This window comes from Dromiciops gliroides, chromosome 1 (assembly GCF_019393635.1).
Source record: "Dromiciops gliroides isolate mDroGli1 chromosome 1, mDroGli1.pri, whole genome shotgun sequence".
Classification (NCBI taxonomy): Eukaryota; Metazoa; Chordata; class Mammalia; order Microbiotheria; family Microbiotheriidae; genus Dromiciops; species Dromiciops gliroides.
Genome location: NC_057861.1, coordinates 508,478,979 through 508,551,067, shown reverse-complemented (window position 1 = coordinate 508,551,067; position 72,089 = coordinate 508,478,979). Strand labels below are relative to the sequence as shown.

At 35.7% G+C, this 72,089-nt stretch overlaps 1 protein-coding gene and 1 pseudogene across 1 annotated transcript; one reads left to right on the top strand and one right to left on the bottom strand.

Moving 5' to 3' along the window:
• The first annotated feature begins 10,076 nt into the window (after positions 1–10,076).
• LOC122750943 (E3 ubiquitin-protein ligase RNF138-like) lies at positions 10,077–10,577 on the top strand. The gene has a single exon (XM_043997826.1). The coding sequence runs from the start codon at positions 10,077–10,079 to the stop codon at positions 10,575–10,577; it is 501 nt and encodes a 166-aa protein (XP_043853761.1).
• A 2,119-nt stretch (positions 10,578–12,696) lies between these two features.
• LOC122750934 lies at positions 12,697–45,246 on the bottom strand (annotated as a pseudogene).
• Positions 45,247–72,089: the final 26,843 nt, after the last annotated feature.

Genomic DNA, 72,089 nt, shown 5'->3' with positions numbered 1-72,089 from the left:
ATGTTGTGAAAGAAGAATCAGAACAAAAGGTAAAAGAACCTCAAAAAAAGTAGAAACAGTATGGTTCAATCTGCATTCAGATTACACAGTTCTTTTTTCTAGATGTGGAGAGCATTTTCTATCATGAGTCCCTTGGAATTCTCTTGGATCATAGCACTGCTGAGAAGAGCTAAGTCAATCACAGTTGATCATAACACAATGTTGCTGTTACTGTATACAATGTTCTCCTGGTTCTGCACAAGTCACTCAGCATCAGCCCACATAAGTCTTTCCAGGTTTTTCTGAAATCTGCCTCCTCATCCTTTCTTGTAGCAGAATAGTATTCCATTACATTCATATACCACAACTTGTTCAGCCATTCCCCAATTGATTTCTAATTCGTTGACAACACAAAGAAAGCTGTTCGAAATATAGATTTTATCTACATAAGAGTCCTTTTCCCTTTTTAAAAAATCTCTTTGGGATACAGACCTAATGGTGGTACATTCCCATAGCCCTTTGGGCATAGTTCTAAATTGCTTTCCGGAATAATTGAAGCAGTTCACAATTCCTCTAACAATGCATTAGTGTTCCAATTTTTCCACAACTTCTCCAACATTTAATATTTTCCTTTTTGGTTATATTAGCCAATCTGGTAGGTGAGAGGTGGTATCTAAGAGTTAATTTAGTTTACATTTCTCTAATCAATAGTGGTATAGAAAACTTTTTTTTTTCATATAGCAATAGATAATTTTGGTTTCTTCATCTGGAAACTGCATGTTCATATCTTTTTACCATTTCTCAATTGGGGAATGACTTGTATACTTTTTTTTTTTTTTTTTGCGGGGCAATTGGGGTTAAGTGACTTGCCCAGGGTCACACAGCTAGTAAGTGTTAAGTGTCTGAGGCCGGATTTGAACTCAGGTACTCCTGACTCCAGGGCCGGTGCTCTATCCACTGCGCCATCTAGCTGCCCCCACTTGTATACTTTTACATTTGATTCAATTCTCTCTATATATTAGAAATGAGGCTTTTATCAGAAACACTGGTGGTTAATTTTTTTCCCCCACTTTCTACTTTTCTTTCTAATCTTGGCTACATTGCTTCTGTTTGTAGAAACCCTTTTTAATTTAATGTAATCAAAATGATCCTGAATTTTGCATTTCACAATATTCTCTATCTCTTGTTTGGTCATAAATTCTTCTCCTCTCCATAGATGTGAAAGGTAAACTATTCCTCACCTTTTATGTTTAAATCATGTACCCATTTTGACCTTATTTTGTTATATTGCAAAAGATGTTGCTCTGTGCCCAGTTTCTGCCAAACTATCTTCCAGTTTTCCTAGCAATTTTTGTTAAATAGTGACTTCTTATCCCAGAAGTTGGAATCTTTGGGTTTATCAAATGGTAGATTACTACGGTCATTTACTACTATGTCTCCTGTGCCTAACCTATTTCACTTCTCCGCCACTCTATTTCTTAGCCAGTACAAAATAGTTTTGATGACTTCCACTTTATAGTACTGTTTTATATTTGTTATTACTATCACATGTTCCTGTATATTTTTATTAGTTGCCTTGATATTCTTGACTTTTTGTTCTTTCAGATGAATATTATTATTTTTTCTAATGCTATAACTTAAGTTTTAGTTAGTCAGATTGGTATGGCACTGAATAAGCAAATTAATTTGGGTAGAATTGTCATTTTATTATATTAACTTGGCCTATTCATGAGCAATTGACAGCTTTCCAATTTTTTAGATCTAATTTGATTTGTGTGAAAAGTGTTTTGCAATTGTGTTCATAGAGTTCCTGGGTTTGTCTTGGCAGGTATTTCATATTGTCTACAATTATATTAAATGGAATTTCCCTTTCTATCTCTTGCTACTGGTCTTTGTTGGTCATATATAGATATGCTGATGATTTATGTGTACTTATTTTATATCCTGAAATTTTTATAAAATTGTTAATTTATTCAAGTACATTATTATTATTATTATTATTATTATTATTATTATTATTATTATATTCTCTAGGACTCTCTAAGTATACCATCATATCATCTGCAAAGAGTAATACTTTTGTGTCCTACTTGCCTGAGTGATAGTTTGGGTTCCTCCTTGCCTATTCTAATTCCTTCAATTCCTTTTTCTTTTCTCATTGCAAAGCTAACATTGAAAGTACAATATTGAATAAAACAGGTGATAAAGGACATCCCTGTTTCACCGCTGATCTTATTGGAAATGCCTCTAACTCATGCACATTATATATAATGATGGCTGACAGTTTTTAGGTAGATATTGCTTATCATTTTAAGAAAATTCCAATTATTCCAATGCTCTCTAGTGTTCTTAATAGGAAGGAGTGCTGTATATTGGTCAATGCTTTTTTGGCATCTGTTGAGATAATTATATGATTTTGGTTAGTTTTGTTATTGATGTAGTCAATTATGTTGATTTCACAATGTTGAACCAGCCCTACATTTCTGATATAAATCCCACCTGGTCATTGTGTATTATTCTGGTGATAAACTGCTGTAACTTCCTTGCTAGCATTTTATTTAAATTTTTTGCACCAATATTCTTTAGGGAAATTGATCTATAATTTTCTTTCTTTGTTTTGTCTTTTCCTAGCCTAGGTATCAACACCATTTTTGTTTCATAGAAAGAATTTGAAAAAGGTCCTTCACTTATTTTCCAAAATGATTTATATAGTATTGGAATTAATAATTCTTTAAATGTTTGGTAGAAATCACTTGTAAACCCACCTAGCCCTCCAGGGCTAGATATTTTCTTAGGGAGTTCATTGATGTCTTGTTCAAATTATTTTTCTCAAATGGGATTATTTAAGGATTTTATTTCCTCTTCTGTTTATCTGAGCAGTTTATATTTTTGTAAATATTCATCCATTTAATTTAGATTGTCAAATTTATTGGCATACAGTTGAGCAAATTAGCTCCCAATTATTGCTTTAATTTCCACTTCATTGGTGCTGAATTTACCTCTTTCATTTTTGATACTGGTAAGTTGGTTTTCTTCTTTTTTTAAACAAATTAGCCAAATGTTTATCTATTTTATTAATTTTTAATAAAGCCATCTCTCAGTTTTATAAATTCTATAGTAAGGATACTTTCAATTTTATTATTTTCTCCTTTGATTTTCAGAATTTCTAATTTAGTATTTAATTGGGGATTTGTAATTTATTCTTACTCTAGCTTTTTTAGTTGCATGCCCAATTCAGTGATCTCCTCTTTCTCTATTTTCTTCATGTAAGCATTTAGAGATATAAAATTTTTGCCTAAGAAGTGCTTTGGCTGCATACCATATGTTTTGGTATGTTGTCTTGTTGTAGTTCTCTTGGATGACGTTAGGGTTTGTTTCTATGATTTGTTGCTTGACCCACTCATTCTTTAGGATGAGATTGTTTTTTTCCAATTAATTTTCAGTCTATCTTTCTATGGCTCTTTATTGCATATAATTTTGATTGCATCATGATCTGAAAAGTATGCATTTACTATTTCTGCCTTTCTACATTGGACTATGAGGTTTTTGTGCTCTAATGCATGGACAATTTTGTTGTATTGCCATTGTGAGATTCAAAATTGGATATTAGATCATAAATCTCCCCTACTTAACCTTTCCCTTAATTTATCTCCCAGACTAGTAAATGGAAGAAGCTTTTGGTTTTCTAGATAGACCTTTTATTGTTATTGTAGTCACAAGGTGATGTTGATTAGAAGGATAGGAAAGTAGAAACACAATACAAATCGTCTTAAGTCTAAGCTTAGTCTATATTCCTTATAAAAACTCACCAAAACCGAAGGCCACCTTTGGAGAGAGAGAGACCGTCTGTGCCGCGCAGTCAGGAGACCAGCAGAGCAGGAAAAAAGCCACTTCCGTTCTCTCCTTGCCTTTTAAGCTCGCACCCCGGAAGTAAAGTGCATAGCAGGCAGTCTGACATGTGCAGCAGGGGCACTGGCATGCGTAGCTTATGCCATTGGTCTCCTCCCCGAAAGGGTGGTCCTTCAAAAAACTGGCGTCTTTCAGTTATCCTAACCGACTGTTAAAAAACTTTCATATTTTTTTACCACACCATATACTACTGAGAAAATGTATATTCCTTACTATACCCATTCAGTTTTCTCCAGAGGTCTAGCATATCTAATAAAAAAAAACAAAAACAACAACAACAACAACAACAAAACTATTCACCTCTTCAACTTCTTTCATATTTATCTTGTGGTTAGATTTATGTAGTTCTGACAGGGGAAGATTACAATTTCCCACTAGTATAGTTTTGCTACCTATTTTGTAACTCACTTTTCTCCTTTAAGAATTTGGATGCTATAGCACTTGATGCATACATGTTTATTATTGATATTATTTCATTGTCTTTTGTAACTTTTAGCAAGATGTAGTTTCCTTACTTATCTCTTTTAATTAGATCTATTTTTCTTTTGATTGTCTGAGATAAGAATTGCTACCTCTGCTTTTTTTTTTTACTTCAACTGAAGTATAATATATTCTGATCCAACCTTTTACCTTTACTCCATATGTATTTCTCTGCTTCAAATGTGTTTCTTGTAAACAATATATTATAGGATTCTGGTTGTTAATCCACTCTGCTATTCACTTACATTTTATGGAAGACTTCATCCCATTTACATTCACAGTTTTGATTACTAACTGTTTATTTTCCTCTATCCTATCCCCCCCCTTTTTTTTGTACTTTTTTTCTTCTTTCAACCTATTCCTCCTCATAAGCATTTTGCTTCTGACCACTGTCTCCCTCAATCTGCCTTCCCTTTTATCAGACCCCTTCCCTTTTCTTTCCCCTTTCCTTACCTGCTTCTGCCCTCCCTTCTATCAGTGGTCCCCTTTCTCCTTACCCACTTACTTCCCTAAAAGGTAAGCTAAATTTCTTTATCCAAATGAGTGTATATGTTGTTCCCTCTTTGAACCAAATGTTCACCCCTCACTTCTTTCCTTCTATTGTAATAGGTCCCTCTTCGTATGATATAATTAACCCAATTTTACCTCTGTTTTCATCTTCTTCCAATACACTCCTGTTTTTCATCCCTTAATTTTCTTTATATCATCCTATCAAATTCAATTTATTTACCCTCTATGTATACTCCTTCCATCTGCCCAAATAGAGATACAGTTCTCAAGATTTATAAGTATTATCTTCCCATATAGGGATGTAAACAGTTTAACCTTTTTTAATATATATATATATATATATATATATATACATACACACACACACATATGCTGTTTACCTTTGTATACTTCTCTTGAATCTTGTATTTGAAAATCAAATTTTCTGTTCACTTCTGGTCTTTTCATCAGGAAACTTTGAAAGTCCCTTATTTCTTTGAATGTCCATCTTTTCCGCTAAAAAATAATGCTTAATTTTGCTGGGTAGTTCTTTCTTGGTTGCACTCCAAGTTCCTTTGCATTCCAGAATATTATATTCCAAGCCTTCTAATCTTTTAATGTTGAAGCTGCCAGGCTCTGTGTAACACTGACTGTGACTCCATGATATTTAAATTGTTCCTTTCTGGTTGCTTGCAGCATTTTTTCTTTCACCTGGTAATTCTTGATTTTGGCTACAGTATTCCTTGGAGTTTTCCTTTTGGGGTTTCTTTAAGGTGATCAGTGGATTCTTTCAATGACAATTTAATCTTCTGATTCTAAAATACCAGGGCAGTTCTAGATAATTTCTTAGTATATGTTGTCCAGATTTTTTTTTATCATGGATTTCAATTAGTCCAATAATTCTTAAATTATCCCCTAGGAACCATTTTCCAGGTCAGTTATCTTTCCGATGAGGTATTTCACATTTTCTTGTATTTTTTCATTCTTTTGATTTTGTTTGTTTGATTCTTGGTAACTCATGGAGTCATTAGCTTTTATCTGCCCAATTACAATTTTTAAGGCATTATTTTTTGCCTTTTGCACCTCCTTTATTATTTGACCAATTATATTATTTAAGGAGTTGTTTTCTTCAGTCAATTTTCATTCTTCCTTTTCCAAGCTATTCTTTTTTCATGATTTTCTGAGTAACTCTCATTTCTCTCATTTCCCCCCATTTTTTCTTCTAACTCTCTTCTTTGATTTTAAAAATCCTTTTTGAGCTCTTCCAAGGAGGCTTTTTGGTCTTGAGACCCAATCATCTACCCACTTGAGGCTTCACATGTAGGCATTTTGACAGTATTGTCCTCATCTGAATTTGTGTTGTGCTTTTCCCTATTGCCATAGAAGCTCTCAATGGTGTGATGTTTGAAATCTAATGTGGGTCCTTGCCTGCCTCCCCCTCCGGTTTTTTTTTTTTGGGGGGGGTGGTAAACTGGCTAAGATTACTGATAAATTCAGCAAGAGTTTAGGCTGATTGGTTGAGGGTGGTCTCCTGTTGATGTTGTATTCCACAACCTCTGAGAACACCCCACTCAGGGTTGGCCAGGTGTGCTCTTCATTTAATCAACCTTAAGTAGGTTCAGCTTCTGAGAACAACACCCCACTCAGAGCTGGTCAGGCATGGTCTCAATTTTATCAATCTTTTTTTTTTTTTTTTTTTTTTTTTTTTTGCGGGGCAACGGGGGTTAAGTGACTTGCCCAGGGTCACGCAGCTAGTAAGTGTCAAGTGTCTGAGGCTAGATTTGAACTCAGGTAGTCCTGAATCCAGGGCCAGCACTTTAACCACTATGCCATCTAGCTGCCCCCAATTTTATCGATCTTAAGCAGGCTCTCAGTCAGTTTCTCAGTCTCACCCAATTCAATCAATTCCAAATCATTCTTCAGGTGGGGACCCTAGTCATCTGCCAAATCCCATTATTTTATCACATTGGTAAGGATCCTTTTCTGTTTCTTATTTATATTGTAGCATATTTTTTACTTTTAAAATTGAGGTCTTCCCCTGGGGCACAGGGGCCACTAATGTAAGCTTTTTAAGATGGGTGATAGGGGCCTGGTCACTGGCTTTCTTCTCTGAGGCTTCTGTGTGTTGAAGATTCTTCACTGTCCTAGGATGGCATCTCTGCTTGGTTGACTTGGGCTAGTCAGTTCTATCCTGTAGATGGTTTTCTAGCTGGCAATTTTCCCTCTCAGCTGGGGCTGATGGGTCTCACCACAGTCTTGCTGCACCATCAACCTGCTGAGTCAGGACCAAGGGACCTCAGTTGCTGATCTGTGCTGTGGCCAAGTACCTCCTGCTGACATGCACAGACCTCCTCTGGGGTACCCTGAGATGTGCTGTATTCCTCTTTCACCCAAGTGAGACAGACCTTTCTTGAAGTCTTCTAAATTACCGCAAGTAGGAAGATTGTGTCTTTTTGTAGGTTCTGTTAGAGGCTTGATTTAATATTATTTCTGGGGGAAACTAGGGAAAGCTCAGGCAACTTCCTGGTTTATCTATGCCATTTTGACTCCTCTATCTCATTCTTTACTCACATATTCCAAACCTTCTCTTCTCTGCTTAAGCCTCCCACTCTTCCCTCTGCCCTCATTCCTTAAACTAAGTTTTCTATACTATGACCATCATCCACTGTGCAAAGTATTACCATACTTTCCTGAGATCATTAGCCATAAGCTCCCTCTTCTCCCATTTTCTTCTTCTCAAAATCCTTTAACATCATTCTCTATTCTCTACTCCTTTTCCTTCACTTTCTGATACTGAGGTATCCCTTTTCCTTGTCAAGGCCAACCTTTCTATATGTGCCTTTGAACGCATTTCCTTCCCTCTTTTACTCATTAACATGTCTCCTCTCTCTCATCTTTAATCTTGAAAAGTTTCTATTTAATTTCTCTATTAGTCCCTTATCTGTTTACATCAGACATGCCCAAGACTCCCTGCTATATAAAAAAGCTTCACTAACTTTTCTATCTACTAAAGCTTTTATCCTTTATCTCTCCTCCTTTTGTCTTGTTAAGGGCTAAAATTCTAGCTATATTGTCTAAAATATCTAATAAGTGGTCGCCAATAAATTATAAGCTTTAGCAAGAGTTAGGCTTTTAAGCATTTATTAAGGATAATAAGAATTTGGTAAAGAGAAAGGGAAAGGCCTACATTCATCTATCTATTAAAGGGAGAGCGCATTTCTAGCTCCCGTCTCCACTAGAGTCCTTAGGAAAGAGAGAGAGTCAGAGCGCCAGGCTCCCCCTTCTTCCTCCCACCAGCAAACATCACTTCCTGATGCCAAAGAAAAGACGCATGGTCTTGCCCTCAAAGACCTTCACCTCATGGTGGAGCTTTTCTATAATAAGTCTCCAGCAGGTGACGTCATTCCAATCCTTACGGTCCCTGCTTTGTTTCTTCAAGAAAGGGGGTGTTTCCTTGATGAAACATTCAAAAATAACAGAATATAATAACCTATGCGAACTAACAATATGTTAATAACAATATAGAAAAGGGAAAGAGGAAAGTTTTGTCCAGAGGGGTGGTTATTTTTGTCCTTATGAACCAGTGCTTTGACATTGGTCTTGCAAATGGAGGGCCTTTGCAGAGAGTACATGTTACAGATGGTATATATAATAACAGAAGGAAAAACAAAACAAAACAAAAAACCTGTTCATTTAAAGTCTCTGAAAGTCTTTTCTCAGATGTCCTCTGGGTGTAGTCATGGAATGGAAGTCTTTTCAGGGGTTGATGTATGGATGCTGGTAATCAGACAGGAAAATTTCCTACAAAATTGAGCTTAACACAACTTTAAAATAGCTTTGTCAATAATTAAATCAAACAATGAAAGTTCTCAAAAACATGTCTAAGGGAATTCAGAATCTTAGTTGTTACACATGAAACATATAATAAAACAAAAATTGAAACATTCTTTAAAATTAATATTACTATAGTCCCCTCTTATGGAGGGTAAATTGAGAAGACAATTGCTGCGATATTAATTTTTAAAAAATAATTTTTATCTTTGTTTCATCCCTTTTTGCATCATATTCCTAATTATCATCATGCCATTATGAGAAATTTAAAAATCTAATATAATTGGTAACAGATGTCAAGGCCAAATCCAACTCTGTATTTATCATGACACCTGAGGTAATTATGGGGGTTACCATAAAAGAACAGAGAAATGATGGGATATGAGCATTCCCACACTTGAGCAATATATGCTGCCCATGCAGTATGCCAGGCTTAAAATAGGTGGATGGAATATATGTAAATGCCACTGAACATTTTGGAGGAAACTGAGTCAGACTTAATCAGATGAATGGGATTGAGATGTCCATGGCATCAGGCACATAGGAGGCGGCATAGAAGCCAGGTGAAGAATGAGATGGGTGGGATCAAAACTTCCAGCCATCTGTACAGTATTGTGGGGAAAAAGAAAATAAAAACTTAAACCAAGAGAATCCAGCCTCAACATTTTTCAAAAGCTGTTCCCTCGGCATAGAAGCCAGGTGTAGAATGAGATGGGTGGGATCAAAACTTCCAGCCATCTGTGCAATATTGTGGGGAGAAACAATTAAACCAAGAGAAACCAACCTCAACGTTTGCCAAAAGCCGTTCCCTCAGCCGTACCTTGACTTCATGCATGCCTCCCATCATGTGACAATTCAATGTCTGGTCTTGCATGTATTCCTCTTGTGATTGGATGGCATCTTGGCCAACTGGCATCTGATAACTCAGAATAAAGGAAATTAATGTCTTAAATGATAAATTCCCATAATCCAAGTCTCATTTAAAAATTGAGGATAATAAATGATCGCAAAAAATGTGAATGTACCTTGACTCAGGATATAATATACAATTATGCAACAATTTCAAATAATACCCCTTTTTGTTCACTCAGTATACAATTAGTTTTGTGAAAAATCAGAACATGTTTAAATACAAGTTAAATCACAACACAATCTCAAAGAAAACTTTTTTTTTTTGAAAAAAGAAAACTTTGGCAGGGAAATGCTCTATAGAGTTTGATCAAATAATCAGTTGAGAGAAAAAAAATAACAAAAACAAACAACTCAAAATATGGGAGCACAATACTCCTAGAATTAACATTGTATTTTGAAATCAAAACCATCTTGCACTGTTTCAGGGAGCTAGGACCTGGGCCGCCGCCATTGCTGTCTCCCGCCAGCCCCGCATCATGGCTGAGACGCTCTCCACCACCATGTCCTACACTGAAGACGACTTCTACTGCCCAGTCTGTCAGGAAGTGTTCAAGACCCTGGTGTGGATTGTGGCCTGTCAGCACATTTTTTGTAGAAAGTGTTTCCTGACTGCTATGAGAGAAAGTGGAATACACTGTCCCCTATGTCATGGAAATGTGACTAGACGAGAGCAAGCATGTCCTGAACGGGCCTTAGATATTGAAAATGTCATGAAGAAATTCTCTGGTAGCTGCAGATGCTGTGCAAAACAGATCAAATTTTATCACATGAGACATCATTACGAATCTTGTAAGAAGTATCAGGATGAGTATGGTGTGTCTTCCATCATTCCAAACTTTCAGATCTCTCAAAATTCAGTAGGGAATAGTAACAGGAGCGAGACATCTACGTCTGATAACACAGAGACCTATCAAGGAGATCCAAGTTCTACTGGGCATCCCACATTTAAGTGTCCCTTTGTGGTCGCCATCTGTTAAGGGCTAAAATTCTAGCTATATTGTCTAAAATATCTAATGAGTGGTCGCCAATAAACTATAAGCTTTAGCAAGAGTTATTAGGTTTTTAAGCATTTATTAAGGAGAATAAGAATTTGGTAAAGAGAAAGGGAAAGGCATACATTTATCTATCTATTAAAGGGAGAGTGCATTTCTAGCTCCCTTCTCCAATGGAGTCCTCAGGAAAGAGAGCAAGTCAGAGCACCAAGCAACCCCTTCTTCCTTCCTGATGCCAAAGAAAAGAAGCATGGCCTTGCCCTCAAAGACCTTCACCTCATGGCAGAGCTTTTCTACAGTAAGTCTCCAGCAGGTGGCGCCATTCCAATCGTTACACTCTACTAAAATCATAGGAAAAGTTGTTTCCACTGCTCTCCTCTACTTCCTCCTCTCTCACTCTTCAACTCTTTTCAATACAGACTATAAATGAAGGACTGAAACAAATTTTCCTTTGGGACAGGTAGATACAAAGAGTATGAATTACAATCATGCCATCAGACAAAGCAAAAATAAAAACTCACAATATAAAATAGAAACAAGGAAATTATTGTATGCTGAAAGGAATTAAAGACAACAAAATAATATAAATATTATATAATATTTAAATTGAATGCCATATAATATTTAAATTATAATATATAAATATCAAATTTACATGTTCCAAATGGGTTGGCCTCTAAATTCACAACGAAAAAAGAAATAACAGAATTAGAAGATGTAAATGGTAATACACTAATATTAGGAAGCTTTTATATTCCTATTTGTTTTGCATAAATATAACCAAAAGAGAAAATACAAAGTTGTACAAATTTCTGAAGAACTTAAAGCTAAAAGACATACATCATCTTGTAAATGGGACTGGATAAAAAATATAATCATTTCTTTGGCACCATACGTAAGTTACACAAAGTACTAACAGTACATTAGAGATAAGAGATATTACAAATAAATCTAAAAAGGAAGAAACAGTAAAGACATTTCTATAGAATATAACTCAAAAAAACAGCCATTTATTCAGTGAATATAAACTAAAGATACAAACCCAAATGGAGACTTAACAATGAAAATACAAGTAATGAGCAGATTAGAAAAAAACAATTACAAAAATAATTAATAATTATGTGAAAGGAATTTTATAAATGAAACAGTATACTAGAATTTCTGTGATGCCAATAATGCAGTCCCCCAAGGGAAAGTCATATCCCTAAAGCATTCATTAACAAATAATAAAATGGAAGGTTAATAAATTGATTATGCATTTAAGAAAGAAGTAAAACTAAGCTCAAATTAAACATGAAATGAAATACTAAAAATTTAAGAAGGAATAGACATGTTAGAAACTGAAAAAAATCCAATCAACAAAATAATAAATTTGAGGTGAAATAACCAAAATAACTAAAAAAATAATTATAAGAACCTTCTATGCTCTTTCTCTCTTTCTCCACACATATTTATATACAAATATATAAATGTGGATATGAATTGCAAAATTAAAAATAAAAAGGCATAAATATTAAACCCCTTGTTTATAACTCAATAAAAGCAGTATTACTTTCTGAGAACATGGACAAAATACACAATACTGAATTAATAATGGAATCCTACATAACATGTAAGTCAAAGAACAAATCATAGTAATAAATCATTACTATGTAAAAGACAATCAATGATGAGAAAACATTTCTGCAATACAGCTAAAGCATTTCTCAGAGAATGTTATATCCCTTAAAACATACACTAACATAAGAAAGATAGAATTAAAGAGCCAATGTAATTAAATATTCAATACTCAACAAATGATGCAAAAATGAGCACAAAAAAAGGAATCTTGGAAATTAAAAAGAAAAGTCAAGGATTGATTGGAATTCAACATAAGATAAAAAAAATGCATTCTTAAAAAAAACAACGACCTAATCTTTTTTTTTGTTTGTTTAAAAATAAATATTTATAAACAAAGGGAAGGAAATCTGAAGAACTACAATGTTTTAAAGCTTCCCTTGTGACAACAAAAGTGTCCTGGGTAGGTCGAGCCTCAAGAAGGTGGTCCCATGCATCAGTGGCAGGCCAGGTGCCGCCTAGGTCTCCCTGGCCATTGGCACCCGGCTCAGTCTCCCTTGGTGATCAGGTCCTCGATGTAGGCGTCCAGCTCCTCCTCAGTGTTGATGTCGATGTCCTCTTGCACTTTCTGGAGCAGGGCCACAATGTTTGTCCTCAGCTTCTGCAGCTTTTCCTCGGTCTCTCGCAGCTTCCTCTCTGAGGCGTGGAGGTTCTCCTCAGAGGCCTTGGCGCGGGCATCGGCACGGGTCTGATAGGAGTTGCACAGATTCTGTAGGTCCACCTCATACCGTTTGAAATACTCTTTCAGAGGAAAGGTCATCAGCTCATCTGGGCTCATAGAACTCAGTTCCTTTTTTGAGATGGGGAAGTTGGGAGGCAGGAAATACTGGAGACAACTCCGAAGGGTATGGACCAGCAGATCCACGGTCTCGTGGCGGCTGCTGGGGGCCGTCGTGTCCGGCTCAATGCGGCTGCAGTCCAAGGTGGAAGGCTCAGTGGCGATCACATCTTCGTCCTCCTGCTGCTGGGTGTCAGGGCTTTGGTACTCGGGGGAAGGGGGCTTCATCAACCTTACATCATCACTGCCTTTCTCAACACAGCGGTCTCTTGGCGTGGTGTCTGTGGGCACGTAATCAAACTTCACCTTCCAGCGCACCACGTCCATGGCGGTCACGCGGCCCGTGTACCACTTCTTGTTCACCCGCACCTCCACGTGCAGCCCTTTGTCTTTCTGGGCTCCTTCGAGCTCTGCCAGGTCTTCTTCACTGACTGAGAGCTCAACGATGACTTCACTCCACTCCTCGTTTTTCACAAGGATTTTGCCCTGACTGGATTTCTCCTTCCGGTCCACATCTTCTTAGGCCTCATCTGGTGTCAGAAGAAAGCTTCTCTTCCGGGCACTGACGATCTGAGGTTTACTGGACGGGTCTGGCTTCTTGAGCACTGGGGTCTTCACGGGTTTGGGGATGAGCACGTCACGGGGGTGGGGTGGGGTGGGGCTGGAATTCGGCACTAGCTATGTGGGGGACCTCACCACAGAGACCACTCTGGGAGCCGGTTTGACAATGGCGCCGCTGGACTTCCGGGGAGCCAGACCTGGGTGGGACATCCTGGACGTCCTGGCTTCCTCCTGGGCCGGCGAGTGGGCTGGTCTCGGGGAGATGGACGGAGGGCCCCTTCTGGCCTGGAAGACTTGTCTGGGAGTTGGTGGGGGTGGGAGTCGGCTTGGAGCGTTCTTAATCACAGCTGGCAGTCGGGGGGACCTGGGACGCGGAAGTCGACGATGTATGGTGTGGGACTGCTTCCCGAAGGCCTGTTGCTCACCTCCAGAGGTAGCTTTTTCAAGTCAGCCTGGGATCTGATAGGGATCATTTTCTGCAGGGCTTCCAGCTTCTCCTGCTTTTGCCCCATACTCCTTGGCATCAGCAAAGTCCTGTTTGTTGTGGGTGGGCTCCAGGGCCAGATAGGGCACATCTACCACTCCAACGACTCCACCATAGGCCATGCCTCTCTCGAGCTGTGGGCCCACCTTCTCGTACATCTTAATCAAACTACTGCAATTGTGTACGAACATGCTGTCCAGATCCCGCCGCTCAATGTTTACCCCAAAGACAAAGTTAAGCTCTTTAGGTTCTTGAGGGCCCGTTGTTTGGCCTCTTTGATGCGCTTCTTAATGTCACCTTCCTGGCGCAGGTTAATGGCTGTGCCTTGGACCCACAGCAGGGCCGCCCTGGATTCCCGGGTGAGGTCTCCGCCAAGCCTCAGCTCCAAGGCTCGGGCTTTGTTCTCAGCCTCTTGAGCCTTTTCTCCTGCTATGCTATGTGAGCCACATGCTCCGCCTTCTTCACCTCCCCTTCAACTCTCTTGAATTGGTTGGAGGTGTATTTGTACATCCTGGGCTTATACAAACAGCACGAAAGTAGCTTGGTCTGCACTTTGTGGCCCTGGATGAAGATCCTCATTCTGGGGTCAATGTAGAGGAGAGCGGCATAGGCTGAAGGAGCAGCTTGGGCTTCGTGCCCTCAGGGGACGTTTCAGCCATCTGGATATCCCAGGGTCCAGACAACAACCAGTTCAGGTTCAACATTGTCCGTGAGTTTGAGGTTAAAGATGATAACCAGAGTTCCTGTCTCCCCAGATATCTTCTTAAATTGATTCATTACTTGCTGCTCTGATTTGAAAGGCAAATATTTATAAATGAGGTCAGTCTCAGTGGAAAACTTGTCCATGTTCTCTGTAATGGGCTGTTGAGTACCGGCATTCCAGGTGGGCAGTGGTACAATCTCCTCATCAATACCTTCTTCCTACGACCTAAGGTGCCAAGATGGAGAAGTAAGGAAACAACCCTTTGAAGCCCTCCCAAAGTTCCCCTCCAAACAACTAGAACACCTCCTCTGAATTGTTCCAGGAGCAGGGAAACAGCTTACTAGCCCAGCAGCAAAGGTCTATCTTACCTGGGTGGGAAGGGATCAAAGTCCAAGGGCAGGGGGCGGCTAGGTGGCACAGTGGATAAAGCACCGACCCTGGATTCAGGAGGACCTGAGTTCAAATAGGCCTCAGACACTTGATACTTACTAGCTGTGTGACCCTGGGCAAGTCACTTAACCCCATTGTCCTGCAAAAAAAAAAAAAGTCCAAGGGCAGGAGCAACAGCTGCAGTGAGGCTTAGGGAGCTTACAGTGGGGCTCTAATCCTGAGGAAATCTATGAACAAGGCCCCATCCTCCTGTAAACCAGCATTCTTTAGACAAGAGAGCAATCTGAATTGGACCAAAATGCCTTATCCCAGAGACCCCATTCCCAGCATAAGCCACCAGGGAGGCCTTGACTCCACTGCTGACCAGTAATATAGCCCCACCCTCAACCGTGGCCAACAGCAAGATCCCGCCCATGGGGCCTACCAGCAGAAGGACTCTATTTCCATAACAACCCAGAAGCAGGGGGTCCCTACCCTTTATCCTAGCTATTTTAATTTGAGTCAAATGTCTCAAGATGACCATTGATGAAAAACAAAGGAGATACCTAGAGAGATAGAAAAATAGATGGATGGATGGAGATAGATATAGATATAAACACAATATACATATATGCACAAGTGTGTATATAGATACATGCATATGTGTATGTATATATGTATATATCTGTGTATGGACACATATATCTGTGTATGCCAGGACAGTATCTGGCACATGAGAAGTACTTAATAACTGCTTGTTCATTGACATAGTCTGTTTCTTACAGTAATATTTGATTATACTAATATATTCCAATTTGTTATGCACAGATACATACATGTATATATGTGTATATATACATATAATTTCTATTATGTTATGTTACTTTATGTTCTTATATTACATTGTGTCATGTTGTGTCTGTGTATATGTGTATACAAATGAATAGAACAGATTAGACAAAGGAGAATCAGAAATAATGCAACTCAATAACACGGTGTTTGGAAAACTTTAAAATTTGAATTGTTTAGGAGAAAACTCTCAAAACAGCATTTTAGTGTTTTCATCAGTTTTGCACATTTTTTCTTTCTCTTTAGAAAAAAGTATACTCTTTTCTATAAGGTCTATGCCTCTTGGAAAAAGGGGAGAGAGAGAATACAGTGCAAAAATTGGGATGATATAAAAACCAAAAGAAAATCAATTAAATACTAACCTTGATTAGTTTATTAACATTGAGAATTAGCTTCAGAAAAAGAACCATGAAAAGTTGCAAACACAGGGCAAGTTTTGATGTGTAAAGGGGTGAAATAAAAAGTCAAATGGAAGGCTGAAAGCACTAAGTGCTGTTGGTAGGGGAAACCAGCATCTAGAGAAAGAAATATGAGACAGAAAGCAGAGGTATAAAACCAATACAGGGTTTGACATCATCGATTTTCCACAACTACTTCTGTCCTATGGTGATTAAAAATTTGAGAGATATAGTTTCTGGATAATTTAATCATTATGTTATTAATACAAGTAAGTTATTAATACCAGTAAGTTATTAATAAAAGGACTGCCATTTGACCATCTCCCTTAGACCAAAGACCCCTAATGGCAGTGGAGTCATAGTTTATATGCTCTTAGAAGAGGAGGTATTACTGAAGGTTACCTAATAACTTCTGATTGGTTAATCAAATGACAGATGAGCTATCTTGGGTTAAGTGACTTAAGTCACTCAAAGCTTGGTCAAAGAGAAATAAATTTTCATATGACCTGTCTTGATAAAAGGGAGAATCAATATTTTCCCAGTATCTGTCTGAGAAAACACAATGAAAAGTCATTCACCCATTAGCCAAAACTTAGAATTACTTTTACTATCAGATTAGATCTTTGCCTGGGTAAATTTTTAAGAGAAATTGCTAATACTGGTTGATTTCTGGATGACGAAGCAGAAAATGGGGAAAATCTTGGTTATTATACTTAGTTATTAAATATAACAGAAATATGCATTTTTCACAGTCCTAACATGAATTTTGATACTATCAAAGAAAAGAGTATTTGAATGACCACAGGGAGAAAATAAAATATTTAACATTTGATTCTATTCATCTAATCTCCTAAGCCTTACAGTAGCCTGTTAAACTAAAGGCAATTTACTACATTTCCTCTTTTTTATGATTTTTCTTACTATTATTTTCTGAAAAATTGCCTTATTGTACTCCACCAAAAGGAGATGCCAACACTATCCATCTGAGCTAATCACTGCCTGCTAGAGAGGGTCATGGAGGTAAAAACAAATGGTTGAGGCAACATATGGCCAATGAGGTTATTTTAATACTTCCCCAAGTTATAGTAATTAACTGTTTTGTTTTGTTTTTTTATTAGAATGTACTTCAGCTTTGATAGCCTGCATATTGGAAGGTCTTCTATTTAAATAATTGCTTCAAACTGAGCTATTCTCCCCATCAAAACTGAATCTTATCCCAGAAGATAAAGGAGATCAGAGATCTGAGTTAACCCATTGTAACTGATGGAATTGGTACAATACTTTCCCTCAATTTAAGCAGTCAGAATGGAGAAAGAAAAGAGAGGCAAGTTAGAGTGGAAGAACAATACAAATAGTGTGAATAGGTAAAAGAAATATATGTCTAGTTAGGTAAGTGTTTCAGGTATTGTTAGCATATTAACAACTTATTCATAGACTCTAACTAGGATTTTCTGAGGGCTAAAGTACCTAAAAAGTATCTATATCTATATCATCTATCTCTATCTCTATCATCTCTATCATCTATCATCTATCTATCTATCTATCTATCTATCTATCTATCTATCTATCTATCTATCTATCTATCTATCTATCTACCTATCTATCCATCTATCTACCTATCTATTGATCTATCTACCTATCTATCGATCTATATATATGTGTGTGTACACACATATACATATACATACACATACATATATACATATATACATACATGCATACATATATACATCTATCTATCTATCTATCTATCTATCTATCTATCTATCCCTTTGTGAGTGTACTTTTTCAAATGCTCCATCCATCTGATACTTTAAGGCTGATAAAAAAAAGAATATTTAGACAGAAAATGGAAAAAAAATCATAGTTTAATCCTGGCTGTGTCAGGGTCTATAACTCATTTTACTTATTACTTTTATCTTCTTCTGTAACTCCAATTAGAGAGCAACATGTGCACAGCAGTATGCTCAGTGTGCTTGATAAAAGAAGAGATATTTTAAGTGCACTACTTGGGGGGGGGGCGTTATCTATTACTTCATGATCTTACTAAAATAACTCCCCTTCCTCTTTTTTGCAAGATATAAAGATTAAATAAGACATCTTTAAACCCATAGAACTTTTGATCTGTAAGATAATAACAATAATAAAATCAGCCCTCATATAATACTTTGTAAATATTACCTTATTTTATCTTCACAACAATCATAAGAGATTAAACTCCATTATTATCCTCATTTTACAGATGAGGTAACAGAGGCAGACAGAGGATAAGTGAGTTGCCTAGGTTCACAAAAGTAGTAAGTGCTTGAGGCCAGATTGGGACTCAGGTCCTTACTCCAAGCTCAGTACTCTAGCCATTGTATCACTTGGCTGCCTCTCATATACCACATATACCCTTAACTATGCAGAGATTAAATTTTGAGCAAAGTCTTTGGAATATATTATACATCCCAATATAAATAAAAATGAAGGTGTATGCTATTTTGGAAGGAATACTGTCATACAGACTGAAAAGGAGATTTAATAATTAATTCCTGAATGAATGGTAAGTCAAAGGATATCATAAAAAACAATTAGTAACTATGAAGAAGAAAATGATAATGTTGACACGATATATGAAAATTCCTGGGATAAAGCTAAATCAATCCTTGAAGTACATGAAATTCAAAGTTTCTATAGGGATGAAATTAGTTAACTGGGGCAGCTAGGTGGCACAGTGGATAGAGCACCGGCCCTGGAATCAGGAGGACCTGAGTTGAAATCCGGGCCTCAGACACTTGACAATTACTAACTGTGTGATCCTGCGCAAGTCACTTAACCCCCAATTGCCTCAGCAAAAAAAAAAAATAAAATAAAATAATTAAAGAAATTAGTTAACTTAAGAAAAGTAAGTAGTTGGAAGGGGGAAAAAGCCTTTGTGCCAAATTTCTCTCATAAAGATTTGGCATCCAAGAGAGATAAACAATTAATAAATGTATTAAACTAATAGCTATTCCTTAACAGATAAATGGTCAAAGGATATGTACAAACAGTTCTTTGAAGAATTAAAAATTATTCACAACAACATGAATTTTCTGAATCACTAATAATAAAAATAATGCAAATGAAAACAACCATAAAGTTTCCCCATATATATCATAAATTGGTAAACATGACAAAAAAAGTTGGAGTGGTTGTGGAAGGATAGGCACACAACAACATTGATGATGGAACTGTGAAATAGTGCAAGCATTTTGAAAAATAATTAGGAACAATACAAATAAACTGACAAAAATTTCTATACCCCTTGACCCAGAAATTCCATTACTCATTCCCAGAGAACCATGGGATATGATTCGCCCACAGTCATATAGCTATTAAGTGTCTGAGGCCAGATATTAATTCAGGTCTTCCTGACTACAGGCACAGCACTCTGTTCACTATGTTACCTAGCTGTGTCTAGTTTCTTTTACCAATTTAAAATGTTTTTTTTTTCTCTTGTTCTTCTATTTGTGTATTGTGGAAATTTATTTTGATTTGGGGACCCTACCTTTAGGCTGAGATTAGAAAGGCTTAGGCCCTCAGGGTCTCTTCTGTGTGGGAGGTGCTGGTACCCCTCCTCCTCAGCTTCAGCTGAGTCAAAAAGCCCCATGGGCTGTACAAGATGCCAGGTCAGACAGCTGGGGGGGAAAAAAGCCCCCAGCTCCCTCCGACCTGAGCGGAGCTATCCGAAAGATCCCTGATAGCCTATGCTGAGGCTCGAGCTGCTTGAGCACACCACCCCCACCCCAGCCACAGCCCTGGCTAGCGGATTAGCTTGGTCTGTGGGGGTGCAGGAAGCCCTGAGATTTGAGTGGAGAGAAGAAAAGGTATATATAGACCTAGGGGTTAGACTCAGGCAGGGCTGACAAGTTATGGGGGCTGACAGGAGGACTGGAGGCCTGTGGACAAGACTCAGGAGACGAAGTGGAGAAGAGGTCAAGTGATGGCTGATGAGATTAGAAAGGTTGGAGCGCAGCAGACTAGAGACCGGGCTACAAGGACACAGGAGAAGACGAGAAGGACTAGGAACAGGGAAAAGAAAGGCCAAAGGGCAGACTGACAGAGCAGACAGACAGAAGGTTCAGTGAGAGAGAAACACAGGGGTTCAGCAGTGGTGATAAGGAGAGAAAAGTTAGAAGCAGGGGGATTTACAAAGTCAAAGGGGCTCGGAGTTAGAATAAAGGACCTGAATACCCTGAGGCGAGAGGTGGCTAAGGCCCTTATTGTATTCAAGAAGTTCAAAGTGCAGCAGGTGGGAAAGAGAAGCAGTGGAAAGAGACCAAAGGATAGCAGTCAGGTTGTACATTTTATTTCCCTGTATTCTTACTTTTAAATATCTCATAAACTCGGCTTTGATTATTTAGTTAAGAGGCTTCTTCATATTTTGCTTATCAATTTGGGAGTGGAGCAGTGTGGTGGAACTTTATAAAAGGCCCACATTAAATTAATAGCAGTCAGATAGCCAAACAGTCAAAAGTCCCCAGATTAGTCCTCCAGTCAGATTAGCCCCCAAATTAGCCCTACTTAACAAAATATTTCTACAGTATATTTATATTGTATACTTCCTGGTCATAATTCCTTACCTAATAGGGATTATGAGATCAACTCTTTACATGTATCAAACAAAAACTGAAAAGATTCAGTAGGCAGTTGGAAAGGAGTGTATTTGAATAATCCTGGAGGATGATAGGTTAATTACTCAATTTGCCTGTTATTTGCCCCTTAAGACACCTAAATATTATGATGAGAGGCTCCAAAATGCTAAACCCTCAGAGATAATGCACAAGATTTTGTACATAGATCCTTTTATTCATGCCTTATCATTTTTTTTCTTTTGTGGGTGCTTAGCATCATGCATAAACTTTAATGAGTTTTTGAAATTTAATTTGAATGAATGTTAAGTAAAAAAAGTATAATTTGCAAATAATGCCTATATAATGTAACATGTAATTGAAGTTCCATTCAGAATTTGTTTGCTTCATATTTCTTTAAAAAAGATGATTTTCTTTAGTCCTATTACATTTGAATGGATAAAATGAATACATATTATTCTTTGATGACAGAAAGATAAATAATGTTTTAGGATAACTTCAGGGAACCCTGTTTCAACACTTAATTTGGCCTTTTTATTTTATAGTCTATCACTTTTTATAAGAGCAGGAATAAATATTCAAAATTGTTTATTTTATAGAACAGGAAACTTAGAGAGGTCAGGTGACTTTTCCAAATAGCTAGATTCTATGAAAGTCAGTTTAATTATCTATCAAACTGGGAAAATTTTTTAGGTATAGCTATTATTATAGTATTAACAGTGAGATTCAAACCTGAAGGGGCAGGATAAGTCATAGGAAAAGTTAGTTATCAATGAGATTTTACTAGTTTTTTCCATTGCCTTGACATCTAAGACTATTCTTTTCAATAACTGAGTTAAAAATGACACACTTTAAAAAAATCAGTTTCTTCCCTCTACTTTGGCCCCTACTTAACTCCTAGCTACATAAGCACAGATTGAGGAATTGTCACCATAACAATTTCCAGAGGGCCTGAGAATAGCTATCCTGTTCCTTAATATGTACATTCACACAACTCCTCCGTAGAATGAAAAAAAAAAAATACCAGAGAGTATGTTCCTCAACCTTATTTCATGATTTCACTCTTGCTTTTAATCACAAATCATCTGTTGAAAATCCAACCTCTGTGTGTGTGTGTGTGTGTGTGTGTGTTTTGGGAGGGGTAGGTATAGGGAAGCTGCAACTGTCACAAGATACCTAGGATTTTTCTCCAGGATGTTGAGATTTAGAAGGTGCTGATAACACATTTCACCAACAACATAGAAATGACTGAGTTTATTACCCAGGTATCAAGACTAATTTAGTGCTTCCTCTCCATTATCATCTGCAAAACTGGTGAGTTCCTCCAAGAACTTGCTTTGCTTGTTTCTCCTGTACCAGAGAAGCAAGACTCCCATGCCTTAGTGGGGCTAGGGGTGATATTCAAGTCTCCTTCAAGTTAATATGTTTTAAAAATTGATTTGTAAGTATAATCAAGAGAAAAATATACATAATTATTGATATCAGCCAAGGAGAATAATTAATTAATAATTAGTTAATGAGTTAATAATTAATTAATTAGTTCATTAATTATTATGGCAGTGTTTAAGATGACAGCTTCCATATCATAAAACAAATACTCTTTAATAATTCCAATGAGATTATCCAAATATATCTGGTTACTTCATATAAATAAAAAGATTACAAGAAAAATGTAAAATTTTAAATAATGGAAAGGCCAGTGAAGGTCCTAGAAAACAGATAATGAAGTATACATCCTCCATAATAGCAGAGAGGTAAGGAACAGCATATTATAATCATTGATATATAAAGTCTATACTGAAATTCTTTGACTAAATATTTTTCTTTGTCAAGAGGGATGATTTAATCTCTCCAGAATGTTAAATTTGCATGAAATAACTATTATGTAAATATGAGAAGCATTAAAAAATATATTATTTAAAACTTTATTTGAGGAGACATCCAGTATTATCTATCCTAGACACATTTGTCCTTCATGCCCAAATTGCTACTTAAGACTTGTGCTTACTCCTTATTGAATGCCAAAGGCCAGAAATACACACTGAAGCCAGCTCATGGTGATAATGTTTATTTGAGCAAAGGTGCAACACTGAGTTTTATATTCTCATTTGTTTTGGGAATTGTTATGTACAGGGTGTTTGTATGTAATGGACTTGTGTTGAAGGTAAACGTGTCTGCAAAGTGTGTTAGTCTTTATTAAATAGTGATAATGCTGTATCCGCATTCATAAGGAAGGAGAGTCTGTTCTCTATGAAGGATTCTAAATCTTTAAATCTCTCTATCCTTAACATGGATATGCTTACTTAGTGTCCCTTATCTGTAGGGTACAGTTGTGCTTCTGACTTAAGGTATAACTTTCATTTCATGAAAAAAAAGGACTATTATACAATTATAAAGTGTAAATTTGATATCCCTTTTTTCAGTCAGGTCAATTTGAATAAAGTATAAGTTTACTAGTTGTCTCAAAAATAAAAAAAGCCTCAGGGGAAAGGGAAAAAAATGAAATAAAGTTATCAAACCATCTCCATTATTGCCAAATGTAAAAAGAAACAAATGGATATATGCATTAAAACAGTCTGGTGTAAAACAATTTCAAAGTACTCATGACAGAAAATGTTCTCCACATCCAGAAAAAAAGAACTGTGGGGGCGGCCAGGTGGTACAGTGGATAAAACACCGGCCCTGGATTCAGGAGTACCTGGGTTCAAATTCGGCCTCAGACACTTGACACTTACTAGCTGTGTGACCCTGAGCAAGTCACTTAACCCCCATTGCCCCGCAAAAACAACAACAACAACAACAACAAAACTGTGGATTCTGAATGCAGATTGACCCATACTGTTTCTATTTTTTGGCTTTTTTTTTCCTTTTTTGAGGTTTTTCCCTTTTGTTCTGATTCTTCTTTCACAACATGAATAATTCAGAAATATGTTTAATGAGATTGTACATATATAACTTATATCAGATTACTTTTCGTATTGGGGAGGGAGAAGGGAAGGGAGGAAGGGAGAAAAATTTGGAACTAAAAATCCTATGAAAACAAATGTTGTGTTAATATGAATCATCTGGATTTGATGGCGGTACCTTACTATCCAAAAGTATTTTTTATGGGACCCTGGATTAATAGGAGCAAAATGCCCTTTGTTCAAAGACTTCAAAGTGAACCAGACAGTCCCTATTTACTTTCCCCAAGAGAATAAATAAACTCAAATGCCCCTGTGAAATTCCCATTCACTATCTTCTTTCCCCAGGAAGACAGATGTCCTTGTCTCTGATAATACCTGTCCCTGTTTCCACCTATCTATTCATTAGCATCTGCTTTAAGTTGAGCTATTAAACTGATTTTTGTTTTTTTTATTTGATTTGTATTTTTTAACTGATTTACATTTGTAATATGTTGATCTGTATCATGCCAATGAAGTTGTTCTGTATCCAGAGCCAAGTAACCTTAAAAATCCTTAGAAAGAAGGAAGCTTTGAGTTTTTCTCTCTTAGGGGGAAGTCTCCACATGATCATGTGTTATGTCTTTCTTCTTGGGACAAAATATTAAATTGATATTATGTTTTTTTCTGTCTGTCTCAGATCTGTTTTTTTCTCATAAGAGATATTAAATTCTGTTATCTGGTTCTTAACCATGTTCTTTGATCTGTTATTATATTTTATAGGAGGAAAGGTATGGGAACAAATTGTAGGAGATATAAGATATTATAACTTTTCTGATTTGTTTATTGATTCTGTTTGAAAGAGACAGGCAGATACAAAAGCTCTATTTTAATATTCAACAGTTGAAAACTATATTTACATGTAACTGTAATATGAAATGCTTTTTAAAATTATGGTGTTCTTAGATGATTTAACTCTCAAAAATAATGAGTTCACAAAACTGAATAAACTCTCTTAGAAAGGAAATCCTGTAAGAGACTGGTCTAAACATGTAACTCTTTTTGTCTTCAAGGGATAATGCCTTCTACACATTAGCCTTGATGTTTATTTAACATCAAGGAAAAGGATAAATAATATTGATTTCACTTTATCTTTTCTCTGCATTTGCCTTTTGCCTACAATAAACCTATGTTTTAATCCACTTTCTCAATTTCTTCACCAAATGCTAAATATTTTTATGCATCTCCCATTTTAATTCTTACTTGTTGCCCAAATTACTGGTTCTTTCCATTTTATCCTTTAAATTGATAAACACATGCTGTCTATTCTCTTTTGAAAAAGAAAATATTTAATTAATTTTGAACTGAAAGGGGCCTTGAGATGATCTGGCTCGACCCCTTAATTTTGTAGAGGAAGTAACTAATGATAAAAAAGAGACGGGGGCAGGTAGGTGGTGCAGTGGATAAACCACTGACCCTGGATTCAGGAGGACCTGAGTTCAAATCCAGCCTCAGACACTTGACACTTCCTAGCTGTGTGACCATGGGCAAGTCACTTAACCACTATTGCCCCACACACACAAAAAAAAAAAAGACAAAAAAAGTTAAGAGACATAGTTCCTGGGTAATTGAATCATTTTATTAATAATACCAGTAGGTTATTAATAAAAATATAATCATTTGGCTGACTCTCTCAAACCAAAGACAATCATAGTGACAGGGCTCATAGTTTTTATATCCTTGAAACAGTAGGTGATCAATGGAATGGAGAGTTGACCACTGCACAGAGAGATTATCTTCACTCAGATCACCTCCAATTTTGGACTATCAATTCAAAGAATGAATTCCCTCTTCAATGAGAGGGGACTCCAGTGACTCCCCCCTGAACCAAGAAGACTTAGACTATATAAACAAAAGGATCCATCTCCACCCAAGTTCTAGAACACAGTGAGATTCCCCACCCTAGATTAAATTCCTTCCGTGGTAGGGTGGGGTCTGACCAAGATCAAGGATAGTCAATATAATCTCATTATCAGTGATCAAGATTCAAGAAAAACTGGACTAAATTAGAACTTCAAAGGAAAGGGAAAACTCTGAGTCTCCCCCAAAATTATTATTTATTAATGATAATTTCTCACAAAACTGAGGGCAAATAAAGTGAAATGACTTGCCTAAGGTTGCAGAAGGAGTGCGGATCTGAGCTGAGATTTGATCCCATGTCATTCTGTATGAGACAAAATATACACATATTCTCTGAAGACTGAGAATTTGCTGTGGACCATATTCCTGCACATAAAGCTAGTGATCTCTAATTGCCAGTCGCTCAGCAGACTAAGAGGTCAAGGTCAATGAAAGTTTCTGGGGAACTGAGACACCGCATTGAGAGAGTATCCTATCCTTAGGGCGGCTGGTTATAGAAATGGGCACAATTGGTTTCACCTTTATCAGAGCTGTGCAGGTAGGGAGGGGGGAATGAAGACTACATTTTCCATTTTGGGGGGTATGAGTAATGTCTTACATTTAATAAGTACATTAAGTGTATATTTCAAGTGTAAACAGTCATATTCAATCCCTATATTTTGTTACCAGTGATCAATTAAATGCCAAATCTGCTAATCATTTTTAGTAGTTTTTCTTATTAGCCTATCTGCTCAGTTTTACATTGTTGACCATCCTTTTTACCTGGATACTCTCCTCTCTGTGTTTTGGTGACACTACTTTCCCTATTCTGTGACTTGATTAATTTTTTCATTTCATCTTTTTCGTGTGTTCATCACCCATATCTTGTTCCTCAGATTTGGACATCCTCCAAGGCTCTGAGCTAGACTTCCTGTTCTCCTCTCTTTATACTCTCAATCTCTCTTGGTGCCTTCATCAGCTCCTCATCATCAGAGCTTATCTTTTTTTTTTTTTTTTCAGGGCAATGAGTGTTAAGTGACTTGCCCAGGGTCACACAGCTAGTAAGTGTCAAGTGTCTTTGCTGGATTTGAACTCAGGTCCTCCTGAATCCAGGGCCAGTGCTTTATCCACTGCACCACCTAGCTGCCCCTGGCTTATCATTTTTAAAGTGAAAACTCACAGATTTAAATATCCATTTCCAATGTCTCCCCAGAGCTACAATTCTACATCAACACTTGTCCATTGTGTATTTCATATTAGAACTCCTGGGGATATCTCATCATACTAAACTTATCTAAAACAACAAGAACAAAAATAATATATTTTCCTATTTATATCAAATGTACTACCATTGTTCTATCTCCCAAGTTTGTACCCTTGTCTCCTTATTCTCCTTCACTTAATGTGTAAAAATAGTTGCCTAATCTTGACATTTTTACATATACAATATCTCATATACATCCCCTTCTATTTACATGTGCAGAGGAAATCAGTAAGTATTGATTACTTCATTTTTATTTTAATTATAATATTAAGCTCTCTTCTTTAGGGAAATGTAGCCCTTACAGCTAAGCTATATTAACATATATATTCTCTTAAGTCTAGGGTACCTATAGGTTTAGTGAATAGACAGATTGATAAAACTTTATCATTTAGTAACAGATAACTTAGAGTAAGAAATATCTGTATAGAAATAAAATAATGACACTAAGTTCCTTTTATAAGGCTAAATTCCTTATTCTAGCAGCTGGAGGAAATGGAATTGCTTAAAGGTTAAGTTCCTCTTTCCAATCTTACTTTTCTTGAGTTAGAGTCTAAGTTGACTAAGAGAATCTTGTATGGTTGGCAGCTGGAAGATTGGGGGTGACTTTTATCTACAAACCACAAGTTTTTCTTTCCCAATAAGCTTTTTGGTTACAAAAGGCATCACATGTAGGGCAAGGACTTTTGAGCTAATCTCGCTTTGACAAATTTGGGTTAAGAAAGCCTGAGAGAAGTGAACCAGTCAGATGACTTGTCTTGTCCATTTGAATTATGTTCAAAACTAGTTTTCTACTTTTTTATTTTTCTTTTATGTTATAAAAATAAACTTTGTAAATCACTCTTTGGTCAATAATTACTAAAGAATTAGTTAAACTGATTTAATAGTAACGTGCTAGCCTTACTATTAAGTCATTTTCACCCAAAAATAATAAGCCTCAGAATTTTTTTTTTAATTTTAGATAATTTTAACATGGTTGTCTACTTACTTCAGACATTTATCACCTCTCAAATTATTTAAACAGCCTTGTAATTAGTCTCCTTGCCTCAGCATTTTCTGCTTCAGTCTACCCACACACCACTGCCAAGATGATTTTCCTTAATCACCATTTTACTCTCCTATTCAACAAATTCCAGTGGCTCTCTCTTATCTCTTAGGTAAAATATGACCTCCACTATTTACCTTTTAAAGCCATTTACAACTATGTCCCAATTTATCTTTCAACTTCATTGTGTGTTAGCCTCCCTACACCACATCCACACATAAATTGATCCAACCAAACTGACCTTCTCTCCATTACTCATACATAGCACTCCAACTCCTCTTTCTGCAGAATTTTTCTGGATGTATCCATGTATGGGATGTACTTCCTTTTTACTCCTGTCTAAAATAATCCTTCCTTCAAGATTTTGTTTATGTACCACCTGACTCTTAACTCCCGGTATCCTCCCCTTCATACTACTTTACTTTGTATTTATTCTATTAATACATATTCTGTTTATACTTGTATATGTACTATCTCCAAGTTGAATAAAAACTCCCTCTAAGCAGGGATTGTTTTACTCATTATGCCTGTATCTTAACTTCCTCATATAGTGCACGAAGTAGGCAGTTAATAATTTTTTTATTGATTTGTTCCTTTATCTTTGTTCTTATACAAGCCAACAAAAAGACAGAGTATGACCTGTCTCAAACCCCTGTGGCAAATGATAGACTAGAAAATTTGGGAGTTACTATCCCCTCCCCTGACAGATAACAAATTATCTTCATGGCCATTGATTAATAGCTTGAAAACCCAACGTGACTATATGTTTTCTGTATGCTGTTAGTACCTAAGGGAAATGGCTTGTAGAAAGAACATTACTTGGCCCTGAGAAATATATTCCTTTCTATGCCAACTGATGCTTCTCCCTGCCTTGGCTTGTAACAACATATGGAATAAAATATTTCATTAATTTCTATTCTAAATTATAACAAAATGTCTCTTCTTTTCACAACACTTTTACTTGTTTTATTTTTCTTTTTAGGCCAGTCTTGTGATTCATTGGTAAAAGGAACTATTGATTAAAAGAAAAAAAATCTTTTGGGGGCAGCTATGTGGCAGTAGATAAAGCAGTGGACCTGGATTCAGGAGGACCTGAATTCAAATCTGGCCTAAGACACTTCACACTTACTAGCTGTGTGAACTTGGGCAAGTTACTTAACCCTCATTGCCCTGCCACAAAATTAAAAAAAACAATTCTTCTTCTACCACAGTAGGTCATCAGGTCATCACCTACTCTGCAACTTATGGTCTTAAAAAATTTGGAGCCCTGAGATATAAAGTGAGTTGTCCAAGGTCATTCAGACAAGGTGTTAGAGGAGGTACTCATATTTCCCTGAATTTGAAGCCAGTTATTTATTCAGTATGCCATGTTGTCTTTTATGTGACATATGTAAGATTATAATGACAGTAATTCTTTATACATATATCATAAGAGGAATCACCAAGGGAATGGGAGAGAAGAACTCAGTCACCTTGATTTCCATTGCCATATTTTCTTAAACTAAACTTAAACTAAAGCAGGCTAATAGTCCAGAAGCTAGTATTTCCTGATTTGCAAACATTAACATAACCAAGCTTCCTTGGTTGAACTCTGATGGTTATGGTGATTATTTTAAAATAATGATTTGTTATTACTGTCACTATGACTCAATTATATGGCCTTATGAATCCCATTTCATTCAGCAAGGAGAGTTTAATAATATTTGTTTCCACCACCAATTTAATTTTCTCCTCACATTTACAATACACTTATATCATATCGCTCTGACCAAGATTTTAAGGTTCATCTGTCATTAAATACATATGACCTTCAGTCTTTGAGAATTTACATGTTAATATGAGAACATTTTTCAACCTTGACATTTGGAGTGTTTTCTTATTCCCATATAACAGAAGTATCTAATGAATAGTCTCAAAAAGCTTCAGCTGGTTCAGCTTATATTTACATTGTAAGTAGGTCAAAATGTCCCCATGTGGTTAGGATCATATTATCAAACCAATTTTTACTTGTGTATCTCATCTGCTATTTAAGTTAAGTTGCCCAATTCTGAATATCTGGTATATAAACTATAGCACTACATAATAGAGCTTTTGAGTGGAATGATTCTTACTGGTCACTAAAGAAGCCAGTAGCTTAATTTCCTTTATAATGTACCCATGATGAGTTCTATAAACTGGTTGTTTTTCTAATCCATGATTTTCACTTCATGAACTAGAAGAATTCAAAGTAAATTTGTGGCAAAGAAGTTTAAAAAATATAATTTATATTATGAATCTAATATCCAATAAGTTTCTGAAGTAATTCCTGTCTATTCATTAAATAAGTATTCATAGATTTTTACTAATAGCGTAGATATTTACTCCATTTCCTAGTCTACCTAGGAAATGTGTACTTAGGGTGACATGAGCAAACCACATGCAAATTGAATATCTTTATAGAAATGTAAGAATATTTTAGCTAATTTGGGCCTAATCTAACTGGAGGACTAATCTGGGGACTTTTGACTGACTGGCTATCTGACTGCTATTAATTTAGTATGGGCCGTTTAAAAATTTCCCCATACTGCTCCTCTCCCAAATTGATAAGCAAATGATTAAGAAGCCTCTTAATTAAATAATCAAAGCAGGGTTTATTTAGGTGAATAAATGTAAGAGATAAGGGTAAAGAAATGCAGTTATACAACCTTCCTGCATGTCTCCCTTGCCCCTGCATCTCTTTAGAGTTCTCTCTCTCACAGACCTCTCAGTGTCTCTTACTCTGTCCTCTCCTGCCCTGTTTTGTAGCTTTTTCTCCGTCCCCTTTACAGTCTCCTTAGTGTCCATGTAGCAGCCTCCCTTCTGTCCATCCTCCAACTTCCCTTACTGTCTAACTTCATTTTCTGCCCCCCCCATCCCACCTGTACTGACCACCCCCTTGGTATATATCTTCCTTCACTCCCCTCAAACCTCAGTCTCCCTGCACCCCTACACATGCCAAGGGGGAGAGGGGAGAGAAGGGGGGAGACCAGGGGCCTGTGCCCCCTGCTGCGAGCCTGGGACCTCTGCACAGGCTGCACTAGGGCCTAGCCTTCAGGAGCCTGGGATCTCTGGGGTAGATCCCCTCAGGGCAGAGGGAGCTGGGGCTTTTTCCCCAGCTGTCTTGGTTCAGCTGAAGCAGAGGGGGAGGGGTACTAGCCCCTCTTACACAGAAAAAAACCCCTGAGGGCCTAAGGCTTTTTAATCTCAGCCCAAAGTCAGGGTCCGCAAATCAAAATAAATTTCCACAGAAAGTTTATGGGAGAAAATAGAGCATCCTCTATATTCTTTAGCCAAATTTGCCAATCTAAAGAACGACAGCGAAATAATTAAGTCAACAACTTTAAGACACTTTATTATAAAGAATAAAAGAAAATCAAAACAATATTTAGGGGTTGTCAACCATATGCACGCAAGTTTTAAGCAAACATTAACACATCCACAGATACATATATTCAGTTTTACTCCCCTGAAAATTCTAAAACTGATTTGATTCACATCCCTTCTCTTGCTTTGTTGTTTGTATAGAACTTGAAAAAAAATTCTGATAACCTTCCCTTCTTTCCCTGTGTTCTCCTATAATAATGATTTAAGTAGGTTCAGGGAGATTTCTGGATCCACCTAACCCAAAAGATTTCTTGATCCCATGGACAGAGCCTCAAAAGGTCAACTGATATTTTTTCCTTGTATGGAAGAGCTATGCTCTGATTCACTGTGAACAGCAACCTGCTGTGCTGACCTATTTCTATTGTGAGGATAAACTGTGACTGGGAAACTTCACAATACTGTTTGCTGATTGTCTGAGACTTTCCTGCCTGACACATCCATGAACAAAAAGAGTAATCAACTTTGGAACGGGCTTAATGCCATTTAGACAGATGGCCATTGAGGCTTAGGGATATGTGACTAGGGAAATGTTCTAGCTGAGTATTTAACAAGACTGAGGTCTTTATGCTTACATTAGAAGAGCACATCCTCACAGATGGGCATCATTAGTTTTTATGTGCAGAGGGGCCAACTAAAATGGAGGCAAAGACACATCCCCAGAGCTCATAAGCATTTTTAGGTAGAAGAAAAGAAGTACTAGAACCTTCATGTTATATGCGGGATTTATTATCTGAGAGAAATTTTACTGTTTATTATTGTATTTTGTTGCAATTGTTGTTGTTTTTTTAACAGAACTATTCTAGCATTCACTCTAGCAACAACACCATGGGAAAGTCAAAACAGAGAAGTGGAGTTCTTTCTTTAAAATTCCAAAAAAATCAATGCTAGATTCTGCATTAAGTGCAGTTCTTCTTAGCTCTCATCAGTGGTTCCACATTTCTTTCACCATTGATTTTTTTTCTGATAATATTCTCTATTCCAAATTAACTTTTAACTCAGTACATGTAAACATAGAGTTGGAAGAGGCCTTGAGAAAGCACTTAGTCCACCATTACCAAAATGTCCTGAGATCATAGATTTAGAGTTGGAAGCAGTCTTAAAGATCAAATAATTCACCCTTTCATTTTACAGGTGACAAAACCAATGCACAAAGATGTGAAGAGATTTGCCCAAGGTCACACAGGATTCCTCTCCAAAGAAGAAACTGAAAAAAAAATTAATAATCTGTTAGTCTTCTTTTTCTCAGATTAAAAAAAGTTATTTTCTAAGTCCCCAATATAGTTTTATTCTTATCACTCTTGATTTGAGGGGTAACAGAATAAATCAGTATATTAGTGAAGGCTTGACTATCACTGAATATAGAAGGGGACCACCCCATGTCAGACCCTTTTTAAAATCTGTTCCCCCTTTTAAAATGCATAACTTTATAAGAACTTTAGTATTCTCTTATCTCAACAAAAAGCTGTCTTAACCTATTCCTTTTACATAGATTATTTTTCTTTAGTGCTCATCTCCTTTTCTTCTGATCCTACTAGTTGGCTTCTCCCTTTTTGAAATATTCTAATCATAAATTCCTTGATTTAGAGTTAGAAATGACCTTAATAGTCATCAAATCATACTGCCTCATATTACAGATAAGGAAACTTAGACCCAGAGAAGTTCAATGACTTGCTCAGAGTCACAGACCTAATAAGCAATTGAAACAGGAATGAAGTTTAGATTTTACTGACTCTAAGTCTAGAGCTTTATCTCCACCACACTAAACTTTTCTCTAATCCTAATATCTATCAAACAAGGGAGAAAATTGCCTTCCCCTTCCCCATATAATCTAAGAATTTATTCTCTGTATGACCAAAGAACTAAGAAAAAAAATATTCTCCATATGGCATGGCTGGGTTATGCAAATGTATAGCCTCAAAAATAATCCCCATGAATCCATTCCATTTTCTCTATGTTACATGCTTGCTTGGCATCATGCTAAAGCATATATAGACATTATCCTGAGCTGAGAAGTAACACATGTACTTAGGTTGAAACTTATCAAAAGAGCAGTTTCAAATTGTTTTACTTCCTCAAGAGAACTCCAGCATACCTATCTCAGCAAAGCAAGATTGCTGAGGGAATCCCATCCCTTTCCAAGCTCCTTGCATTGCTTGGTCCACAAATTAGCTCAACTCATACTATGATTTTTGTGACAGTTGCTGGATTGGTTGAATCATGAAGTTTTACCTAATTCTAATGTATTCTGGGCTTACAGAGCCCATCAAGTTAGTCAGCTGACATTTAAGAGTCATTCACTAACATGAGAGTTATTGATATAACAGGTACTTAAAAATGGGTCCGCTAACTAGTTCAGTACCCCATTCAAAACTAAAAAAAACTGCTAGTCCTATAGGAGTAAGGAACCTTAGCATAACACAAAAGTCAGCAACATGAGTTCCTCACAACATTCCTTACCTTCAGCTGATTTGGGATCTGAATGTTCTTTTGTTCAGAGGCCTGGTAAAAAGCCAGACTTTCAAAAGAGTCTATGAAGATTGCTGCCCTGAATAAGGCCTTTTATGGTTGAGAATTTTACTTACATGCTTCTCTCTGGACTCCCGGTGTGAGGCAGTGCCTAGAACACAGGTAAGTAGCCATGAAGGTCAGGTAGAAGCTTACCTCTGGTTTTTATTCCGTTTGGTTTCACAGCAGGTGACTTCAGCTATGAGAAACAAAAATGTTGCCTAAAGATAAAGTTCCTGAGAAACAAGTAGACAAGTATAGAAAGCATATGGCAAAGTTGGTACTTGTTTTGAAGCACCATCCAAAAATCAGTTCTTTTTAATTACTATATACTTTCACTGTACCTATAGCAAAATAAAACATCCAAAAAATTCAACTTTTAAAATTTAGTAAGACAAAAAAATCTAACTTCTTAGTATCATTTAACAACAAAAAAAGATCTATTAAATTATTTTTCTACCTTGCAACTAATTGTTTGGGCATTATTTAGAAAGAGAAAAATAGATATTTTAAATGGATCACTATGCTAGGTTTATTCATAAATACATATGTATTAAAGTTATTGTATACTTCATAAAAGGAAGGAAGGAAGGAGGGAAGGAAGGAAGAAGGAATTTCTTAAATGCTTATTATCTGCAAAGCACTTCTAAGGAGTAGGTCATTAAAGGGCTCAAATATTTGGTTTATTTATTTTTCAGATGAGCTTTCTAGTCACACATCAACTATCTTGTACTTGGAAGCTGATTCTTAAAATACAAATATAAGATTTTACATTTATTCACATTTAATTTCATTTTAGATCAAACCAAGGGTTCTTACTTATCAAGATCTTTTTGAATTCCAATTCTCTTCCAGTATTTTAATTATACCTTTCACAGACATGGAACCACTAGGTCTAGCCATTCATGTGGTTCTGAATAAACCTTTTTTACTCTGGTTTAGCCCATCTCTGTCTTAATAAGAAAAAATAATAAAATAAGTACTATGTTAAATGCTTTGGGAAAATACAGATAAATTGTATCTATAGCAGAAACCCTGACACTTACCCTATCAACAAAAGAAAGAATAGTTTGACATCACCTGAACTTGGTGAAGTTATATTGACTCTTTGTTATCACATCTTCCTTTGTGTAGGTATTAAGCCTCTGATGTTTTGTTTTGTTTTGTCATTTCTATTACAAAGAATATTTTCTGTGGTGGAGAAAATAGAAAGGAAAATTAGATTTGAGCAGGTATGCATTATCTTAGTTATTAATTAAACCATCAAGTAGCATTGATACCTGGTCACCCCATACTGTTCAGTAAAATGCATGGTCTAGATTAACCATAGGAGAATGACCTGAAGACATTGCCATCTACCATTTCAAGAAGGGCACTTCTAAGATACAGGGCCTGAAATAATAGACCTCCTATTGTTAACTTCCCAAGAAATAGGCAAAGTCAGTGTGACCATGATAGCAATGCTTATCCATAGCTATGAGGAAACTCATGGCCTGGATTCAGGCAGGATAAAGGACACATCCCTACCCAGGAATTATTGTATTCAAGATTGAGGGAAGGCAATGGCTGCTGGACTGGGCAACTGGAGAAGGAACCTATCCAGTAGTATACTAGAGCCAGTACAAACCAGCTCTCAGAGTAGATTTTTAAATTTATAGTATGAATATTTACATTTCAGAAGTCAGCAAATTCTACAAATGAAGGCTTGGTTTATTATTTTACTGATTGCCTAGACTTTAGAACATGATGGGGAAAATATCATAAGGCAGATTATATTTAAAAGTATGTAATGTGCATTTTTTGAAAAAGAGAGCCGATTGTTAAATATTTGTTAACATGGATTTATGATGAACCCAATCCAGGTAAAACATCATCTCATTCAAAGGCTGTAGGAATAGGTAGGACTTAGACCTATCCATTCCATTCAATACTATGAGAGAGCAGATACCAGTCTAGCATAAAGTCCTAATAAAAAAATTAAAGCTATGAATACAAGAAAACAGAAGAAAACTCCTACCACACTGAAGAAATATCATGGATTAAAAAAATTCCTACATATAATCCTAAAGAAAATATACCTTATACAATTACAGCTGGAATCTTGGAAAATGGATGAACTGACTACAACTAATCCAAGAATGGATGGAAGAAATGAATAATGACCTGAAACAAGAGATTTTTTAAAATGACATTAGATGCCTTGGAAAGAGAATGAAGAGCTTAGAGTATAAACTGAACAATCTTACCTGAGTAGTTGTCACCTGTAAAAATGGTATGGAACAATGAGAACCCAATGCCTCCTTGAAGCAACAAAAAGTATTAGGACAATTTAGAAAAACTGAAAAATTAGAAGATAATATTAACTATCTATTTTCATAAACAACTGACCTAGAAAATAGGACAAGAAAAGAGAATGTAAGAATTGTAAGAACCTTGGCAATCATGACCAAAAACCAAAAATTATAGATCACATTTTATTAAGTCATAAAACAAAACTACATAGAAGTATTGGGGTCAGAGGGAAAAGTTAAGACAGAAAAAAATCTATTGTCTTCCTCCTAAAAGAAACCCTAAATTGACATGATTTGGTGTCTAAAATTAATAACACGCTTTTAAATTTATTCTGAATTATTAATATTTTGTAAGTTTAAGTGATCAATGAAATAACAAGGAAAGCCCTGTTGTTGTTTAGCATTTTCCCATTTCTAGTTGTAAAAGTTCACACTGAAATTTTAACAATTAGCTCTTTTCTTTTCATTTTCTTTTTTCTTTTGGTGAGGCAATTGGGGTTAAGTGACTTGCCCAGGGTTACACAGCTAGTAAGTGTCAAGTATCTGAGACCTGATATGAACTCTGGTCCTCCTGAATCCAAGGCCAGTGCTTTATCCACTGAGTGATAGACATGAAAAGATATGCATCAGCAATTTTATTAACATGCAGAAGAAAAAAGTATAAAATTGGGGGCAGCTAGATGGCATAGTGGATAAAGCACAGGCCTTGGATTCAGGAGTCCCAGAGTTCAAATCCAGCCTCAGACACTTGACACTAGCTGTGTGACCCTGGGCAAGTCACTTAACCCTCATTGCCCTGTTAATAAAAAACAAAAAAATAAAGTATAAAATCATTTTCTTCCTTATTAAATTTTAATGACAGTACATATGTCATAAAAACAAACCATGAGACAGAAGTTGATAGTTTCTCATTGAATCTGTCCCTCAACTATTGAAGTATCTGTGTTTATCACACACAAAGTTCAGAATTATTGTTCTTTTTGAGAGGTTTCAGTAATTTCTGACTCTTTATGATCCCATTTACAGTTTTCTTGGCAAAGATACTGGAATAGTTCACCTTTTCCTTCTCCAGCTCCTTTTACATATGAGGAACTGAAGCAAACAGGGTTAAGTGGATTGCCCAGGTTCACACAGCTAGTAAGGAGATGAGAGATAATAGTCCTTATATGCTCTGCTCAGCTTAAACTTAATATATGATCATAAATTAGAAAGGAGATTAATAAGCTGGAAGCATCTGTAAGAAAGCAATGAGTATGATGAAATACTTTGAGTGTGTACCATTGATCAAATGCAGGAACTGGAGATATTTAACTTGGAGAAGAGAGGAGAATAAGAGAAGTGCTGATAGCTGTCTCCTAATATTTTAAAGGCTATCATATGGAAGATATTCCATTTGGCATAGAGACAGAACCAGCAATTATGGGGCAAGTAACAAAGAGAATAATTTAAGCTTGATGTTTCAAGGTAGAGAGGTAGGAGATTGAATGCTATGAAGAGTGAAGAGCAAGTAACCTACTTTGGCTGGAATCTGAAGGACTTTAGATGACAAATAAATAATTGTCAGAAAGAGAACCATAGGATTTTCCCTATTTTGGATGAGTTGCTTTGGGAGATAGAGGGCATAAAGACTCACTTGTTGGCTATGTTAGAGTAGGGAATCTTGATTTGGCACAAGTTGAAGTAGATGGCCTCCCGGATACCTTCTAACTCTGAAATTTTACAAAACTGAGACACAGAAAACTTAAATTACTTGCCCAAGGTCACATAGCTAATTAATGGCAGAGAAGATTAGAATCTAGGTCCTCTTGCTTATAGTCCAGCATGAGATGAATTATGTTTGTTTTCCTCCCCTATTGACCAAGCTGAACACACATATGAGGCAATGCACTGATATCAAATTAAACATGAGAAGGTAACTAATAAAACACTCTCATTTATTGCAAAAATGAGCTTCTATTATCACTGAATTTTTGTTAATGCAATGCCAATACATTTACAATATAATAACAGAAGTATCTGGCATCCCAGTGGATAAAACACTAGTCCTCAAGTCAGAAAGATCTGAGTTCAAATTTGATGTCAGACACTGTATGATGCTAGTCATGTTTTCCTCAGTTTCCTCAGCTTAAAATATAGATAATAAAAGGAAGCACTATATCTCAGGGTCTTTTGAGGATAAAGTGAAATCATATCTGTTTTTAAAAAGTGTTTAGTACAGTACCTGGCCTGTAGTAGGATATATATAAATGCTTATTCTCCTTTCTTTCATATAATACATAAAGATATAAGTGTTGCATGTATTTTTTGATTATAGCTAAAAGGGCATTTTCATTAAAACATTTTCTTTTCTATTACATGTGGAAATTCACCTTACTTTGACCTTCATCTAGCTATATGTCCCAGATTGAAATAGTTAAAAATAATGAACCAATTACCTTTATGACACAAGACCTCATCCTGTTTCTTAAAATTGATTAAGATGCCACCTGGAAGCTTGTAGCTCTTTGGTATTCTGAGTTTATCATTTAATTGTGGTGGATGAATTGTACTAAAGGGTAAATGACATCTTCTTTTCCCAGCCCCCTCCCACATTGAATAATTTCCATATTGAATTTTCTTAGGTGAGAAGTCTTCATTAGAAAGCCACAACATTTAGCCTTTATATCAGATTGCAACTACATTGCAATCTATGGGAAATGAATACAGTACATTTTCAAATAGGTTCCTTTCAAGAACTTTGTTCCTTTATTTGTTCACAGGCTCCTGTTAATACTTAATATTTTATATAATAGCTGTCAAGTAAGTAAGATAAATATTGGCTCCATATCCAATGATTATATTAAATGTTGACTGCCTTGGATCAATGACCCAGCAACCCACTGTTGGGATGCTCTGGACACAACTTGTACCCAGGATCACACAGTTATAATATCAGAGGTTGAGACTAGAATCAAATTCATTCTGATTTCAAAAGGAGCTCTATATGTGCAGAGAGGGAGAAGAATAAGAACAGGGATTAAGAAGGGGAAAGGGAGAAAAGAGATAAAAAGAAAGAAAGTGTTATCTAGACACAGTTTTACAAAAAGTAAGACTGTAAATGCTAGCAAATTGGGGGTAGGGAGCTTATCTTTGACCATTTCCCTTGCCCCCAAGTCAGGATCAATGAGAATACTCTTTCAAGGTATGTTAATATACCTTGCTGATGCTCTAGGGATAACTCTGGCTATATTTAAGTTTTATCTGGGATTCTTTCCTATATTGATACAAGGGGAGGAAATGAGGCCAAGAAAGATGGAATGATCCATTGATTCAGGATATGGTTTGTTTGAATCCAGAATCTTTGGAATGGTGAGTACAAGCACCAAATTTGATGTTGTAGAACATGATAAAGGGGATCATCAAGAGAGAGAATGGGTAGTGGGCTAGACTTATGATTTCATTCCTAAAGGGATCTTTTTTATTGTTATTATTATTATTATTAATTTATTTTTATTTCTTGTTAGTTTTCAACATTTGTTTTTATAACATTTTGGATTCCATATTTGGTTCCCTCCCTTCCTTTGTTTCCCCCTTTCAAGACAAATTTGATATAGGTTATATATGTACAATCATATCAAACATATTTCCTCAGTTGTATCATGAAAGAAGAATCAGAACAAAAAAGGAAAATCTCAAAAAAACTTTTAAAAATAGAAATAGTATGGTTAAATCTGCATTCAGATTTCACTGTTCTCTTTTCTAGATGTGGAGAGCATATTCCTTTGGAATTCCATCAGTCATTTGGAATTGTCTTGGGTCATTGTAGTCTGAGAAAAGCTAAGTCTATCATAATTGATCATCACACAATGTAGCTGTTACTGTGTGCAATGTTCTCCTGGTTTTCTGCTCACTTCACTCAACATGAATCCACTTAAGTCATTCCAGGTTTTTCTGAAATCTGCCTGCTCATCAAATCTTATAGCACAATAGTATTCTATTACATTCATATACCACATCTGGTTCAGCCATTCCCTACTTGATGGGCATCCCCTTGATTTATAATTTTTTGCCACCACAAAGAGAGTTGCTAGAAATATTTTTGAACATATGGGTCCTTTTCCCCTAATGGGAATCCTTGTAAGAGAAAACTTCTTTAACCTATCAAGATCTACGCATACCACTTAAAATCTTGGGAAATTGCCCAAGATCACACGTCTATTATATAAGAGATAGGATAATTTATTCTAATTTCAAAATCTGCTCTTTGGGAAGAGAAGGAGAGGAAAAAGGGTAGGGGAAAAGACAGGGAAATGGAGAAAAGAACTCTAACAGAAAGTATTATCTGATGGGGGAATAGAGAAATGCCACCAAAATTGTTCTCAATTAGGTTGTTCAGTGACATTAAGGTTGTTGACTGCTTAGCCCTTACCTAGGTAGATTTTTCCCATTAAGTTTTCTTTTTAGACATCTTATACCTATAAAACCTTCCCTCATAAACTACATTGATTTTAATTCATGACCTTTTTCCTGGGTAGCAAGTTAAGTAGAATGTTGGTAAGAGAATTTGGTATAGGAGAAATGCCATATTTATAACTCTATATCCTCATTTCCTAGATCTCTTGAATACCATCTCCCTTTAAAAAAGATGCACATGCAAAAAATTAGAATTCAGTAAGAACATATAATTTTTAAATCTCTATGCAAATGTCCTGAAACTATTGTCAGAAACTCTAATGTTCCTATGCTGCTTTCATTGAAGACTGACCTCAATTAACTGAATTTAATTATCTGAATTCATATTTTAATTTATTCATTTATGCCAATTACTGAAGCCTTCGAGTAGAATTACAAATTCACAAAAACTAGGGTAATAAAAATATTTAGGGGATTAAATATATACTCAGCTTAGTCTCAAGAAGATTTCTCTTTTCCTCCCAAAAAGTGTTAATAAATTGAAGGGCCTTAAAAAATCAACATAGTAGGACTGCTCAGGATTTACCAAGTCATAAGATTAAGAACCCTTATTATACACACACACACACAAGCACACACACACACATAGATATATATATACTGTAAGGGGCTAAACTTCTAGCTATGAATGTCTAAAATCTAATGAATGGTTGCCTTAAATTAGAAGCTTTAACAAGAGTTTAGACTTTTAAGCATTTATTAAGGTGCATTAGAATCTAGTGATCAGAGAGAAAGAGGCCAAGATTCCTTCATCTATCTATCTATCTATCTATCTATCTATCTATCTATCTATCTATCTATCTATCTATCTATCTATCTATCTAAGAGAGCCAGAATCTCCTCTCTACCCAAGCCGAGGTCTGGGCCAAAAAAGACCTCACTTGCTCCTTCCTTCTCCCAGAAGCATCCTCTCCAACAGGAAACAGGGTCATCCACACACACAGCTCCAAGCTAATTGGCTGGTAGCTCTTACTGACAATTCCCACAGGTGGTTCTATAGATGTAACTTGGATGCTCGGAAACTTCTAGACACTGGTTAACTTCCGGATGCTAAAGTCACATGGTCTCTAAATCACATGCTTTCTCCTCATGGTGGAGCTTCCCTGCAATCTCTTCCCCAGCAGGGAGTGCCATTCCAATTCTCACAATACATACATACATACATACATACGTGTGTGTGTGCGTATGTATGTGTATAAGAGACAAAGAGAGTGAAACAGAGAGAAAGGGATTTCAGCCTATAAAACTCTCAGTAGTTGGGAGTGTACAGAAAGGGGAGAATAATTTTGTATTTAGGACTCCAAAGGACTTTAGATAAATGAATCGCTCTCCAAATCTAGCCATAATCTCATGAGAACAGTCATAGATATCCTAGATAAAATGCAATAAAAACAATTTGGGATCCACAGTTCATGGAAACAACCACATAGGCAGGAGTACTTCAAAAGGTCCCATTTTGGAATTTTTAGTAATTAATCCATTATTTCCTCTCAATATGGACTGTGTTGCTAGTTTACTAGACAAAAATATTCATTTTTCAAAAAGCTATATGCAAAACTAGACATAGTTAAAAGTTAATTTAAGTTTCTATTCTAGTAAAGAGCTGAAGATATTTATTTCTTTTCATGTTATTTTTAGGTGTCAGGAATTATCAGATTAAAATCTTTAAAGAGAAATATACTTTGTGAGGACAAGTCAATGCTATCTAATTAGTTTACTTTAACTGCTACTTAATATACAATTGACATCTGAGAAAACAAACAAACAAAAAAGCTGATCTATAAGCAGAAACCTTGAGTTAGAGAGTTAAGTGACCAGGGAAATATAAGAAGACAAATGAAACAGCCAGAAGTAGAAACAAAGTAAGTAATTTGATCTAATTACATAATTATGAATGTATATATATATATATATATATATATATATATATATATATATATATATGTGTGTGTGTGTGTGTGTGTGTGTATGTATATATGTATGTGTGTATACACACACACTGAATATACTAATTCATTTTATAACAGTATGATGTTATATGAGTAGCCTCAGAGTATTTAATTGGAATGTCATGTATAGATTTTTAATTCAAATTTAAAATTTTATGATTAAGATTTTTTAAAATTTATGTGTAGAATTTCTCCCCAAAAAAGTCTTTCAAAGGCATTTTGGCAAAATTAAATGATGCCACATAAGAGATCTGATCTGACATGCTGGAGGGTTTTTTTTACATCTTCTCGGCCCTCTATAAAAGCATTGTACTAGTTAGAATGGGAGGCTATTCCAAAAATTGTAGTGTGTGGAATTCAAAATGGATATTTTAAGAAGGAACAATTTGAGGGAAGGGAGGAAGGAGAATGCTCAGCTTTATCTTTAACCAGGTCTTCTATCCACACAGACATACTTTTTAAATGAGGAGGACCTTGTGAGCTTCAATGGATCAGAAGTTTCTATCTTCCCATCTGTATCTTAGTGGTGTCCTTAGCAAAGATTAGCTATATGTTTTCCAGATCATCTGGTGACAGTGTCTGCATCAGGAACCAAGAATAAAAAAGTGAACAACACAAACAGAATGATCTCAGAAAGTTATGGAAAGACTTGCCTGAAATGGTGGAGACTAAAGTGAGCAGAACTAAGGGAACATTGTATATAGGAACATTAATATCATTTTAAGAATGACTTTGAGTAACAGGCATTTGACTAATATAAATACACAAATTAAAAATAAAGGACATATGAAGAAAGACATTATCTATATCCAAAGAAAGAATTGATAAATAGAAGTGTATATAAAATAATTTTATATGTGCATACATACATACATACATACATACATACATATATATTTGTTTATGCATGCACTTATTTGTTTCTAATGGTAGACATCACTAGGGTGGGATGGGTGGGGGAGGGAAGAAAAAAAGAAATTTACATGATAACTTTATTATATATGTTAAAGGAATAGCAAGTTGTACATAGTACATTTCAAATTTCATGTGTTATGTTTTTATTATACTATGTTATGGAAATGCTAAATAATATGTACCTTTTTAAAAATTTAAAAATAAAGAATAAATCTCCCAGTAACTAGTAACTGTGACTAAGCCTTTGACATATGGACTTTATAAGCTTATCACCATTTCTACCTATCTTGTTTCCCTGTAGAAAGCTTAATGCATTTCAGTACCAAATCTCCATTTTCATGATAAGAAAATGATGAAGTTCATAAATTTCCATTGCTCCCACCATTTTGTCCATGTTTGTATATTCTTCTTGTCATAAACTCCAAATACACTGAATAGTGAATATCTTATTATTTTTCATTTTCCCCTAATGTATTCCCTTTCCCTGTTCTTTTCTTCTAAACCAAAACAAAACAAAAAAGAACAAAAGCTTTATGCAGGCCTTATGTTTGTCTCTTAACTACTCCTCTGGCCCTTGAAAACAATGAGATTCTCAAGAGACACTTCTCCCACTGTTAGAATTTCAACACTTCATTATTACCTAGATTTTTTACAATGATTCAGAAGCATTTGTCTTTCTAGGTTTCTCTTAAGCATGTTTTTGTATCTCAAAGGATTTTGATGTAACTCTGGACTTTTCAGCAGGAATACTTGTAAGTGTGTTCTCCTATAAGGTCCACCATATGCCATATCCCACATCCCACATCCCACAAACACTTATATAATTATAATCAATTTTCCAGGTTACAGTTCTCTTTCTTCCAACTACTTATCTATCTATCTATCTATCTATCTATCTATCTATCTATCTATCTATCTATCTATCTATCTATCTTTTCCAACCTTTGAATTTGTCTTAATATTTTCTAATGTCTCATGAAGTCATTTAATTCTATTTCTTCCATTCTCTTTTTTAGACTGTTCACTACTTGACTAAAATTTTCAACCTTCTTTTTGAAGGTATTTATTTCCTTTCCTTCCTTCCAGCCCCAACCAAAACTTTTTTAAAAAAAATCAAATTTAACTTTTTACATATCTTCATTTCTTCTAGCCACTCATACTGTGTGTTTGTGTGTGTGTGTGTGTGTTTGTGAGAGAGAGAGAGAGACAGAGAGACAGAGAGACTTATTTCTCTGAGGCTCTGATTTTATCTGTTTTGAAGTTATCTTTATCTCTTGGGCTTCACTTACCCCATAGTATTTCTTCATCATGCAAAGTATTATCTTCAATTTACTTATATCCTCAGTTCCTGCGTTGAGATACTATACCAGGACATTTTATTCATGATGAGGTGACTGTTACTAGGTTTTATCTTCTGCTGCAAACCCTGATTTCAGTCTCAGATTTCTGGTGGTCCAATTTGGTTGCTCACCTCAGCTTCTCCCTTTATGATTCTGCCAGCACAATCCCTGTTAGTTTTGTTCTCTGATACCTCTGACAGCCCCCAGTCAGATATCTGAGATCCTGCTAGTCTCAAGTCCTTTGCAAAGTTCTTAAGAATACATCTAGCACTTGAGTTGGTTCTGTCTCCTGTGGTTCCCTGAGCAAGGTAGCACAGAATAGTGGATTGGGCATTGGGCATAGAGTCAGAAAAGCCTGAGTTCTAATCCTACCTGAGATACTGAGTAACTTTAAGACCTTGGGCAATCATTTAACTTCCGTGCTTCGGTTTCCTTATCTGTAAAAGTAGGTTCTACTCAATGACCTCTCAGGTGTCCTCCAGTTATTAAACTATGATTTAGCTTTCTGAAAAGTACACTGTTAGGTCCTGTCTCCCAGCATGATGACCTAAGGGGATTTTCCTCTCTCCCTTGCTTCTGTTCTGACAATCCTGGTGCAAGATCATCTCAAACTTTATTTATAGGTTTTCACTGTGTACTTGGTACAAACCATTTCCCAGCACCCAGAGATCTCAACTTTTGGTGTTGGTCTGGATTGGATAAAGGTCCTTAATTCTAATTCTGTTTCTCTTTAAGTGTCTTGATCATTTCTCTATCTGCTGCTTCTTTAAGTTTTTTTTTTAATGTATATAATAGAGAGCTAGATTTCTCTACAAGTTTTAATGTATCTTTCTTAACCCATCAAGACTCACTGATGCTACTACAAGCCAAGTACCCAAAGGAGAAAAAAACAGTGGAAGAAAAAAAACTATAAATATATTTATTGGATCACATTTTGTAGTAGAAAAAAACTAGAAATAAAGTGAGTACCCATAATTTAGTTGATAGTTGGGTGAATCATGGTGCATGTATGTGATATGATATTATTGCACTAAAAGGGAAAAAACATATGACAAATTTTGAGAAACCTGGTAAATATCTGAACTGATACTATATGAAATGATAGCAGTAGTGAGAAGAAAAACAACTTTGAAAGACCATAAAAGGATCAAACAAAACTTCAGAAAACTGGTGAAATGTGCTACCCACCCCTTGGTAAAGAAATGATAAATTAGTGATGCAAAATGAGACAGATATTTTCAAACATCACCGACATGCTGATTTGTTTTGTTTGGCCTTACTTATTTCAAAGGGGAACTGCTTTGGGCTAAGGGAAGTAAGATATAGTGGTAGAGATACAAAACAATGGGAGAAAAATAATAATGGACTATCAGTAAAAACATTCTAAATATATAAAGGTAAACAATTCAAAATATGACAAATACAAGAACATTATTGTTACTATTGTGAAGTATTTTATATATTCTCAGGGAGGCAAACTATGTAGCAGGTCATTGTTTTCATATTTGATCTTCTTTCTTCCCTCATGTATTAATATATATTTTATTAATTTCACAATAAAAAGATTTTTAAAAATAAACTGTAATATAGATTGATAAACTCCAAAAAGGGAGGAACTATGCTCCTGTTGTGAGGAGGGCTCATAGTTGTTTTTGACTGCCAATTATCTATCTAATAATGTTAGGGGGTATTGCTTCTGTCATGCTAAGGAGAACTGGTTATTTCTACTTACCCACCCCCAGATTTATGTGAGAAGCCCTTTCTGAACTCTGTCCTTCAGGTTTGACTTTAATGTAAACATGTTCAACTCCACTCATCAGGGGAATAAATGATTTTCCTTCCAAATTTTTGTGTGGGAAAAACAATGGAAATATAAAGCAAGGAGATTACTCCCTCAGAAGAGCTTGCTCAACATCAATGACAAACTTCCCCCACCAGGACAAATGAATAATAGGTATCCAGGACTTCATTTTTGTTCATATATTCTTTCTCTGCTTTGGGAAATCTATAGAAATAATAATCAATTAATAGATATGGCAATAACAACAATCCATTTTCATATCAATGCAAGACTGTCACATTTATCACTACAATTATTATCAATGAATATATATGTATGTATGGCCTATATATGTAAATTTAATATAGGAATGCTATAACAAAACTGGAAACTATGGGTTAAAAGGAATAGGAAGTAAACAAGAAAAAAGGAGGAATTTAAATTATTCTAATTCTCAAAAAGCAGAGAAAAAAATAAAAAAAAATAAGTATAGGAGAAGAAAATTCCCAGTCAAAATTCCCAGAAAAATCCTATTTCTAGCAGGTAGGTGGGATTGTAGTAGCATATATTTGATGAAAGAAGCCAATTACCACTTCTTAACTGTCTTCCTTTACAAATTTTGCCTTCCTTTCCCAGCTCTTTTCAGAATAGCAACTACATCTTTCAGGGTCATGGTTTTCATTTCAAAACTGCAGAGAGAATTGAAAAGAGAAGTCCCTCAGGCAAGTGTCTCAGAAAGACCAATTTCAACTCACTTACAAACCTACTACCAGAAGTACCGAATCATTTGGTTTAGTCATTGGTGCAGATTAACATCTTATTCTTTGCTTTGGGGAAGCTGTAACAATATGAATGAAATTCTTTTTTTTTAAAAACTCTGAGTCTGGAGTATTGTCACAAATGGCTCCAAAAGTAAAACAGTAGTAGTAGTAGTAGTAGTAGTAGTAGTAGTAGCAGCAGCAGCAGTAGCAGCAGCAGTAGTAACAATAACTAAACAAATAATTGAATGAATAAATAAATAAATATACATCATTCTTCTTGTGTGCCTCACCAATAGCCCTCCTTTTCAGTGAATTCACTCCAAGGACACAAACAAATCATTAATGTATTGAAATACAATGTTATTTAACAGAATTCAAATCATGAAACAGCAAACACAACTCTTTAAGAACAAGAAAGTAAGCTTTTTTCTCTTCTCTCAGAATAAGAGAGTGATAGCAGGGTTTAGGAGAATAAAAATCACTAGTTTTATCTTAACAGACCAGTATTCTGTATCTGCTTTGTCTAGTTTCTTTTCAGCCCCCTTCTCTGTATTTCTTTGTATTGATTCCTAACCTCATATTTTCACTCCTAGGTTGGTGCCTCAATTAATATTGTTATGCTCACAGCAATTGTGTCTTCTTGTCTTCCTGGCAGTGGTCCTAGTTCAATTCATGCTGTCAACCTGCTTCTTTGGCCATTTTCCTTCTTGTCATTTTACTCATGGTGGTGCTTCCAGCTTGTGTCTTTTTTGGATGACCTCCACTGATGGTGTCATTTCTCAAATGGTGCTCTCCCCTTTCCCTTTGGATAGGAAAGAGAATAGCTTTTTTTTTTCTAAAAGAATTTCAAACCTTTTGGTCACTGGCTGAAGAAGAGTGGGGACTCATCTCCAACATCTATTCTAATTATTTGGCAACCCTCAGAAGACTCTCCATACTTCAGGCTCTGTGAATAAACATAACTACCAAACTTGTGTAGATTTTGATTGAGTGAAATATAGGTATTGAGATAATGAGGAACATAGTCATAACATATTCATTAGGAAAACAATTTGATACCTCTACAATTAAATCATTAAATAATCTTTCAGACCATGAATGGCAGAAGCCTTATTATCCAACCTCTTCTAAGCTTTATGTTCGTATATATGTTATGTTATGTGTGTGTGTGTGTATGTATGTCTCCCCTGTTACAATGTAAGCGGCTCTGCCAGCATCCGCTTCCTACTTCGTGTCCTCTTCCCATAAATGGGAGGCTCCTCAAGTTGATTGGCTGATAGCCTTGATAGATAGTGCCCACGAGCAAGCGTTACTTCCTGGCACCAAGGACCTTGACCACATGGCTTGCCCTCAGAGGTCTTCTCCTCATGGCAGAGGTTTTCTACAGTAAGTCTCCAGCAGGTGGCATCATTCCAATCATTATACCAAGATGGGGGAGGAAAGGCAGTAAGCTCTCAGAACTCACAAACACAATTGCTCTAAAAAACCTCCAAATAATGACATAGGACAATTCCTGGAGCAGCAGAACCCACAAAAAAAAAAAAAAAGGGTGAGATAATTTTCCAGCCAAAGACAGCTTAGAAGGTAAGCAGGAGGGGACTGCTGTGCTGGGGTGGGAGTGAAGCCCAATCCTATGGTCATGATGACACAGATCCAGTCCCAGTCAGGACTCACCAGAGAACAAGACCCCCAGAACCTCTGAATCAGCTGCAGTGCCAGCATCTTCTGGAACTAAGCTCATGGTCTGGTGAGAGGGCTAAGTGTTTGGCCATGGGGATATTGCAGAGGTCTCTGCTGGTGCTGAGGCAGAACTTGGGTGTTTCACCCCTGCTGAGAACCAAGAAGTAGGCTTGAGTGACATTGGCCCAGGTGTGGGAGGGGTGCAGGGCTGTCAGAGCCAACAACCACAGTACACAAAGTTTTGTTTTCTGGTTAATTAGCAAGTTACCCTGGGTTATCTACAGAGCAAAGAACAGACCAGGCAAGTGAAGCACCTGCCCCTCCTTAAATCATAACACCTGGGACCCTTGGAAGCTTGGGACAGTAGATAGATAAATAATTGAATGAATGAATAAACAAATAAATGAACAAATGAATGAATGAATAAATGAATGAATACATAGATGAATAAACAAATAGATACACAGGTAAATAGATGATTAGATGAATGAATGAATGAATAAACAGGCAAATAAATGATTGAATGAATGAATGGATAGATAGATAAATGAATGAATGAATAAATGTGGGGTGGGGGGAAAGAAGTATTTTTCCAATGTCATCTGTATTGGAAGGCTAGATTCTCAGGGAAAAACTGAATACTTGTCCTTTGCAGGTTCTAAACTTATCCTTGAGGTATTGAAGGTTTTCTTTGTAATTTCATATATAGGTTATGAGACCCCTCTGGAGTACTTCTCTCTCCCTTCACCCCAATGATTATTAGTTGACATCAATTAGTGACTTAGCCTTAATTAGCTTTTGTTGCTCAGTCATTTATTCATATCCTACTCTTCATAACCTGATTTACTATACCATTCCAGTCCTTTCTATCCTCCACAATGCACATGGGTTCCATGACATTATTAATCCATCTTATCTTCTTCCACCATCTTTTCCTTTTCCCTTCAATCTTTTCCAACATCATGGTCTTTTCTAATGCGTTCCATCTTTTCAATATGTGAATAGCCTGAATTAATTTCTTTAAGTATTGACTGATTTGATTTCTTTGCTGTTCAAACAGTCTCAAAAGTTTTCTCTAGAAGCACAATTTGAAATCATCAATTATGTGGCACTTAGTTTTCCTTATAGGCCAGCTTTCCCAGCAATATGCTGCTAATGAAAAAGTGTAGTTTTGTCTATGTAGACATTTGTCAGCAAGGTCTATATCCTTCTTGCCCCAGATCTTTGACACATTCTCCCATGAGTACATGCAAAGTCTGGGGTACATACTCCAGCTTAGTGGGCACATATGGCAAAGGGTTAACTCAAAGTTTCTATTTGCTAGTCTTCCCTTCATGGAATTCTCATAAAGTGCTCCTTACAGGGAGTGAGGTGGCACAGTGGATAAAGCACCAGCCTTGGATTCAGGGGGACCTGAGTTCAAATCTGGCCTCAGACCCTTGACACTTGCTAGCTGTGTGATCCTGGGCAAGTTACTTAACCCTCATTGCCCTGCTCCCCCCCCACCCCCCAAATAAAAACAAAAAAACAAAAGAAGTTCTCCTTAGACATGGTGCAGCTTTCTTCTAATTTTCTTATAATCTTGAAACTTGCTTTACTCAGTGTGTCTGATTTGTTCTGGGCTCTGATACAGACACTGTTAATAGCTTCTACTATCCTGGGGAATGATATTAGGACATGGATGAGTCCAAATCTTCTAACTATCCAAAATTTACAAGGTTATCCCTCAGTCAAAGGACGTAAGGAACCTAGGCTCTATTTTTTCTCCCCACCCATTTTCTCCCAGGACAGTATATGGAACTTTCCTTTTCTTTGTCACTACTAGAATCTCTTGCATTCCAAACTGATCTGCTATTTTATACAAAACCTAGAATGTGCCTGAGTCTTTTCAGCCAACAATAATAATACACCACCTCTTTAGCATCAGAGCATTTAATTCAATTGCTTTCAAGAAATTTTCCCACCTCATGTGACTTTTGATTAATTGATTGATTGATTCAGCAGATATGTCTAGACCTTAGTTCATACCTTTGATTTAATTAAGAAGTTCCTCAGGCCTTTGTAATTACTGAAGTAGGGGTATAAAACATTCCTGTACCTTACATTCACATATTGTCTAGTTCAGAGAAATAGCACTAGCAGATAACACTCAGTAAGTGGCTGTGTAATTGACTGATTGATGAAAACCAATTGATTGATGTCAAACAGGGAAGTCTAGGGCTATCATCTTTCATGCAATTGCTTACAACATAATGGGAGGACTCTGAAATATGTTCCCATAAGGTATAGAAAGCCATTGAATGATAGTCTTAAAACCACAACTATTTAAATAAGCAGCCCAAATGTTGCTAAAAATAAAATAAAGAAAAAGAAAAAGAAAAAGAAAGAAAGAAAAAGGAACCATATGATAAATAGCAACTTTGGTATAAAAGAAGATTTGGGCTCATATCTAGAGGAAGATAGTGAGGTAAAAAAAAAAATCCACTCCTACCCCAAAAGTGACATCAAATGGGTACAAGCCCAAAAAGAGTTCTTGGAAGAAACTTAAAAAAGAATTCAAAAATCAAATAAAGGATATTGAGGAAAAATTAGGAATAAAAAATAAAAGCAATATAAGAAAATTATAAAATGAAAGTTAATCAATTGGAAAAAGAGATCCAAAATCTTAAAGAAGAAAATAACTCTGAAAACTCGAATTGGGTAAGAGGAATCAAATAATATTATAAGAAACTAAGAAATAATAAACTAGAAAAACATAGAAGATAATATTAAACATGTCATTAGATAAACTGACCTGGAGAAGAGATCAAGGAGAGACAATAAAAGACTTGTCAGACTGCCTCAAAGTTATGATTAAAATAAAAGATTTGGGATACAATTTTACAAAAAAATTATTAAGGAAAATTGCACTGAACTTCTGGAACAAGAGGGTCAATAAGAAATCAAAAGAATCCCCCAATCATCACAGGAAAGAGATCCTAAGAAGAAAATGTATAGGAATTTAATAGGCAAGTTTAAAAACTCTCAGGTTAAAAAGGAAAAAAAAATCACAAGCAACAAGAAAAAAATACTGAAAAAAAAAGAAAGAAAAGAAAAAAAATACTGCAGAAATACAGAGAGGATTTCACAAGACCTAGCAACTTCTACTCTAAAAGACCATAGGTCTTGGAACATAGTATTTTCAAGAGCAAAGGAGCTGGGATTGTTAACCAGAATAACCTATCCAGCAAAGTTGAATATAATCCAGAATGAAAAAAAAAAGAATATTCGATGAACTGAAAGATTTTCAAGTATTAGTAACAGAAAAACCAGAACCTATTGGAAAATCCAATGGAAAAGATCCAGAAGAAATATAAAGAAAACATTATAGACTAATTATAAGGCAATCACTAAGGTCAAAATGTTTATTTATTATAAGTCTATCTATATCTATCAATCTATGAAAATGTCATCAGCATTCTTAAAACTATCATCATAACTAATGTAGTTTTAAAAGAAGGTTGGAGCTGAACTGCATATAATAGGGTGATTCTAAAAAGATAAAATTGGTAGAAAAGGGTAAAAGGAAACAATTATATTATAAAAATGGGTTGTGAAAGGAAGAGCTAATACAGAAGAAACAGGTGGGGATGGAGGGCTGGTAATGGTGGAAACTAACTGTCATCTGGGATGAAGAGGAGACAACATATACATGTGGAAGGATGTACAAGTCTTCTGAACATATAGAGGTGAGAAAATTGGCAACTAGCATGGGGAAGGGACTTCTGGAGAGATGTGTGGATTTGGGAATATATGTAGGGAGGATGGGAAACTATTGGAGGGGTTGATAAAGTGGTGGGGAGAGGGGAGAGAAAAGATAATGGATAGGTTAAAAGAGATGTCAAGGAAGAAAATAGTGAGGAAAAATAAGATGGAGGAAAATTCACAAATAGTAATTATAACTTTTAATTTGAATGGGATATTTATGACAGCTGTCTCTATGGTGGCAAAGAACTGGAACTTGCAAGGATCCCCATCCATTGTTCAATGGTTGAAGAAGTTGTGATATATAATTCTGATGAAGTGCTACTGTGCTATAAGAAGTGATGAGCTTCATGATCTTGGAAAGTCATGGAAAGATTTGCATGGAATGTTGAAGAGCAAAGTGATCAGAACCAATAGAACATAGTACACAGTAACAGCAATATTATTTTAAGAATGACATTTTTATGACTAAGTAATTTTGAATATTTTAAATACATAAATTTAAAATAAAGGACATGTGAAGGAAGAGAATATCTGCATCTGGGGCAGAGGGAAAACAACTGACAGAAGTTTCTATGGAATAATTTTACATATATGTGTATGTGTGTACATACACACATATGCACATGTATATACACATATCTGTGTCTGATGGTAGCATCTGTAGGGTAGGGGGAAGAGAAAAAAGAAATTTACATGATAATTTTGTTGTATATTTGGTATAAATAAGAAGTTGTGCATAGTAGATTTGCAGTTTCATGTGCATTCATGTTTTTTATTGTACAGTGTTATGGAAATGCATGTTTTGTTCTGTGAATTGAAAACAAAATCAAAATATTTTTTAAAGTGCTGCTTTATGTTTGTACATCATCATCATTATCATCATCATTATTTTTTTTTTTGTTTAGGATTAATACCTCCCTTAATCTACCTTTCTACTTATTCCCTCCCCTTTTCCATCTCCCTTTTCCTCTGTTTCACTGATTAGGCAAATATATCTATATACTTGATTATTTATATGTATATCCTGCCCTCTTTTGACCAATTCAGATAAGATTGAGGTTTGTGCCACTTGTTCCTCTCATTCTTTCCTGTTTGAAAGCATAGACTTTTACTTGTGCTTCCTGATTATGAAAATAATTTCTTACCTTCTTCTCCACTCCCAGCCTCTTCTCCTTCCTTTTCATTCTTCTAAGATTATCAAGATCTAAGGGAACCATTCCCAAACTTTTCATTTAATTAGACTCCTTCTATGACCCTTGATGATGGTAGAATTCCAATGGAAATTATTTATAATCTGCACATATTAAAATGTCAATTCATGCTTAATCCATTATTCTCCATTATGTTTTCTTTAAAAAATGCTATTGACTTCTGTGTTTGCAATTTAAAGTTTCTATTTAGTTCTGGTCTTTATATCAATAATACTTCAAAGTTCTCTATTTCTTTAAAACTCCATTTTTCCCTATAGGTTTGTCTTCAAGTTTTCATTGTTGTTGTTCTTTCTTGTAGACCTATATCCTTTGTCTTTTGAAACATTATATTCCAAGGCCTCTGTTTGTTTATAATGTTGACTACTAAATTTTTTATGATACTGACTGTGGCTCTTTAGTATCTAATTTTCTTTTTTTCTTTCTGGCTATTCCAGTGGTTTGATGCAGAGAAAAATTTGATTTTTTCTTTGACCTGAAAACTCTGGATTTGGGGTATAATGTAGCTAGATTTTCCAGTTGGAGGTTTCTTTCAGAAGATGATCAGTACATTTTTCATTTTCTCATTACATTTTGCACTATGGTTCAAAGAGCTTTTGGCAAGTTTTTTTTTTTAATGACTGACTTTTTGAACTATAATATTGTCAACAAGTAATAACATCATGAGACTTATATGAAAACAAGGTTTATTACAAAAGAAATGAACATATGTGTGAAACCCAGAGCTCATAGTCTTTACAGAAATCTGCATATTTTTGACAGTACAACAAAAGGAGGATCCATTTGTTTTTCATGGACTCCAGCTACACAAGTATTTTCCCAGCATGGCACAGACCTCCCAAAGGTACAAAAGGAATCCAGCTTGGGGTACAAACAATAAATTATATCATCTGGGAGGGGTTGTCCTTGACACATGCAAGACCTCCTGCATGTAACAGTGTTTATGGAAATTATGGCAACTCAAAGAGACAAGTTTGGGGAACCTTTTGACAACCTTTAGCATAGCCCCTAATTGGTGACCCCTGTATGTATGACCACAGAGAGTACACTGGGAAAAAATAGTGCTGTGGATATCACATGGGACATACTCAATTACAAATTGGGAACAGAATTATTAACCATACACAGTACAAACCATAGTAAAAATAAATAAAATTAGGAATTAATTCAAAGGGAAAAATCAAACAATATTGAAATAATCTAGAAAACTTAGTATATAGATATAGAAAATAAAAGCTAAAGGAGTAGAACAATGGACATCAATAATAACAGAACAAGTCTTTCTGCAACTTTAATATTTCTGTCCAATATCCATTCAATCAACACAATTCATCCTGGATCTCAGACTTTCTATGCAGTCCTCTGGTCCCTGGCACAATTTCCTCAGGAAAGTCTGAGAAAAAATATTGTGTCCTCAAGAGCATCCCTTCATTGGATTTTCCATTCTGGCTTTAGGCTACTTGTGTTATTTTTCTGGTCTTTGCTTTCAAGTAGTCTAGTGATTCTTGAATGATTTATTTTTATCTGTTTTACAAGTCTGTTATTTTTGTTATAATAATTTTCTTCCACTGTTCATACTTTATTTTCATACCTGTTTTGCTTTTTTTTTTCCTAATGGAGTCGTTACCTTCTGTTTTGTCCATTCTAATTTTTAGGTAGTTTATGGCTGGATAAGGTATTATAACTCAAATCAAACTATTCCCTTTCTTATACTTTCTTGTATGTTTCTCATTTATTTTTCCATTTTGTTTCTCTTTAGTCCTCTCACTTCAATTTAAAAAAAGCAATTTTACCTCTTACTTTATTTCTTACAAGAATTCTAGTTCATTTTCTGCACCAGCTATGTTTTATTTTTGTCTTTCTTTTGATTCTGTTTAACTACTTCCTGGTGTCTTATAGAGTCATTATCTTCCACCTGCTGAATTTTAATTTTTAAGGCATTATTTTCTTCAGTAAGCTTTTGCACCTCCTTTCTAATTTGGCCAATTGTGATTCTTAAGTAGCTGTTTTCTTCAGTTAATTTTTGTGCTTCCTTTTCCAAGCTGTTGACTCTTTTTTCATAGTTTTCTTGCATAACTCTCATTTCTCTCATTTCTTTTCCCATTTTTCTTCTACCTCTCTTATTTGAGCTCTTTTTGTGCTCTTCCATGATGGCTTTTTGGTATTGATACCAATTCATCTACCTCACTGAGAGTATTTTGACAGTATTATCTTCATCTGAGTTTGTGTTTTGGGCTTCCTTGTCACTATAGGAGCTCTCTATGGTAAGGGTTCTTTTTGTTTCTTACTCATATTTTAGCCTGTTTTGTGACTTTTATAGTTGACGTCTACTCCTGGAGAATAGGGGACACTGTTGCAAGCTTCTTGTGCTTGGGGCAGGTGCCTGATCACTGGCTTTCTGCCCTGAGCCTTCTATGGCTCACAGATTCCTCATTGCCCTGCGATTGTTCTCTGAGCTGGGATGGCTTCACCTAGTCACAGCTTTTTTATGGGTGGTTCTCTAGCTGGCCCTTTGCCCTCTCAGTCCTGGCTGGGGGATCTCATAACTGGCCTCCTACACCACCAACCTGCTGAGCCAGGACCGAGGGGCTGCAGCTGTTAATCTTTGCTGTGTCCCAAGAACCTCCTGCTGACTTGTCCAGACACTCTAGGCACTGCACTGAGCTGCACTCTGCTTCCCTTTCAACCAAGTGAGACAGACCTTTCCTGAAGTCTTCTAAATTATCTCAAGTTGGAAGAATGTTTCTCTCTGTCTTTTTGTGTAGTTTCTGTAGCTCCAGAATCCATTTAGGGAATCCAGAATCCATTTCTGAAGGAAACTTGGGAGAGCTCAGGCAACTTCCCGGCTTCTCTGTTCCATCTTGGTTGTACCTTCCTGAATTATTTTTTAAGGCTTTGTTTGTAAATATTTTGCAGCCTTTCTCTTCTTCTGGGTTTCTGTCTTGAATCTTTATGACAACATAACTTTTCATGATGATATTTTTGCTTGTTTGTTTAGTAATTCTTCCAGCCTCCTTTCTGAGTTGAGATTTTATATTAGATATGAACTCTAGGCAATCCTGGAGGTAATATCTGGGCTGTTCCTGCTTCTGCTTTCTTTTTATTTCAGAGTCTTAGAAAGAACACAGCCTGGGGATGTATAGGCTTTCATTGCTCCCAAAGTCATTTGAACTCAGGAAAAGCCTGATTACTTCTCCCCTATCGTCTAGGATTCCTACTCTGTTTAATCATCTTCAGGCTTCAGACCGGGATGGAACCTAGAAATGGGACCCTAGTCCACTCCTGGTGTCTAAACTGTACAGCTGCCTTTTGCTTCTGAACTTGATTCTTGCCTGATACACAGACTTGGGCCCAGGACTGCTCCTAAACCTTGATCTCCACAATGAGGCACAGGTCTTTTTCTCAATCTGCCTTGTATCTGTGACCCCAAAAAAGGTAGTGGGTTATAGAACTGACAGAACACCAAGCATGTTTTGGATTCTCAATGCTGGATCTGGGATGGCTTCTTGTTCTGGTACACAGCCTTTCTCTTTGCTGACATACTCTATTATTCATTCCTGGACAGATCTTATCTCCTGTATCTATAGAAAGAGCTCTATAGACCTCTGTCTTTATTTCCCTATGATGACCCATAGTAGGAAAAAAAATGACTCACCATGATTATTTCTTTAATATACCAATCAGGATTTTGTCTGGCACATTTTCTAGATCTGTTTGGAGGAGTTGCACTGGAAGGAAGGAATTTTTTGTAGTTCTTGCTACTGGCACCCTGGCACTATCTTTCACTGCCTTTGATTTTAATTCTAGTTGAAGCACATGGCACAAACTGTCCCTGGGTCCAGCTATACCCCTCAGTACCAGACCACTGGAAGGCACAACAGGAAGAAATTTTCTACAATGAATCAGCAACATGAGTAGTAAAGAAGGGTGGTGACCCAGGCATACAAGAAAGTCTAATTTCTTGCAGAGTTTAAATGGCAATATCATTGTAGCATTGCCCTCAGAAAAAGTATATAGTTAGGATGGTTGGTGACTTAAAAAAAATCCCTTTTAATGTAATTAGTAAAGACTCATTAATAGTTGGTAGCTTCTCAAACATTTTGAAAGGTAGAAATTATTTGATATGCAAGCAATGATGATAGCAAATAGTTTCACTTGACAAAATCTATATAGTCTATAGATTAATATGTAATTAGTTTAATGGCAGGGAATAAGGGGGCAATTTTGTTTGCAGATATTTTATTTGATTGCCCTTGTTGTAGGAATAATATCATATCCCTATAAATAGGATCATCATATCAGAGAATAAGTGATTGCTTTTAAATGTCTTCTATGCAAAAACAATTTGGGTATAAAGTGTATAGATAGTAAAGACCTTGGATAGATAGATAGATAGATAGATAGATAGATAGATAGATAGATAGATAGATAGATAGTTGGCACATATATCTGTATATACACACATATACAATCATACACTTAAAATAAAATTACTTTTAAATAAAATTAATGGACTGACAATTAAGTTTATGTTGAGCAAAAATATATTGTTAAAAACCTTTCAAAGATCATAGGGAACCCTCCCTCTCATTTTCATGCATTAAAATGTGTAATTTTTCCTTCATCAGTCATATAACAAATGCATTAAATTGTCAAGAAACCTAAATATATGCCAACAATATGTTTCCTTTTAAATGTGATTGAATGAGAATGAAAGAGCTGATTATGTTTACTTGAAGGAAGTTCTTTTACTTTACTGATTTCGAGCCTTCTTTATATAAAAGCTTGAGATTTAATATATACATGATTTGTGGTCAGATCTTTGGCTCTGCTTCTGAATTAAACCTATACGCATTTCAATTTTACCACTCCCATCTCTGATCCATTAAAGTCTAATTATATTATTGCATCCCTTAAAAAAATACACTATTTTTTCGAGGAATCTTTCATCTCCTTTTGCCAATTTTGAAACTTCTAGCAGAGGAATATACTTACCTACATTTTTTGCCCCCCAATGCCTTTGCCAGCCAGGATATCTAATGCACTGTTTCAAGAAGTTATGAGCAAATAACTTGCCAGATTTCTTCCTAATCAGCAGGGTAGAAATTATTCAATATGCAAACAATGATGATAGCAAATAATGTTTCATTTGATAGAATCTATATATTCTATAGATTAATATGTAACTACTTTAATGGCAGGGAGTAAAGGGGGGAGTTTTGTTGGCAGATATTTTATTTGATTGCCCTTGTTGTAGGAATATTTCTTCTTTTACATAGTGTGGGCTGGTCACATAAAAGATTGTGAAAACCACTTGGTTTCCTTGTAGCCTAAATGCTCAGCATATGGAAAGAAGATATATAAGTTTTTAGTAAAAAATACCATTTCCCTCTGGGAATACCTTTCTGACCAATGATGGCTGGTTGCCTTGGTGAATATGGGGGCAGAGAAGTATATAATGACACAAAAGGTCCCACCAGGAAAGCTCTCATTCTGCCAGCTTTCCAAAAATACCTTGTATTTTTCACCAGGGTATCCACTAATTTGCTAAGGTCTCTGAACTTAGGTTCTTATTTGCTTACATTGCCCTGCCCCCCCATTTTCACATTTATTTCTATTATTAGGCCTTTCAACAAATCACAAAGTCCTTACATTCTCTTTTCTCATATTCTACCTAGGCTAATGTATATTTGGAGTTTTATCCTGGAATATATCCTAAATCTAGCAATGGCATCATGGGGATATATGTATGTATATGTACTTTAGTGACTCTTAGTATATATCTAAGTTGCTTTCTTTTGAATGTTTAAATTAATTCACATCTCTACCAAGATACCTCTAACAATTGTCATTTTCTTTTTTTTCTTCTTTGCCTATGTGATAGGTGTAAGTTGAAACCTAGGAGGTGTTTTTACATGTCAAGTTCTTATTAACAGTAATTTTAAGCATTCTTTCCTATGAGTGTTAAAAGCAAAGAAGAACATTAAAGGATATATTAAGTTCTTCATGTGAGCAAAAGAATGGGTATACAAATAGAAAAGAAAGGAAATTAATGATAACAAAAAGTTCATATTCTAGTGGGAAAGACAAAACATATGGAGGTGTCAACTGCAAGCTGTATGGGAAAGTTCCATGATCTTTAGTGTATAGAGGCAAAGCTTGTTTTTATTCTTTTGAAAATTACCTATTCATATCCTTTGGAAATATAGTTATTGGTAAATGACTTTTTTGGTATATATTTACATAAATTTCCCATGTATCTTATATATTAGACCTTTACAGATCTAATATTTGCTAATAAATATGCAAAATTTGATTTTACTTGTGCAAAAACTTGCCACTGTTATTTAATCAAAATTGCTGGGTTCTTTTATCCTTCTTTGACTACCTAGATCCTTTTTTTTTTAGTTAATTATTAGCTAAATAAAATCTAGCAACCATTTGTAGAGTTTAGCTAACTATATAATCTCCATCATTTACTGACATTCATGACGTAGAAAGAAATACTCACAAACATGTAGAAGGGATAAAGATACAATAGTACAATAAAGGGGTAGTGACAAGGGATTGGAAATATTAAAGTTATGAAGATATATTTTCAGGATGAATTATGATGAGGACTTTATTTTCTCTATCGGGAAATGGCTTCATTATGCATTTTTCTACAATTCTTCACATATAATCCTTCTTATAAGGCCCTTGAAATTTTGCTTTTGATAAGACCTTTAAGTGCTTATACTTTTGTCTTAAAACCTTATTTTTTCCCCTTATATTTAGTGTCATCAACCACAGAAAATTAGTAAGTTTGTATTTCTTGAATCATTCAAGTTTCATGACTATGTTAATAGCTATAAAAATGTGGAAGAAATACCTAAAATGAATTACCTATCAAGTTCCATGTGTTCCTAATGGGCTATATTTTCTAATAATCTTCAATGATTTGAAGAATATTTATTAATGTCACTGCACTTACACTGACAATATTTATTACAAGGAGCATATAAGGGCATGGAATTTATTGCTACATCACAAATGAGAGACTGGAAATGAATTGGCTGGTAGGTGCTATGGCATGAAAGTGCTCATTTGTTATCCTTTTAATTGAATGTCTAAACCCAGAAGCAATATTTGCATATAGTTATAATTTAGATTTATTTTAAAAATTACTCTATTTGTTATGCTTCATTTTCTATTAGGTACAAATAAAGTTATGAATTATAGATATTATTCTGGAAAAGTGCTGAATATGCTTTAAGCAGCTCTATTTTCAAAGATCTAGCTGTCAATAATGAGATCTGGAAATAGGACACTATAGGACAGAGATTTGAAATTGGAGAATTACAGTCTATATGGGGATCCTGGGCTAAAGTGTAGCATGTGGCAGACTCAGGTATTGGGATTAAGGTCATTTAGACAGTATGGTCTAGGAGAGTTTGAGGAACTCCAGAGACAAAGAAGGCCAGATGAAAGTCTAGGGCCATAAGGTAGAGAAGTTAAGTTCAATGTAATAAAGTTCCAGTAATTAAACAAACAAACAAACAAACAATGCTAGAGAAATCATTTAAAATAATCTAGATGGAAAAGATAAGTCAAATATTAGAGCAAGGATTTATATGGAAGTTTGAAGCTTTCAAATCATGGAATACAAGGGATGAAATGGATATTATTTTTTTTTTTTTGGTGAGGAAGTTGGGGTTAAGTGACTTGCCCAGGGTCACACAGCTAGTAAGTGTCAAATGTCTGAGGCCTGATTTGAACTCAGGTCCTCCTGAATCTAAGGCTAGTGCTTTGTCTACTGCATCACCTAGATGCCTCTTTGGGTATTACATTTTAAGGTAGATGGTCCAAAGCTCAAAAAGTCTTGAGATTATCCTTATCCAAGTAAGAAGATGCCAACACATTATACCTTCTCTGGCTAAAGTCAAAGAGTGGGAATTGTTTGGGTAGGCGTATAGAATATAGTTGAGAGTCATCAAGTCAATAAGTATTTCCTATGTGCTAGTCACTGTGCTAAGCAATGAACACATAAAGACAGATAATACAGTCCCAGCTTTGATGAAACTCACAGTCTAATGGGGGATATGACAAGTAAACAACTATGTGAAAACAAGATAAATTTGACATAATCTCAGGAGGAAGGCCTAACATTAAGAGAAGGAGTGTCAGTCAAGAGAGGCTTCAATATTCAGAGCTAGACTATGGAGTAGTGTTATTTAGAATGGCTGAGTTATAGGGGCAGCTAGGTGGCGCAGTGGATAGAGCACCGGCCCTGGAGTCAGGAGTACCTGAGTTCAAATCCGGCCTCAGACACTTAACACTTACTGGCTGTGTGAACCTGGGCAAGTCACTTAACCCCAATTGCCTCACTAAAAAAAAAAAAAAAAGAATGGCTGAGTTATAGTTTTGCTGAATTTTTCACAAACTGAACATAGTAAAGATCAAAAATTGAGATAGTGTGTAATATAAGCTGTGAGGGAACTGACTCCAGAAAAAAAAAAAAAGAAAATGAAATCAAGGGATATGATAATTGTCCACAACCTATAGTTTTACAGGTTTTATGAATGCTTATATCCTATATTTGGAAGGAGTCTAAGAAGTCATCCATTCCACATCAGACCTGATGTAAGTATTAGCTTTATAATATCCCTGACAAAAAATGTCAGTTATTTCTTATTTGCATTTTGTGATAGGAAATTATTGCACCATGTGGCAGCTAATTATTTTTTAAATGTTTATTTATTATGGAGATCATCCTTATATTGTGTTGAAATTTGACCTCCATATTTTTCACCCATAGATTTGTAAAGAAAATAAAATTTTAAGAGATGACAAAAAAACTCATCATATGAAGGATTTGCATATAGAAACTTTGATCGAATTATCTAATTTGAACAGGGTAATCGACCTAGGAAGCAAAAGTTATTATTTCAAAGTTTGCATGCTCAATAATGAGAGATTAAAAGACTCCTTGGCTATAGACTTGATCTTGAATCCTCAATCTTGTAAATGCATACTTTTGGTGATAAGAAAGCTGGGATGAGTTGCTCAGTATAAAATTAATCACTATTGGTGGGGAAAAGAAAAAGTCCTCAGAGTTGCATCATTTGTATAGATGAAAGTTACAAACCTATTTTAAATTTTTCATGAAAATTTATTGATTTTCAAAAGTGTAGAAAGTGTAGTACACAAGTGGAATTGAATTACAATGGGGGAGTTCTGTTATTAAAGAAAGATTAGTTAGCATCTAGAATACGAAACTTTGATCTTAAAGAGTCATCATGGGTTCTTCAAGAAAAAGCTTTGCCAAAGAAACCTAATTCCTTTTTTTGACATATTTATCAGCCCGTAAGATCAAAGGAATTATCTAGTTACAAACGACCTAGATTTTAGCATTGCTTTTTGACAATTCCTCATGGTATTGTGGATAAGAAAAAGAAGTGGTCATCCAGTCTTTAACCCAAATTTCAAGATAAGGGAAGCAAGTCTCCTCTCAGGAGGCCCATCCCACTTTTGCACTGTGCTCACATGGAGATTAATTCCACTACTTGGAAATCTTTAGCCATTTCTGCTAGTTCTTCCTCATGGACCAAGCAAAACAGGTCAAATCCTTTTTCAACACAAGAGCCCTTCAAATACTTTAAGACATCTATCTTGTTCCTATTTCTCTTGTTCTCTTCATATCACTTGCTTTAAAATAATTCATCTAGTGGCAAATATAGAAAATGGAAAATATTGGATGTTGTAGAGGATGTGGAAAAAATGGGACAGTGATCCATTGTTGGTGAAGTAGTGAAAAGAACCAACAATTCTGGAGAGCAATTTGGAACTGTGCCCAAAGGGCTTTAGAACTGTGCTAGGTTTATATCCCAAAGACATCTCCACAAAAAGAAAAAAGCCCTATTTGTACAAAAATATTTATAGTAGTTCTTTTTGTGGTGAATAAGAATTGGAAATAAAAGGAATGTCCATCAGTTGAATGGCTAAACAAGCTGTGGTATAAGATGGCGATGGAATATTATTATGCTATAAGAAGTGACAAGAAGTATGATTTCAGAAAGGCCTGGAAAGATTTGAATGAACTGATGTAAAGTGAAGTGAGCAGAACCAAGACAGAACATTGTGCAAATTGACAGCAATATTGTTTGATGAAGAACTGTGAACCACTTAAATATTCTCAACAATACAATGATCCAAGACATTCCTAAAGGACTAATGAGTAAGCATACTATCCACCTTCAAAGAAAGGATTGATATTGATTGAACACAGACTGAAGCATGCTATTTTCCACTTTATTTTTTCTTTTATTCAAGTTTTCTTATACAAAATAACCAAAACCACAATGTTTTACATATTTGCACATGTATAATTTATATCTGATTGCTTATTTCCTCAGGGACAAGTGAAAGGAGGGAGGAGAGGAAGGATAAAATTTGGAACTCAAAACTATAAATAAGAAGGTTTATTATTAAATGAAAGCAATAAAAAGGGAAACAACAGTTGTATAACAAATACAAATATAAATAAGAAAAATAACACCTCTAGCAACTTTTATGGCTGACAGTCCATTGTATTGGAGTTAATTTTCCTACCTTAGAGCTTTAGACTTTCATGTGACCTTCCTTGTCTCTGGAAACCCTGAAACTTCCCAAGAAAATGCTGAGTCTAAATAGCAATTATCTCCATTCCTAAATGTGGAAGAGTTCATGTGGCCATCCAGCACAGGTTCCCCTCTCAAACTGTACTTCTTTTCTTATTTGAAATCTCTATTCATTGGTGTCCTTCTCATGAGTGTCCTGTTTCCTTATCTCATTATATTTAGTGTGGTCTCTGAAAATGGATCAGCCTGAGTATAATCAATACTTTTCCAAAATAAAATCTATACTTCTTAACTTTATTTATTTCTTATTTCCAGATGTTAATGGCCTAGAATATTCTTGTGGACAAAATGGAGAGATGTGGCTAGATTGTGCTATACTATTACTATTGTATATTGTGAATTTAGATTGTTTGAATGGCTGCACACAAAGAGATATTTTAAAAGGGTGATGTCAACTTGGAAGATGGTCTTTACTGAAGTGCCCAGCACTCAATCGTTAACTCTGTGTGATTTAATATTTTAATCAAAGATTTTTTTTTGGTGTGGGGTAATGATGGTTAAGTAATTTGCCCAGGGTCACACAGCTAGTTAGTGTCAAGTGTCTGAGGCCGGATTTGAACTGAAGTCCTCTTGAATCCAGGGATGGTTCTTTATCCACTGTGCCACCTAGCTGCCCCCTTAAGGCATAGGTGATAATATTATCCAGTTTGTAGATTATACAAGAAAGAAATGCATACAGAGTAGATAACAGAGTCAATATCCTTAAAGATGTTAATTGATTTAAATTTGAGCCAAATTCAATCAACAAAATATCTTGTCAAATCTAACAACCTTTTTCTCAGTGTTCATTTTTTAATCTCTGTGCTGTATTTGATTTACTCCCATCCCCCTTCAACTAGACATTCAGTGTTCTTTGAGTTTTCATGATACTTATCTCTCATGGTTCTACTATCTGTCTAAATCACTTCTTTCTTAATCTCTTCTACTTGCTCATCTTTTCACTCATATTAACTATTGTTGTACCCTATGGCTTTATCACCGGCCTTCTTTTTTCACTATACTCTGTTAGTTGCTAACATAATTAGCTCCTGTTCAGTTGTTGATTCTGTGCAGATGACTCCCAGATCTACACAAGGTATCCCAAAAAGTCAGTGCAATTTCAAGCTATGGAAACTTAAAATTGCATTGCCTTTTTATATGCTCTATATATTCTGTCTTACTCTCTTTTCTGAACTCCAGTACTCATGAAGAGATATCAATCAGACATTTTAGATTAGACAAATACAACTTTTATACATCTTAAAATGGATGTTGCATATCTCAAACTTTATGTGTATAAAACAGAACTCATTAGATTTTAGCCCAAACTCTCCCCTCTTCTCAAATTTCCTGTCACAGTTGAGGATAGAACCATCTTCCCAGTCACCTAGTTTTGTATCCTTGGTCTCACCCTTGACTCCTAATTCATCCCCTACTTCCAATCTATTGCCAAAGCTTGTCATTTTTCTACTGCCACAGTATCTCTCCTGTATCCCCATCTCTCCACTCATACAAATACCACATAACAGAGGCCATTATTACCCTGTCTGTTGCTATAGCCCTCTAAATAGTCTTAATGTCTAAAGTATCTCTCCTTTGAAATCCCTCCTCCAGTTACCTACCAAAGTGTTTTTCCTAAAGTTTAAGTCTGGTCATGTCACCCTCTGATCTGATAAACTGCAGTGGCATCCTCTTAACTTCCTGAATTAAATATAAATTCCACTGCTTGCCATTTAAATTTCTTTTCAACTTCACCCTCTTCCTCCCTTTTAATGTATAAGGTATTTTATTTTTTCCGTTACATGTAAAGATAGTTCTCAACTTTTGTTTATACAAGCTTTACAATTTCAGATTTATCTCCCTCCCTCCCCTCCCTCCCCCCTCCCCTAGAAAGCAGGTAATCTGAAATAGGTTATATCTATATATCTCTATACATATACATATAGATATAGATATATACACACACATATATATACACATAATAACATTAATCCTATTTCTGCATTAATCCTGTTACAAGAGAAAAAATCAGAGCAGTGATGCAAAATCTCAAAATAGAAAAAAATAACAACAGCACCCAAAACAAAAGAAATAATATGGTTCAATCAGCATCTATACTCCACAGTTCTTTCTTTCTTTTTTTTTCTTGGATTTGGAGGTCCTCTTCTATCATGAGTTCCCTGGAACTCTTCTGTACCATTGCATTGGTGAGAAGAATATAGTCCATCACAGTAGGTCAACACTCAATGTTGATGATACTGTGTACAATGTTCTTCTGGTTCTGCTCATCTCACTCATCATCAGCTCACGTAAGACCCTCCAGGTTTCTCTGAACTCTTCCTGCTCACCATTTCTTACAGCACAATAGTATTCCAATGTATTCATATACCACAACTTGTCCAGCCATTCCCCAATTGATGGGCACCCCCTCAACTTCCAATTCTTTGCTACCACGTAAAGAGCAGCTATAAATATTTTTGTACATGTGGGTCCATTTCCCCCTTCCATGATTTCTTTGGGCAAAAGACCTAAAAGTGGGATTGCTGGGTCAAAGGGTATGCACAGCTTTATTGCCCTTTGGGCATAATCCCAAATTGCTCTCCAGAATGGTTGGATCAGCTCACAGCTCCACCAACAATGCATTAGTGTTCCAATTTTCCCACAGCCTCTCCAACATTTATTATCTTCCTTTTTTGTCATTTTAGCCAATCTGATAGGTGTCAGGTGGTACCTCAGAGTTGTTTTAATTTGCATCTCTCTAATCATTAGAGATTTAGAGCATTTTTTCATATGGGAATAGATAGCTTTGGTTTCTTCATCAGAAAACTGCCTGTTCATATCCTTTGACCATTTCTCAATTGGGGAATGACTTGGATTCTTATAAATTTGATTTAATTCCCTATATATTTTAGAGATGAGGCCTTTATCAGAAGCACTGGCCTCAAAAATTGTTTCCCAGTTTTCTGCCTCCCTTCCAATTTTGGATGCATTGCTTCTGTTTGTACAAAAATTTTTTAATTTAATATAATCAAAATCATCCATTTTGCATTTTATAATATACTCTATCTTTTGTTTGGTCAAAAACTGTTCTCCTTTCCAAAGATCTGAGAGGTACACTATTCCTTTCTCTCCTAATTTACCTATGGTATCACCTCGTATGTCTAAATCATGTATCCATTTTGACCTTATTTTAGTATAAGGTGTAAGATGTTGGTCTATGCCTAATTTCTGCCATACTATCTTCCAGTTTTCCCAGAAGTTTTTGTCAAATACTGAGTTCCTATCCCAGAAGCTGGAGTCTTTGGGTTTATCAAACACTACATTACTAGTGTCATTTACTACTGCATTTCCTGAGCCTAGCCTATTCCATTGATCTACCACTCTATTTTTGAGCCAGTACCAGATAGTTTTGATGACTGCCGCTTTATAGTAAAGCTCCAGGTTTGGTACCGCTAACCCACCTTCCTGTGAATTTTTTGTCATTATTTCCCTGGATATTCTTGATTTTTTGTTTTTCCAGATGAATTTTGTTATTATTTTTTCTAGCTGTATAAAATAATTTTTAGGAAGTCTGATTGGTATGGCACTGAATAAGTAAATTAATTTAGGCAGTATTGGCATTTTTACTATATTAGTTCTGCCTATCCATGAGCAATTGATATCTTTCCAATTATTTAGATCTGATTTGATTTGTGAGAAGAGTGTTTGGTAGTTGTGTTCATAGAGTTCCTGGGTTTGTCTTGCCAAGTAGACTCCCAAGTATTTTATATTATCTACCGTTACTTTAAATGGAATTTCTCTTTCTATCTCTTGCTGCTGGACTTTGTTGGTCATGTATAGAAATGCTGATGATTTATGTGGATTTATTTTATATCCTGCTACTTTGCTGAAGTTGTTAATTATTTCAAGTAATTTTTGACTTGATTCTTGAGGATTCCTTAAGTATACCATCATATCATCTGCAAAGAGTGATAGTTTTGTTTCCTCCTTGCCTATTCTAAATCCTTTAATTCCTTTCTCTTCTCTGATTGCTAAAGCTAACATTTCTAGAACAATATTAAATAATAGGGGTGATAATGGACATCCCTGTTTCACCCCTGATCTTATTGGGAAGGCCTCTAATTTATCTCCATTGCATATAATACTTGCTGATGGCTTTAGGTAGATACTGTTTATTATTCTAAGGAAAGCTCCCCCTATTCCTAAACTCTCTAGTGTTTTTATTAGGAATGGGTGCTGTACTTTGTCAAAAGCTTTCTCTGCATCTATTGAGATAATCATATGATTTTGGTTGGTATTCTTATTGATGTGGTTGATTATGTTAATAGTTTTCCTAATGTTGAACCAGCCCTGCATTCCTGGTATAAATCCCACCTGGTCATAGTGTATTATCCTGGTGATCACTTGCTGTAATCTCCTTGCTAATATCTTATTTAAGATTTTAGCATCAATATTCATTAGGGAAATTGGTCTATAATTTTCTTTCTCTGTTTTTGCTTTGCCTGGTTTTCGTATCACCACCATATTTGTGTCATAAAACGAATTTGGTAGAACTCCTTCTTCACCTATTTTTCCAAATAATTTGTATAATATTGGAATTAATTGTTCTTTAAATGTTTGGTAAAATTCACCTGTAAACCCATCTGGCCCTGGGGATTTTTTCTTAGGGAGTTCATTAATAGCTTGTTCAATTTCTTTTTCTAATATGGGTTTATTTAAGGATTTTATTTCCTCTTCAGTTAACCTGGGCAGTTTGTATTTTTGTAAATATTCATCCATTTCATTTAGATTGTCAAATTTATTGGCATACAGTTGGGCAAAATATTTCCTAATTATTGCTTTAATTTCCACTTCATTGGTGGTAACATCACCCTTTTCATTTTTGATACTGGTAATTTGGTTTTCTTCTTTCTTTTTTTTAATCAAATTAACCAATATTTTATCTATTTTATTGGTTTTTTCATAAAACCAGCTCTTAGTTTTATTGATTAATTCTATAGTTTTTTTTGCTTTCATTCTTATTAATTTCTCCTTTAATTTTCAGGATCTCTAATTTAGTGTCTAATTGGGGATTTCTAATTTGTTCTTTTTCTAGCTTTTTAAGTTGCATGCCCAATTCATTAATCTCCTCTTTTTCTTTTTTATTCATGTAAGCATTTAGAGCTATAAATTTTCCCCTAATCACTGCTTTGGCTGCATCCCATAAATTTTGGTATGTTATCTCATTATTGTCATTCTCTTGGATAAAGTTATTGATTGTTTCTATGATTTCTTGTTTGGCCTATTCATTCTTTAGAATGAAATTATTTAGTTTCCAATTGATTTTCATTCTACTTTTCCCTGGCTCTTTCTTACATGTAATTTTTATTGCATCATGATCTGAGAAGGATGCATTTACTATTTCTGCCTTTCTACATTTGACTATGATGTTTTTGTGCCCTAATACATGGTCAATTTTTGAAAATGTGCCATGTACTGCTGAGAAAAAGGTATATTCCTTTCTATCCCCATTCAATTTTCTCCAGACATCTATCATGTCTAACTTTTCTAGAAATCTATTCACCTCTTTCACTTCTTTCTTATTTATTTTTTGGCTAGATTTATCTAATTCTGAGAGGGGGAGATTCAGATCCCCCACTAGTATAGTATTACTGTCTAATTCCTCTTGTAACTCATTTAACTTCTCCTCTAAGAACTTGGATGCTATACCACTTGGCGCATACATATTTAATATTGATATTACTTCATTATCTATAGTACCTTTAAGTAAGATGTAATTTCCTTCCTTATCTCTTTTAATGAGATCTATTTTTGCCTGCACTTTGTCTGAGATAAGGATTGCTACCCCTGCCTTTTTTACTTTAGCTGAGGCATAATATATTCTGCTCCAGCCTTTTACCTTTACTCTGTGTGTATCTCTCTGCTTCAAATGTATTTCTTGTAAACAGCATATTGTAGGGTTCTGGTTTTTAATCCACTCTGCAATTCGCTTCCGTTTTATAGCAGAGTTCATATCATTCACATTCACAGTTATTATTACTGACTGTCTATTCCCCTCCATTCTATTTACCCCCTTTGTACTTTTCCCCCCTTCTTTCACCCTATTCCTCCTCACCGACGTTTACTTCTTACCCCTGCCTCCCCCTATCTGCCTTCCCTTTTTATCACCCCCCTCTCTTTTCTTTACCCTTTTCTCCCTTGCTTTTGTCCTCCCTTCTATCAGTCCCCCCCTTTCCCTTCCCCTTTTGTTTCCCTAAAGAATGATTTGTTTCTTTATCCCAATGAACGTATATGTTATTCCCTCTTTGAGTCAAATCTAATGAGAATAGGGTTGAAACAATGTTCCCCCCTCCTTTCTTTCCCTCTATTGTAATAGGTTTTTTTCCACCTCCTCATATGATATAATTCATCCCATTCCACCTCCCCTTTCCTCTCCTCCCCATAGACTCCCTTTTTAACCCCTTAATTCTTTTGTATCATCACATCAAAGACAATTTATATTTATACCCTCTATATAAAGTCCTTCTCTCTGCCCAAATACATTTACAGTTCTTAAGAGTTATGAGTATTATCTTCCTGTGTAGGGATATAAACAGTTTTACCTAATAGGGTAACTTTTTTTTTTTTTCCCCTCTGTTTACCTTTTTAAACTTCTCTTGAGTCTTGTATGTTGAGATCAAATTTTCTATTCAGTTCTGGTCTTTTCACCAGGAATGATTGAAAGTCCCCAATGTCATTAAATGTCCATCTTTTCCCCTGAAAGAAAATGCACATTTTTGCTGGGTAATAGATTCTTGGCTTCAATCCAAGCTCCTTTGCCTTCCGGAATATCATATTCCAAGCCTTGCGGTCCTTTAATGTTGAAGCTGCCAGGTCCTGAGCAATCCTGACTGTGGCTCCATGATATTTAAATTGCTTCTTTCTGGCTGCTTGGAGTATTTTCTCCTTCACCTGATAATTCTGGAATTTGGCTACAATATTCCTTGGAGTTTTCCTTTTGGGGTCTCTTTCAGGAGGTGATCAGTGGATTCTTTCAATGATGATTTTATCCTCTGATTCTATGATATCAGGGCAGTTCTCCTTAATAATTTCCTGGAATATGGTGTCTAGATTCTTTTTCTGGTCATGGCTTTCAGGCAGTCCAATGATTCTCAAATTGTCTCTCCTCGATCTGTTTTCCAGATTAGTTGTCTTTCCAATGAGGTATTTCACATTTTCTTCTATTTTTTCATTTTTTTGATTCTGCTTGACTGATTCCTGGTGTCTCATGGATTCCTTATCTTCCAACTGTCCCACTTTAATTTTTAAGGCATTGTTTTCTTCAGTGAGATTATGCACCTTTTTTTCCATTTGGCTAAGTGAATTTTTTAA

Coding starts and splice junctions, on each gene's coding strand:
- LOC122750943 (XM_043997826.1), top strand. CDS start 10,077: ATGGCTGAGACGCTCTCCACCACCATGTCCTACACTGAAGACGACTTC.